We start from the raw sequence: 72,089 nt of genomic DNA, 5'->3' as shown, positions 1-72,089 counted from the left end.
GTTGGTTATCATTCCATTTTATTGTACGGCCGACGACATTTTGTGTGTACGTAGGTGCTTAAATGATTTAATGTTATTCTAAGACCAACGATGTGTTATTGCGTCTGCGTGACTTAAAGCTGGTTATTAAATTACGTTATTGCTAGTACGAGGACGTGTTGGGTGTATTTTGTTGCGTAGATCTGACTGTGTGTTGGTTTAGAATCTAATGTTATTATTAGACCAACGACATGTTATTATATTGGGTTCGTTTGGTTATAATTTGTTTCCTAACGTAAATGATGAGAAAATATGGTATATCATAACACTACGTTAATTTAAACTGCGCGAATATGAGACACCATAATGTTGTGTTCTCTCGCATAGGCCTAGGTAGCAGGGGGCAGTTTCGCACGATAGGCCCGGAGACAGTTTCGCACGATAGGCCCGGTCAACGTTTTTAAAAAATGGAAATACTCCATATTTGAAGTGATATTACATGTGTAAAAATGTATACAATAATTTAAGGATGCATGTCAAATGCAGCTGAGTGCTTAATAAAAATTATTTTAGTTAGCTGAAACCATATGACCATAATAGCAATTCAGAATTTTAAACTTAATTTCCCCAAATCATGATTTGAGTTTCTGTATGGGTTATGTAACCCAGACGAGAATTTTCGACTTGTGAAAGTAACAGAGAAAAAACAGGAATGGAAAAATAAAGTGATATGCTGTGTTAAAAATCTATTAATATGTAAATTAAATAAAACTCCTGTGTAGGGTTGAGGTTATGTGAAGTGTAAGAATTTCCCAGTTTAGGGGTCAGGTTAAGGTACAAGTTTAGGGGCGAGTTTAAAGTTCTTGTTTATGGGTGAGGTTAAGGTTCCTGTTTAGTAGCAAGGTTAAGGTTCCTGTTAGGGTGAGGTTAAGGTTCCTGTTTAGTAGCAAGGTTAAGGTTCCTGTTAGGGTGAGGTTAAGGTTCCTGTTTAGTAGCAAGGTTAAGGTTCCTGTTAGGGTGAGGTTAAGGTTCATGTTTAGTAGCAAGGTTAAGGTTCCTGTTAAGGGTGAGGTTAAGGTTCATGTTTAGGGGTGAGGTTAAGGTTCCTGTATAGGAATGAGGTTAGGGTTCCCGTATTGGGGTGAGGTTAAGGTTTCTATTTAGGAGTGAGGTTAAGATACCTGTTTAGAGGTGAGGTTAAGGTTCCTGTTTAGGGGTGAGGTTAAGATACCTATTTAGGGGTGAGGTTAAGGTGCTTGTTTAGGGGTGAGGTTAAGGTGCCTGTTTAGGGGTGAGGATAAGGTGCCTGGTTAGGGGTGAGGTTAAGGTACCCATTTCGGAGTAAGTTAAGGTACTTGTTTAGGGGTGAGGTTAAAGTTCCTGTCTAGGGATGAGGTTAGGATTCCTGTTTAGGGGTGAAGTTAAGGTACTTGTTTAGGGGTGAGGTTAAAGTTCCTGTCTAGGGATGAGGTTAAAATTCCTGTTTAGGAGTTAGGTTAAGGTTCCTGTTTAGGGGTGAGGTTAAGGTACCTGTTTAGGGGTGATGTCAAGGTTCCTGTTTAGGGGTGAGGTTAAGGTACCTGTTTAGGGGTGAGGTTAAAATACCTGTTTAGGGGTGAGGTTAAGGTACCTGTTTAGGGGTGAGGTTAAGGTTCCTGTTTAGGGGTGAGGTTAAAATACCTGTTTAGGGGTGAGGTTAAGGTACCTGTTTAGGGGTGATGTCAAGGTTCCTGTTTGGGGGTGAGGTTAAGGTACCTGTTTAGGGGTGAGGTTAAAATATCTGTTTAGGGATGAGGTTAAGGTACCTGTTTAGGGGTGAGGTTAAGGTTCCTGTTTAGGGGTGAGGTTATGATACCTGTTTAGGGGTGAGGTTAAAATACCTGTTTAGGGGTGAGGTTAAGATACTTGTTTAGGGGTGAGGTTAAGATACCTGTTTAGGGGTGAGGTTAAGGTTCCTGTTTAGGGGTGAGGTTAAGGTACCTGTTTAGGGATGAGGTTAAGATACCTGTTTAGGGGTGAGGTTAAGGTTCCTGTTTAGGGGTGAGGTTAAGGTTCCTGTTTAGGGGTGAGGTTATGATACCTGTTTAGGGGTGAGGTTAAAATACCTGTTTAGGGATGAGGTTAAGATAGCTGTTTAGGGGTGAGGTTAAGGTACCTGATTAGGGGTGTGGTTAAGGTTCCTGTTTAGTGGTGAGGTTAAGGTTCCTGTTTAGGGGTGAGGTTATGGTACCTGTTTAGGGGTGAGGTTAAAGTTCCTGTTTAGGGGTGAAGTTATGGTTCTGTTACTAGAAGGACAGTAGACACTTTTGAAAGCATGTTATTGAAATTAGTGAAATACTGAAATACTGATGAGATGTGCAGACCTCATCACTAAATGAATATCTCTCATGAATTGTTCAAGCCCAATATTCAAGTTTCTCACTTATAAAGCCTGCTTTTATATGTCCATGTGAAGAAACTTTGAACAGAACCTGTCAACTACAGAGAGATAAAAGAAGCCCCATTAACCATCAGCAACACAAATGTAATTAAAGGAAGCCCCATTAATCATCAGCAACACAAATGAAATTAAAAGAAGCTCCATCAACCATCAGTTACACAAATGTAATTAAAAGAAGCCTCACCAACCATCAGCAACACAAATGTAATTAAAAGAAGCTCCATCAACCATCAGCAACACAAATGTAATTAAAAGAAGCTCCATCAACCATCAGCAACACAAATAAAATTATAAGAAGCCCTATCAACCATCAGCTACACAAATGTAATTAAAAGAAGCCCCATCAACCATCAGCAACACAGATGTTATTAAAAGAAGCCCCATCAACCATCAGCAACACAAATATAATCAAAAGAAGCCCCATCAACCATCAGCAACACAAATATAATCAAAAGAAGCTCCATCAACCATCAGCAACACAAATGTAATTAAAAGAAGCTCCATCAACCATCAGCAACACAAATGTAATTAAAAGAAGCTCCATCAACCATCAGTTACACAAATAAAATTATAAGAAGCCCCATCAACCATCAGCAACACAAATGTTATTAAAAGAAGCCCCATCAACCATCAGCAACACAAATATAATCAAAAGAAGCCCCATCAACCATCAGCAACACAAATATAATCAAAAGAAGCCCTATTAACCATCAGTTACAGAAATGTAATTAAAAGAAGCCCCATCAACCATCAGTTACACAAATGTTATTAAAAGAAGCCCCATCAACCATCAGCAACACAAATGTAATTAGAAGAAACTCCATCAACCATTAGTTACACAAATGTCATTGCACTCAAGCATCTCTGTATGCCTGCAGTGCCCTGCACTAAAGTAAATGAAACTGTCAGAGGACTACAAACATGGACTAAGAGAGGAGAAATTACAGCGAGAACTGCTGAGAATTTTTCTGTAGATGTGTCCACACAGGCTTCAGGGAAAGCCAGAGAGAAGCTATATGTAGAGTTGACCACACCAACAGACTACAGAGATCTGCTATATGTAGCGTTAACCACACCAACAGACTACAGAGATATGTTATATGTAGCGTTAACCACACCAACAGACTACAGAGAGAAGCTATATGTAGAGTTGACCACACCAACAGAGTTCGGAGAAAAGCTATGTGTACTGCTCAAGCAGATGCAGTATATATTGTTCTTCATTTCACGAACGCAAAACACTACAAAATGAAAGTAATTTGTTTAAGAACTTCATGGACGTGCTCGAACTGGCTTGACTGAGAAGGATGGCCATGGATATTAATGAAACCACAGTATTTTTTATTTCGAGCTCACTGGTATATACGATGTATTTAAATGCCGTTTTGCCACAGCAAATTGTTTTTCTTTTCATGTAAAAGGTTGTGAATAAATTCTGCGTCAAAAGAATGCAAAAAACAACAACAAAACAACAACCCCAGGTTAGCTAGTGAAGGAGCACAATTAGTGCCCATGGGAAACCCGACACACTGTTGGAAGACCTGGTTTCCCATACTACCTAATTATTGTCAATGACGAACTACACCATCTTTTGATATCCAATTCAAAATACTTGTTGTAGAATGAGAAATGATATTCAATAAAGCAAAATGTTTGGATGATTGATCACAAGATACACCACACATTTATATGTTAGACATGTTATACATTTATGCCTGATTGACACCTTTGACCTTAAAAAAAAGGTTGGAGATGTTCTATTCTTAGAACGATGTCTGTCTCTTCAATGTAAAAATTACGGAATTCTATCTATTTGAGTCATTGAAACAAAGGTATAGAAACTTAAGTGTGTGTGTGTGTGTGTGTGTGTGTGTGTGTGTGTGTGTTTGTATAAATAAACTGTACATTTTTATGTTAGGTAACCTTTGAATAATCCATCTATAAGATCTGGTGATTTTGGACATTGGATTGAACAGCCGATTTGCGACAGTTTTCATTCTTGTGCAGGAAGTTAGTTCGGCATTAGATTACATTAGCATCGGGCATGTATATCTATTGTAAGTAGTCATTTGTTAGTGATACCGATACACGTCATATATTTTTCTTTCAATGATAATAAAGAAATTGATTGAAATTTTTGAATTGACTTTGTGATTGTTTTCTGCTGATGACAGAGTTTGTTCTCACCCATAACAGTATGAATGAAAGGTGAAGATAACGAACAGTGATCAATCTCATAACTCCTATAAGCAATGTAAAATAGATAGTTGGGCAAACACAGACCCCTGGACACACCAGAGGTGGGATCAGGTGCCTAGGAGGAGTATGCATTCCCTGTCGACCGGTCACATCCGCCGTGAGCCCTATATCCTGATCACGTAAACGGAGTTATCCGCAGTCAAAATCAGTGTGCCAAGAACGGCCTAACAATCGGTATGAAACATGTCAGACAACATTTGACCCAATGAATACTTCTGAATTCCATTTTTATTGAAGAACCAGTTCTCTGTGCTGTCAAAAAGCCCTGTATTTAATACATCACGAGGAATGGTGAGGTAGAGTGTTGAAAAGTAGGATGTTGATGTTGAATTTGGAAAAGTGTTCTGCTTTCAAATAAAATTCGTTGAACATGTCGCCGTTTTCGTGTTTCATGAAGTCGCATGTAAACTCCAGGAATAAAAATTGTCATTTGATATGTTTAATGTCAATCCCACTGTTTTGATTTATAATGTTAAAGACTCAATGTTAAGCTAACACCCCCAAATTTTACCTGTATGAAAGGTGAAGATAACGAACCGTGATCAAACTCATAACTCCTATAATGTAAACTTATACGGTACGAATTTTGATGCACCAGATGCACATTTCGACAAATAATGTCTCTTCAGTGATGCTCAACCGAAATGTTTGAAATCCGAAATAACAATGAAGTTTTAGAGCTATTATAGGGAAAACAGTGTGCCAAAAAAATGGAGTCAAATTCGTCTAAGGATAAGAGCTATGCGTGAGGGAGATAATCCTTAATTTTGAAATGAATTTCTAAATTTTATAACGGCAATTAAATATACATCCGTATTTTCAAGCTGGTAACGAAGTACTTAACTACTGGGCTGTAGAGACCCTCGCAATACAAGCAATACAATATAAGCAATACAAAATAGAGAGTTGGGCAAACACGGACCCCTGGACACAACAGAGGTCGGATCAGATGTCGATTGATCAATGGATTTCAGGTGGAGCGACATCTGCAGAAATTGGTCTAAAGCTGTTCTATAGAATTAATTTGATAACAATAACAACCCTTAATTACCAGCATCTTCAGGAAGCCCAATATATCAGAGTTTAGACAGTATTGACCTGTTCACAACTGCCATTTTCTCGTAATTCAAATTCTTAAAAAAAATTCCCATGAACAAGGCAATTTTAATATCATTGTAGTTTTTATTCTCCATACATGTGTTATGATATACACAATCAGAAATCAAACAATAATTTGCACATTCATTTCTATAACTTATTGAAATACTTTCTTATAATGATTTATCATAGCTGTAGACTTTGTCAACTACCGTTAGGGATGCTATCATTATACAAACGCTATGACCACAGAAACTCCCCAGAATGCATGCTATACATGTTATTGTATTATATATGATGAATCACTTCTCTACAAAACACACGTTGTATTTATTTGAGAATAAATAATTTTGTTGTTGTTGACAGCTCGGAGACATTTCCTGTGTATATCCAACACTCCGATCTCTTGGCAAGGTACTCGTAAATTCTAGTTAAATAACAATGTCTATAGATGAGATCCACCCACATCCAGTAAAGAAACCGTGATATATTTTTGGGGTATTTAAATTCTATGGTCGTTATAATTATCTAATTGCCAATACAACCTATCAATGGGTCAAATGCTGTCAGATGTGTTTCATACCGTTCTTGGCAACGAATTCTCCGTTTACCCGATCAGACATAGGGCTCACGGTCGGCGGAGTGTTTGCCCGGTTGGAGGCCTGATCCCACCTCTGGTGTGTTCGGGGCCCCGTTTTACCCGGTTCTTTGTTTTGTACTCTTATAGGAGTCATGAGATAAATTGATCACCTTTCGTTATCATCGCGTTTCATTGTTGGTTTCGTCATTTAGTTTGTTAATATAAATGGTAAAATCACAAATTCCCCATATGGTCAAACTTGCTATTTAGACACTAAACACAGAAACATTGTAAAATGTGAATATAGACTAAAGATACATCATTTTAAAAACTGATATTGGTATTTATAGTGCATACAGTGAAAGTAGATGACGTTCATAACTTTTTTTTAACAATGTAACAATTAGTCCATTAACAGATATTAAACTTTCCATGAATGCTTTTAATCCGGACCACAATAAAAAAAAACCCGTCATACTCTGTTTACATTTATTTCACCGTTAATGGACTTTTCATAGAACAATAAAACAGGGATTTAAATGACGTTAAAGAGAAAGAAATGTTGATGCAGTTTCCATAATGACTATCATTTTTCACTGGATTGGATAACATGCAACATTCGCGGTCACCAATTTTATTTTCTATTCAGTAGAATCTGACGAAGAATCACCCAATATGAATTTGCTGTACCTTTTCACAATGACTGTTTTCTTAAAGGGATTCTCCTTCACGGATGCGTTCACAATGAATGACGAAATGAACTTGCAGTCTGCTTTACTGTCTGGATACAAAAGCAGACTGCGTCCTGGAACAGACAGAACCATACCTCTGAACGTTTCTGTCTCGTTCCATCTCTCCTTCATAAAGGAATTTGATGAACACAGTGGAAAATTTTCGGTTAATGGAGTCTTTATTCTTCATTGGTACGACGAAAGACTTCAATGGGACCCAAATTCTTATAACGGTACCAACCGTACCATCCTTCCCCAAAACCAAATATGGATACCAAATTTCGTCAACATCAATCCTTACCACGAAGTCTCTGGACTAGGAAGCGATTTGATGACTGTGGACATAGAAGCTTCTGGACTCTGTCGATGGATTCCCTTACAGACATTCGATGTTATTTGTGATGCAGACGTTACCAAATATCCCTTTGATACACAGTACTGTACTTTGAATTTCATATTATGGGAACAAACACGAGACGCCGTATTTATAAGTATTAGTGAATCCGAGGTAGGACTTTCTCTGTACAAAGTACATGGACTCTGGGACATAGTAAAGACACAGCTATATACAAAAGTAAATATATACAACGATAATGAAGTCATCGTTGGATTTTGGTTGAATCGTAGGTCGTTGTACTACACAGTGTCCCTTATTATTCCGTTATTATCCATTTCTATGTTAATGGGATTTGTGTTTCTTCTACCCCCAGGATCGGGGGAACGAGTTGGTTTTATAACGACTGTGTTACTGTCCTACATCGTGTTTTTGACCATTATTCAAGACAAGCTGCCCGAGTCTTCAGAACCGAATATATCAGTGATTGGTTACTTCCTTGTGGCGTGTGTGATGAATGGTTCTATAACGACTGTTTGTGTCATCGTTAGTTTGAGATTCCATACGTGTTCCGGCATCAACGATCCAATCCCTCCCTATCTCGCACGTCTCGCTAAGTGCAGATCCAAATCGAAAGTGCAACCATTTGCAATGGATTTACCAGATTCAAAGTCTGTATCATTGACCGAGGATGAAGACTTTCCTATTACTTGGTCAGATGTTGGGGCTGGTTTTGATAAAATATGTCTAACAGTATGCGCTATCCAGTGTGTTGTTACCACATTGATTTACCTTGGGATTGTTTGTTTTTAGAATTGAATACGAATTTCATGAAATCGAATCTAAATAAGAACACTGAATGATTTTTTTGTCACATTGGTTCTAAAGATAGCCTCAATCTTTGAGGGATTGGTACGGAAATTTCCGCTTGTGTAACCTTAATTAATCCAACGAGTTTGTGTGCGATACAAACTGCTACGTCATACACTCCTGCGATACAACTACTACGTCATACACTCCTGGGATACAACTGCTACGCCATACACTCCTGGGATACAACTGCTACGCCATACACTCCTGGGATACAACTGCTACATCATACACTCCTGGGATACAACTGCTACGCCATACACTCCTGGGATACAACTGCTACGCCATACACTCCTGGGATACAACTGCTACATCATACACTCCTGCAATACAATTTCTACGTGAGACAATCTTGTTGGTGATGAAAGTAGAGTCCATTTGTTTGCCAAAGTTCTATGGCTCATGCCATTTCCAAGTGATTATAAATATTATTGTGGAAAAACAGTGGAGATTTGGAGAAGAAAACTATATGACACTTTTGGACCATCTGCATTTATTCCTTTACAGAGAATCAACTGTAAATATATTTGTGCAGATGGAAGGGTTCAGAATAAAGATGTTTCTTACATTTGTCCCAATATCAAAGGTGTGAATATATGATGTTTTAAAGAAATATTTCATAATGTACATGAAGTGAGTTAATTTCAGTAACGTATACTTGTTTAGCAAGTACTTGCAATATTTTTTTAGTTAGTTTTGTCATTTTGTGGTAATTGACAATGTAATGTTTGAAGATGTTCATGTATAGTCATCCGCCGGTTAACTAATATCTCTGGAAGGATATTTCGTCCTATGCGGCCGGTTGACAAATGTCTCTCGGAAGGATGTTTCGTCCTACGCCAGATAATTAATGTCTCTCGGAAGGATGTTTCGTCCTATGCCGGTTGACAAATGTCTCTCGGAAGGATGTTTCGTCCTACGCCGGTTGACAAATGTCTCTCGGAAGGATGTTTCGTCCTGCGCCGGTTGACAAATGTCTCTCGGAAGGATGTTTCGTCCTAAGCCGGTTGACAAATGTCTCTCGGAAGGATGTTTCGGCATGCGCCAGTTGAGTAATTAGTGTCTCTCGGAAGGATGTATTCTGAGAATTTTCATATCAATACAAAACGTTTCAATGATCTCATTTTATGTTTTAATGTTAAAAATGAGTTCATTTTACGTTGAACATTTACACTTGTGATTATTAACGATTAGTAATTTTTCAATTATATAACTTTAAAAAACGATTGCAATGTGCAATAAACCATTGTTTATACTTGTTGTGATGTGATTATTACTAGCAGGGTGAAAATTTTTGAGGAATATGAACGCTAATGCTGAACCCATTGCTAAAGCATATGGTGCATGAAAAAGTGAAGGTAATTGTAATGAATGTACCCCCCCTCCTTCTTTTTAGTTCATTACAGTAATGTTATATGACGCAGTGTAACTTATTGTTTCATCCATAACAGTGATAGATAAACCTTACTGAATCAATGACTGTAATATTTCACTATTTTTGTATATACTTGGAGCGGGTTGATTTTTCTATTGAATAGAGTCAATGACTGTAATATGTTATTGTACATTGTGGTGATCTGGAGCGGGTTGATGCAGTTTTCATACATCCAGTATTTATGATTAACTAGATTAGATGCTAACAATCTATTTTACTTAATATTTTTGAGTTACGATATGGCGTAGAACCCTAGAAAGCTAGTGGTAGAATATAAGTATGTATGTAAACAATGTCGAGGAAATTCGGACTGTGCACGAATACATGTTCATTTTTTTTATTACGTCTTGATTAATGATATGAATGGTATTATTTAGTTGTAGTTGATGTATAAGCATGTTTGATCCAAGTATTAATGTGTTACCTGAGTGATACGGCCGGAGAAACTGTATGTTGAAGTCTGTATCACGTATGTAACCACATGTTTTTCTGTCTGCTCGTTTCCGGTTTAGCACGCGACTGATGTGTAGTCGATAAATTTATTGTTAAATATTAGTGATTTGGTGTCGGTAATACTTGAATTAACATGGTGTATTGTTGAAATGATTGAGTGAAAGCTGTTTAGTATTTAGAGCATTGAATGTTTTGACTTTAAATTTATTCTATTTGATGTTACTTATTATGAACGAAAAAGTGATGTAAATGATAAATTTATCGGTTATCGATTGATGTCTTTATATCATCCGATAGGTGGCGTTTAAGCAAAAGCGATTTTTTAAAATAGTGATCCTATCAGGTATCGTGATTTAGTCACATGATCGATAATCGATATTTCCCGCTGATCTTTTGATCGTTTGGTAATTAGTATAAATACCGCAGCTTTGGTGAGAGACTTTACCTTTTCACCTTTGGTCTATTGAGAATAGTTGGTACGTTTCGTTGTTCCAAATTTATTTTTTTTTTTTTAATTTTTTTAAATTTATTTATCTATTTTATCTTTAGGATTAGATTTTATTTATTTAAATGATCGGTATATAACGACTGATGCGGTGATTTAACTGCAAGTTGTTATTTCCGTGAGTAGTTATTCATTTAGTAAATTTTTCGCAAGTTTATTAATTTTGGAAATGATTGGAAATTTAAGTATTTTTGATTGAGAATTATTTTTGGATAAGTTAAATGTCAATTCATATATTTTTAGTAAATTTTTAGTTATATTTTAATGATATTTTTCCTTCTGGAATTTATTAATAAATAAGTTAGGAATCAACCATATGTATATCAAGACAGTAAATAAACTGTGATATGCACGAGTGGTTTAGTTTTTATTTACATGTGGAAATAGGTTAACCATAATGGACTATGCAGTAATTGAACTGTACGTCCACATGTTGGTGATTTGAACTTAATAAATATTTAAGTGTATCATAGGTTAACCATAGTGAACAAGAGAGTAATTTAACTCACTTCAATCCTGTTTACATTCAATAAAATGTTCTCATAACGGGATTATTAACTTAATTAGAGTTACTCCCCTTTACCCAGCCCTATTACATTTGGGTGGTTTTAGGTTTAAGTTCTGATGATACTTTGATTATATTTTTAATTACTTAGATGTATTGTTAATGTATGAATGAGTTGTGTGAGTGAAGATATAACTATAAATGTTATGTAATCGAATAAACTTAATATAATCTTTGATTAATCTTGATTGTTCATTGAAATGAAATGGTGAATTTATGAGTTCTGCACAAGTCCGTCTGATAATGATATTGTTTAATTTATTTGCGCATCGTTTAAATATCTTACAATTACTGCTGCGCTACATGAGAGCTTATTAGTTTAGCGATGATTTTCAGCTACCCGTGAGCATTTCAGTAATGAACAGTGATTATTCTCATGAATCCACAAAGAGTGCTAAGAGTAGGGCAAACGTATACCTCTGGACACAACAGAGGTAAGGGTGGGTGCTTATTTAATTAGGAGCACGTATCTGCTCTTGATTGGTTGCACGGAGGAATAACACACGTTGCAAATAAACACTGAAACCAAGGCCTGTTCACTGTGAAATTGATATAGAAAAACTGTACTTGGATTCTTGCTAGAATTATAAACTGACAACAGGGTTTATATTGTGTATAGTTCATATATACATTCTGTAGTATTTAATGTTTGATATCTTAAATTCTTGTATTTATCAATCGGGGGTACATGTAACTTATGCGCAACATTTGCGTAGTGCAGGTCGGACTGCCTGGACAGTAGAATATGAATATTGTACATGCAGTGCGCGTGTGTAAGATCTACTTGAAATAATACATATTTGATGGAAACGTATACATTTGTGTCGTATGGGATACAATTTAAAATGGTTATTAAACTCATGTTATATATGATATTTACTAACATTAAATCTGCATTATACATGGAATAAAATTGGAAATTAAATTTCATTTTACGGACACGTATAAATTTCCTGTAAACTCCAATTAAATCTGAAACTTCACGAATAATATAAGTTTAATTATAATATCTGTAAACGCCAAATTTCATGCAGTGAATCCTGTGATACACTCCAAGATAAAGAAATCACGGACTCCTGAAATGTGCCGTGGGAATGTTGTTTCCATAAGCTGAAAATCTTCTAGATTTCCCATTTTCCGTGGAAATAATCGTGGTTTTACGTTTGAAAATTATGGTAAACCCGAAGTATCCTTCTAGTTTCCTGCAGTCGAAGTTTTCTATTTTGGAAAATCTTATTTTGTCCAGTTACTGTAGTCTTAAAAAGTCGTGTACTGTATGAATATATCACCACTACATTGGATATAGAATTTATATTCAACTTAATTTTCTATGTTTACAAATCGTCTATATTCTACTTTTCATCACTCAGTTAATTGAATGTAACAATCAGGGGCGGATCCAGGAATTGAATTAGGGGGCGCAACTGTACGAGACAGGGAGCCTTGAGGCCCCAGTGGGTCCAGCTCCTGGATTTTACAGATTTTATAGGGCTTCAAATATGTCTCCTTTGTAGTCATTTCTATCATTTTCTGTCATTTTTGAGGTGAAATTAATAAAATGACTCAAATTTGAAGGGTTTTTGGAAAAAATAGCAGTTCTCCCAATAAAAGTAATTCAATAGATTAAAATATTTTGTTATTCAGTTCTCCGAGAGTGAAAGAAATTATTGCTTCTTTTATCATATACATTTTTCTAAAGAAGAAGACCACGATTTACCTTAAAGTTAAAATTTGGGGGTGGGGGGTGGGGGTTTGCGCTCCCCTAAATCCGCCAATGACAATGCAACTTTTTGTCCTCCATATTAGGAATTTTAGATGCATGCATGTAGTCAAATCCTGACGTGATATTGAATTGGTGCATTGATTTGGTTTGAACGTATTTTATTGTATTGGATTTACAAAGGTTTAGATTGCCCTCTCCCTGGAGAGTGAACAGAGATCCCCACGTGTCTGTTAATCTTTTGAGGCGACACAGAAATCTGGAATGTGGATAGAAATATCATTTCTCATTACCTTGTTTATGTATGCATGAAATGGAACAATTGCTGTTAGTTTTACTGATTTTATGAATTTATTTTATGATGATGATGGTGTTCCGGAATGTTGTTTATGTTCCTATATCAATTTTCAGAGTTAGCCACCACTTAATGAAAGGTGAAAATAACGAACAGTGATCAATGATAGGTGAAGATAACGAACAGTGATCAATCTCATAACTCCCAAAATCAATACAAAATAGACAGTTGGGCAAACACGGACAGAGGTCAGATCAGGTGCCTAGGAGGAGTAAGCATCCCCTGTCGACCGGTCACACCTGCTGTGAGCCCTGTATCCTGATCAGGTAAACGGAGTTATCCGTAGTCAAAGTCAGTGATCAGTGTGCCTAACAATCGGTATGAAGATCGTTATAACGACCATAGAATTTGCGAAATGCTGACTTCAATCGAGACTGTTGAAACCCCTGTACCATCAACTTGTTGTCAGTAGCTCATAACTCTTATAAGGATTACAAAATAAAACGTTGGACAAACACGGACCTCTGAATATACCAGAGGTGTATTTTAAATATGAAAATTTTTGCTCTTTTGTTGCAGGGTCACCCTCATTTTTGAAAGCAATTTTGTTCTATAAACCATCACCTGCAAATACAACTTTTCATCGTTTGGTCAGTGTATTATAACATTTACTGGATCCTGTAATGTATTTCTGTTTCTGAGGGGTTTTGTGAAGATTTTTAATCTAGTACAGTTGGTTTTGTGAAGTTTGTAATCTAATACAGATGGTTTTTGTAATCTAGTACAGATGATTTTGTGAAGTTTTGTAATCTAGTACAAATGGTTTGTGTGAAATTTTGTAATCCAGTACAGATGGTTTTTGTGAAATGATCTAGTACAGATGGTTTTTGTGAAGTTTTGGAATTTAGTAGAGATGGTTTTTGTGAAGTTTTGGAATCTAGTACAGATGGTTTTTGTGATTTAATCTAGTACAAATTCTTTAACTCAGATTGGATGATCCCGTTGGCTGGGTTTAAAAGTGAGATGCGAGTCCGAAAATGTTCACCTTTCTTTTGAAAGGGAAATTTAAGCATGAATTAGATGAGCAAATGTGGAATTAAAGCCAAATTCTTCTGAAATACAGTTGTAGTAACGCATTTTACAGACGAAGGTAATTTGTTTAACTTCATTCGCATTATAAGTTGTTTCAGATTCTGGCTGTTTGTAAAATTTCTTATTGGGTTTACTCCCAACTTTTGAGAAACAGTTATGAGCTTTGACTGGAGTTCTGGCGCAACATGGGTTATGTCAATATCATTCTCAATGACATGGATGACATAAGGAAAATGGTTGGCATCAATAACATGGATGGCATCAATAGCATTCTGAATGATTATGTACAGTAATTACAACTTTTCATCGTTTGGTCAGTTTAGTTTAACATTTACTGAATCCTGCAATGTATTTCTGGTACAGAGGGTTTTTGTGAAGATATTTAATCTAGTAGAGATGGTTTTGTAAAGTTTTGTAATCTAGTACAGATGGTTTTTGTGGGGTAATCTAATACAGATGATTTTTGTGAAATTTTATAATCTTGTACAGAAGATGTTTGTGAAGTTTTGTAATCTAGTACAGTTGGTTTTTTGTCATGTAATCCAGTACAGATGGTTTTTGTGAAGTTTTGAAGTTTAGTACAGTTGGTTTTTGTGATGTAATCCAGTACAGATTCTTTAACTGAGATTCATCCATCCTGTTGACTGGGATATTAAATGTGTTTAAAACTGAAATGTTAACATTTCTTTTGGTAGGGAAATTCAAGTATAAATTAGATTACCAAATGTGGAATTAAAGCCAAGTTCTTCTGAAATACAGTTGTAGTAACGAGCTTTATAGACAAAGATGATTTTATTTGACTTCATTCTCTTTAAGTTGTCTCAGATTCTGGCTGTTTGTAAAATTTCTTATTGGGTTTACTCCCAACTTTTGGGCAACAGCTATGATCTTTGACTGGAGTTCTGGCACATCGTGGGTGATATCAATATTATTCTCAATGACATGGATAACATCAGTAAAATGGTTGGCATCAATAACATGGATGACATCTATAACATTCTGAATGATTATCTACAGTAATTTAAAACCCTAAGGTAAGGAGGCTATTGAAAATTTGAAGAATGAAGAAATTCAGACGATTTTCCTCATGACAATCTAAATAATCGAATAAAACAGAATAGAAAGCATCAAAAGTGCATTATGAAGACAATGTCTTACAGGAAACATCATTGTCCACTTGACAGATACAATCATTAGTTTCATTGTACTGTGGTTTCATCGATATTTCGTTGAACACTAATTTTGGTGGATTTTGTTGTTGAATGAATTCATGAAATCAAGTGTTCATCGAAGTTTGGTGTTTCCAATCCATTTTGATTTTGAATGAAAAAACCTGTTCCAGTATAGGTGAATGTTTCGTAAATAATTCAGAGCAAACATTACCGCTAAGATTTTGAAATTGTTCCCATTACCAAGGTTAATTAGCATTGAATATTTTGTATTTATACTTTGTCAATGAAATTTTTGTGTTAATAAATTAAATTGATTTTAGACAAGTTAACCGAAATTAGTTTCGACTCTCGGTAATATTTGAGAAATAAAATACACGAGGACATGAACAGCAATGGTTCAGACCAGCATACTTTTCATGAAGCGTGTTAAAGCGCCACAGTCCACGCCCTAGTGTATTTTCAAAAATGAAATTTATTTCTAATATTTACATTTTACTTTCATTTCCTTCGGAATATCCCAAACCGTTAAAAGATTCGTTCTATATTTATCAAGATTTATACGCACATCGTTCACATTCATGAGGAAACGGCTATCATTTCAATTGGTAAATATATAGAAGGCAAAAACATTGTAAATGTAAATAGACACTTATAGGTCTTTTATTAGTATATTATCAATGATTGATTGATTGAATATTGTTTAACGTCCCTCTCGAGAATATTTCACTCATATGGAGACGTCACCACTGCCGGTGATTATTAACACAAACATTGTACAGCGTATAGAAACTATATGTAATTTTGCGCTTTATAAATGAATAAAATAATAATAATAAAAACTCTACGGCAATTCAAAATGCAATCATATCTAATTATCATTGCCTTTCTACAATTAGACAAACAATTATTGTATCATTGAAAGTAAATGATGACATTCACAATTGCAACCTTTTTAAAGTCCTTGATACGAAGCGTTCTTATATTCCATTGTATCTTATGTGCTAATGAGGCAGCACGCGTGGATATAGACTGATACTATGATTCACTTGTGTGCTAATGAGGCAGCACGCGTAGATATAAACTGATATTCACTTGTGTGCTAATGAGGCAGCGCGCGTAGATATAGACTGATATTCACTTGTGTGCTAATGAGGCAGCACGCGTGGATATTTATAGGTTATAGACTTTGTATGGGAAAATATGACGACCGAGTTTTTTGGCGCGTAGACGGACCGAGCTTGCGAGGTCCGTTCGCGACAAAAAACGAGGTCGTCATATTTCCCATACAAAGTCTATAACCTTTTTATTATATACTTTCAATTTCATTTAGAAACTAACAATAATTTTATTTTTAACAATAACTTTATCGGTTTAACTGAGTAAAAAATGAAAAACACGAAAAAATTGAAAATTAACGGCGTAGAAATTTGATTGTGACGTAATGTTTGCGGGCCGGAATGTTACCGGGCATATATCGTGTGATATATGCCCGCAAACTTTTAAAGAAAAAAAAGAAGAGATGAAATTGAAAGTATATAATAAAGACTGATATTCACTTGTGTGCTAATGAAGCAGCACGCGTGGATATAGACTGATATTCATTTGTGTGCTAATGAGGCAGCACGCGTGGATATAGACTGATATTCACTTGTGTGCTAATGAGACAGCGCGCGTGGATATAGACTGATATTCACTTGTGTGCTAATGAGGCAGCACGCGTGGATATAGACTGATATTCACTTGTGTGTTAATGAGACAGCGCGCGTGGATATAGACAGATATTCACTTGTGTGCTAATGAGACAGCACGCGTGGATATAGACTGATATTCACTGTACTGGAACATATTGTTGATGTATGCATTTCATTTGGATATTTCCCTAGATAAGGTTTAATCCATATAAACTTTCATTTATTAATTAAATTTTCATTGATTTACAAATCATCTGTTTTATAACTGGCGTGTTTGTGTATTGGCAGCCACTGCCTTCCATAAGTATAACTTTTAGAGTTATTGGCCCTTTGTATATTTGTGGCGCGCACAATTCTATGGACAGCTTTCCCGAAATTTGCCATAAGCTTGACTGGCCACAATGTAAGCATGCATTAAGTATATTTTGTATAATTTATTTAACAAGTTCTTGCTATTTTAGGAATGCACATCATGTATTTTATCGTATATTTTGATTTTCATGCGGTCTTCGGTTAGTCACGTGGTATACTTATAAACATGCATTTATAGTCATTTACTTGCCTGATATGATACTTGCCTGGCTTATATTTACTTCTTTATTCTGTTATGTAATTTCCTTGGTCTGATTTGCTAATTTTTACCGGATTTTAACGTTTATCTAAATCCAGCCCTTTATTGAAAAATTTAAACTATGGAACGCACTTTGTGTCATAATCGTGCATAATCATAATCATAAACTTTTATTACACGTTTCAATTGTCAGTTGAAAGTCGTTTGTGTGATTATGTTTTTGTATTTTTATGATGTGTTAACCTTGTGTACATGGAATCTTTACTTTTCTTTGTAGCTCTTCACCATTCATTCATTAAAGTGGTTTAACTGACTGCGTCTTCTCTAGGCAATACATTCACTTGTGTGCTAATGAGACAGCGCGCGTGAATATAGACTGATATTCACTGGAGTGCGAATGTAACAGGTCTTAGTATGTTAAATACCAATGATGGTGAGGGTTCTGCAGTTTATTTGTATTGCATCGCAGTGCATTACGTTGTAACCCTGGAATAAACAATTACATCCCTAAATCTTTACATAATGAGCTATAGAACATGACAAAGCTAGTTCTTATAATTAAATGATAATTACAACATATGCATTTCTCTTCATCATGATGCATAAGGGGCAATGTTCAACTCTTGACAAAGTAACAAATTTGCCAACTAATTGAAAGGTAAACAATACTCATTCTGAAGACAAATATAATCCTGATAAAACCACATCATATGGTAATGAACTTTAGCTACTAGGATTATCAGAAATATTTGAATTGCTCAGAAGCCATTGTGCCAGTTATGTATAAAAGCAACAAAACACAACACAAACATTTAACTTACCAAAGGTAATGTATCTGGAGGCTAAATACTCAGTACAATTAAAAAAAACCCAGTAAGGACCATAACCTATGTATTAGACCATTAACCGAATTAAGGTGCTGGAAAACACTTTCAAGCATGTCATTATCTTAAATCATGACTTTGTAAGAAAATGTACTTTCACGAAATTACCTACTGCTTGATTGATTGATTGTATCTTGCTTAACTTGATTTTTCAGGTAATGTACGTCCTTTCGAGAATCTCTAGTTCTCTTAATTTTTCACTCATATGCCGACGTCACCAAGACCGATGAAGGGTTCTTGGTTCTTTAGCGTGCCACACCTACTGTGACACGGGACATCCGTCTTTAAGGTCATCTCCGAGGACCCGTGACATTCACACCTGATACCGAGCGTTTGTCAATGGAACTGTCACTACCTGTTTTAACGACTTCGGTCTGTCGCGACCGGGATTCGAACCCCAGCCTTCCGCATGCGGGGCGAACACTCTAACCTCTACGCCACCGAGATTAACATGCGTCACAATATGTAGTGTTCACCTGAAGAGTGCCCAACATGTGTGAAAATTAGCAGCGCTTCACCTAAAGAGTGCCCAACATGTGTTAAAATCTGTAGCGTTCACCTGGAGTGTGCCCAACATGTGTCAAAATTAGCAGCGCTTCATCTGAAGTTGGGAACATCTGAATATAACTAGAGATTCTCGAAAGGACGTACATTACCTGATAAATAAGGAGGTGGTACATTATAAATACTAAAAGACAAGACTTCATATCGACAGCAACACAAGGCAACACCTTGAATCGACCAGCAACACAAGGTTAACAACAACAGAAACTTACACCTCGGATCAAACTGCAACACAAGCAACATTTTGAATCAAGCAACAAAAAGGAACCCTATCAATTGACAAAATTAATATTTTATCTACATAGCTAAAACATATTATTAAAAAGTAAAATTTTATTGCAATGATATATACAAGTTCGCTTTAATGACAAATGCTTATCACAGACATTTTGGTACCAATTGACGAGCAGACGATAACAATAACATCATATCCCTCAATATCAATAATACTACATGCTAATAATAGATGCTCAACATTTCCAACATATTCAAAAGAACTTTTACCAACATAATGGTGATCAGATTAACGAACTATGACATCAAACATACAGTATATCAAACACTTCGGCTTACTGGTTTCTGTGTTTGAAAATGTTAGCGATTTGATCCCTAATAGGTAGCAAATTATATCCCACGTTTCTGCGGATGTTATACATGTATCTATATATTTTGCGATTGTACTTCTTGCGGATTTTCCCTATCCGCAAAATTCTGCAATTAATGGACAACCGCAGAAATGACCTGTTATAAGGAATCACGTTCATTTGTTTTCTACATTCATCCCAATCTAGAGTTCATACAAATAACCTCAATAATTGTTAACGTAGTATGCTATGGTTATACACAATTTCATCAATACTGTAAACTTCACCCAATACACTAAGAATAGTAATGGTTATAACCCTGTCCAATGTGGATAGAAATAGTCCATGAAGTTGGAACTGAACTGAGCGCGGAGACCGGATCCTTCCTTGGCAGGCCATTTGTAGTATGTCAATGTACCATTATTCAGCCAGCCCGTCCACCAGCTGAAGGAACCCACTGATGATATCACGTGATCACATGACGCCATCAATGCCATGTCTACTTCCGCTGAATTCCCAGATATAAACTCAACAGTTTTCGTCTGAGGTATGTTCGCCTTAGACCATGCGAGATCATTAGAACAAAGTATATAAATAGGACTAGAATAATTGCTGAACAATTCCATTGCTTTTTCAAAGTATTCCTTCGTAGCCACTAAATATCCGAAGCCATGATTGACCATGTCTCCACGTCTTACGTGAATAGCAATTAATGTCACATTCTTTCGCGATACATTGTATTTCTTTAAAATACCATCTATAATACTGTCAGCTTTCGTCTGGATTTGAGCTTTAAATTTCAATTGTTCCCGTAATTCTTGGGATGCATTTTGAAAATATTTCCATGATTGCAAATAACTTGCAACTCTATATGTAGCATCCGGTTTAAAGTTTCCAACATTTTTATCGTAGGAACACGCACGTGCTTCTACGCGAGGTCTGGCGCGGGCACACTCGTGTCTGTCTCTACTTATGAGAAGGTGTCTACTGCTTTTCAGCTGAAATATTCGGGATATCAGATCACTTTCTCCTACCACAAACTGCATGTCCTTGGACGCAGCAATGCCAAATCCCGACGCAAACTGAAATAAATTATTTCCAAGTCCTCCCATGAACGTGGAACACACATAGAACTTGGATGGTGCCTTTGTTGTGGCTGTTATCGGTGAGGGCAATGTGGGCTTTGTTGTGGCTGTTGTCGATGAGGGCAATGTAGGCTTTGTTGTGGCTGTTGCCGATGAGGGCAATGTGGGCTTTGTTGTGGCTATTATCGGTGAGGGCGATGTGGGCTTCCTTGTGGCTGTTTTCGGTGAGGATGATGTGGGTTTTGTTTTTGTCACATTGATAATGGAAGACGACTCTGATACTCCCGTAGATTTAGCATCTGTTACTGTTGTGATGCTTGATTTCGTGGAAGCTGCTGGGGTGCTGGATTTTACATTGGAAGATGTTGTGCTGAGTTTCGTAGCGAATGAAGTGGCACCGACTTTCGTTGGGGAAGGTAGCAGAGAGGAAGACGGAGGCACCGATGGCTTTATTTGAGTATTTGCTATTGAAGTAAGTTCTATATCAGTTTTTGTTGCAACCGGAAGTGGATCTCTGAATGTCGTGGACTTGATGAGGCCATTGGATGACATCCGATTACCTTGTAGCATGACATTCAGAATTTTTATTGGTTTAAAGTGGTCTGGTCCCAATCTTTGACTCAACATAACTAGGGTGCTGAAAGCTACCATTGTTGCAAACAGACTTGCAACGAGACATGCTGAATCTAAAATGATAAGTTATTAAATCATGAAAACACCAACTCGACTTTTTCGCTATACTTATATTATCTATAGTTACGTTAGCGTGGAAATAGAGATATGACAGTGGTATCTGTAATAGATAGATGGCATCTTTATGAGAAATGTTTACCTACATCTTTTGAGATTCATGGAAATGGTTTGAACGGTTTCTAAATCTCATGTCGACTCAGTGAGATATCTTTAGTCTGCAAAAAGAAAGAACATGTGTTAAAAATGCATAATCCGCGCCTAGAGAGATTATTATAATTTCATTCCCAAAAGTGAAAGGAATTGGGGAGCAGGCAGTGCAGTAAACACCATAATGTCGCGTTTGTGAACTCTGATCCGCGCCTCGTCAAAACGACAGCAGAGCAGTCATCTTTGTGTCCCCTACACTGCGAACAGACACACAAACTGTTGCTTGGTTGGTTGGATAGTGTTTGCTGAGAATATTTCACTCATATGGAGACATCACCCCTGCCGGTGAAGGACTGCAAAATTTAGACCTATGCTCGGCGCTTACAGCCTTTGAGCAGTGAGGGATCTTTATCGTGCCACACCTGCTGACACAGGGCCTCAGTTGTTGTGATCTCATCCGAAGGACCGCCCCATTTAGTCGCCTCTTACGACAAGTAAGGGTACTGAGGACATATTCTAACTGGATCCATACGGGAGGAATTGACAGGGGGGAGATACACGAAAGGATAAAATACATGTATCATATTCACACCTCTGTTGCTAGGAGTTGAGGGAGTTGATAGGTATCAAAAGATATTAAGTAGTGATATAAATTATCGAGAGCACTGCATCAGTGTATAGCATTGACTTTATCTCAGGATCCTGTTTATAAAATTTTCGACGATTGTTGTCCCGCAATAGTTTAATTTGTTTTGTTTTCCCTCGGGGGAGAGTCTTAAAGGACACATCTCGTGTTTTCAAAGTATACAGAATTATCTGCATTTTGTCTTCCTTATGCTTATAGAAATTAATTGTAATAGTTCGTTCACTGAAGTATTGCGATAATTTGCCACAATACGGACTTAAATCTAAGCCCCGATTTCAAAAAGCCTAGTTAATTAGATAGGTAGTCACGTGGTACAGTGACGTCATATGCGACCTTCGTCGATCAACTTGTTGTAACAGTAGTGTTAGATATTTTTAAAAACTCGGGTTTTAGGGGCCTAATTTATTTACCATGGATAACATTTATTTCGATGTTGACAAATTTCCCGAGTCTTATATCTTTTAGCCACCAGTGCATACAAATAGCGACCCAAATGTAGCGAGGAAAGCGAATATGAAATCTGCCTAAATTTGCGAATAAATAATGTTTACATGGGATCACTGTCTAAACACTATTTGGGAATGCCATTTCTGTAAACAACTGTAATTAGCGTTGTTGCTTTTCTGAAACAAACAGTGCAATTATTATAAAATTTATTTTTGGAGAAGTTAGATAGGCCTAAATTATAATACGATTATGTAGCATTGACAACTAGGCCTACTGTCACGGGTGCATTTCGGGGAAAAAAATATAATAAAAATGATCAAACTTATTGTGAAAATCACAATACTTTTAAATCATTTTATTCAAGCAATTTTATTAATCATTATATTTTGTTATCTACACGTTGTTACTTGGGAAGTGGGAGCGCGGCGTGCTGTTGTTGTAAACACGTACGCGTTCCTTAAAAAAAAAAAATGAAAGCATTATAATTCAATTCAAAGTTGGGAAATATCATATTTTATTATTTATAATTGAAAGTTCTATTATCTTTTATCTTTAAATTTCGTTTTTAAAACTACCAGTTGGTAGACACTGCTAGCAAAGTTCTGTCTATATGTTGTTACAAGGTGAAGGTCAGTTGGTGCGAGTGTGTATTGAATTTGAGAGCAGAACGGAATGCATATGCGGTAGGCCTATATGTAACAGTGCGAAGCTTCGATAGAACCATTTTCTCGCAGTTTTTTTTCGTCTTTGTCCAAGAGCTTGTTTGAAAAAGTACAGGGACAAATTCTACTGGGTTTTTTTTTATGGCAAAGTCGTTGTGCCGACAAAAAATATTCACGTCTTGTCCCTCATACCTTCCTTCGAAAATTGAAAAAAACATAGTCCAAATCATCTCTACTGACAGCAAGTACACCCTTAAACGGCACAAAACAACCCAATGCAGTGTTATTTACAAGCCGTTAATGTGATAATTGTTTGTTTGTCAATTAAATCTAATCTGTTTATGAAATGTCTAACAACTGTTTTCAAATCTTCTCGCTCGAGGTCGCATATGACGTCACAGATAATGGCGCGTAAAATATCGAAGAAAATATGCATATCGCAAGATTTGAATTTCATCGCTATCAAACTCGAAAACTACGCAAACTGTTTCTTTTAAAACACATGTAAAGTAGTTTTAGGCATGAAATGAATTAATTTTGCTGAAAAAATTAAAAAGTTTAAAAACATGCGATGTGTCCTTTAAAGGTTGAAATCATTAACTGACAGGACACGTGATCACGTGTTTTCCCCGATGTTATCATTTGAAGGAAGTTGAAAAATCATTCCCTGCATCTAGAAAGTATTCGACAATATCAAACGTAAACGAAATACATGTAGGCATATCAAAATACCTATTTATAGTGTACCAGGTATTTGAATGGTATCATGTTTAAATGTATTGTCGCTCTATTTCTTTCGTCTGTTCCTCATATAAAGACACCCCCATCCCCCCAACCCTAAACAAAAAAACCCAGACACACGCACACACGTACACATACACGGGCGACTATAAAGCTCACCTAAGCTCGTCCTGGTGTTCTTTAATAAAAGATTATTTACCGATTTATCTGAACTTGAATTCACCACACATCGTAAGGCTGCTTCTACATCAACATTACTGAATTTCCTGCTTTTGTGGAGATAAATAATAAATTAAAGTAATAAGACCAGAACAAAATCAAACAAGTGCATAAAGAAATCAATTGATTGTTGGTACTTGTTTAAAAGTAACTTAAAAGCCTCCAGACCCCGGACTCCACAGACTCACAACGCCAGGATCCGCCACTGCTATAGGTGTTTCAGAGAAAAATAGACAAACTTGAGTTTAAATTATTCTAAAGGCTAAACCAATTACTCTGAATTATTAATCGATAGTATCGGATACAGAGGGTGGCGTGGATGCAATATAATTAGGTTTATTTCCGTTTCTGATGTATTTTGAAAATGTGTTCAGTCTGGGACGTTGTTCAGGTGCAGTCATTGCTTTTCTATCGGAAGCAGATAAAATCAATTTTATTTGTTGTTCTGCATATGTTAAATTTATAGAAAAAAATATTCGCCAATGTAGGATGTAACATCTCATTTTTTCAGATTTAAAATGAATTGTGTTTCAAGTAACTTTCTACGAAAAATGGCAAAATATCTGTAAATATCTTAAAATACACAGTCCATCCTCTGATCAATAAAATTATACATAGTGCCTTGGTAAAGTCACATACACATGTTGGCCCGATGGGTCAGGTTTAAAATTGTGTAAACTTTGTATTGAATATTTCTATAACATATTTAATGTAATTATGATGAAATATTTTATTAACTTACCAACTAATAGTAAGGCGTTTAAAAGTTTTACTCAAGTATTTAATCCTCAAGTGTGTCTAAGCGGGAATGCACGCAATTTACGCTAATCGGACGAATGAAGAAGTCCGTGTACATCTGGGTAGGTGCGTTTATATATAGTAGTCACTAACATTTTATGATTTATGAGACATCGATGATCAAAACGTGGTATGTTTTACAATGACCAATAAAAGAAATATATCTTTATCGATCCAGGATGCACAAGTTTCATAAAATTGATTCCGACCACAATATATTGCATGTAAACAAAAGCTGTATTCAAATATTACGCTCGAATGCAATAAATCAACGAATACACACTCCACTAGGGTCTGAAGGAGAACTAGAATCGCTTGCAATGTACTAACCGTTGACTGCGCCCTCGATGTGCACACACTATTATTCTTACCTGAATTACCTTTGAGTTTTGATTATCATTTTCAACTTCAATTTCGAAATGCCCTGCACGCACTCAGGTAGAACACGAAACATATGACTAAAATCACTTACATACAACTGGACATTTTGTTTCCACGCCTCGGGGAAGTTTGACCATTTCGTGACAGAGATCAATGATTAAAAGAAATAACCTTACCCGGTGTAGGTATGTCGACGAGGCTACGCCTGACTGGTTTCTCCCATTTCCGAACAGTTAGGACTTTTAAAACGACTACGGTAAACAATGCTTTATGAAGAACACATAGCATTAGATGATTTTCACAAAAATACTTCTCAATGAAATGTGTACAAATCTCTCCCCCCCCCCTCTCTCTCTCCATTAAACCGGATTAAATATATATATATATATATATATATATATATATATATATATATATCTGACAGAAATTTACCTCGTGGCTCCTTAATACATGATTGTGGATCAAGTACGATAACTTAAACAGAAATCACATTATAGTATATCCGCCTTACCCGGAATAATCAGTCAGAAATCACCTGCCTATTTCAGTACAGTTCCGGTTTACACATACCGGTTTTAACGCTTCACTAATTTTCAAGGGTATATGTAAATCTCAATTAAGGTAGTTCCACCCTCAGGTGACTTATCAATATTAATTATTGAAATTGGATATACTGTATCAAATTCTATTCAATATAGTTTAATTTGATTAATAACCAAATAAAATGTGTATGTTTCACCTTTTTTATGATGTCAGATATACAAAAATAGAAGTATAGGTCAACATAAGGAAATCACACATTTTAGTAAAACAGAATACATGTATTAATTAAATAATTGATTATCTATGGAATATATAAATCTTTTTATTATCAATATTTTACTTATCTTATTTTTTTTTTTACTTTATCCAGTAATAAAATTCCTCTGAAAGATATATTTATATCATGCGCAAAGTTTAATTTGATAAAGATTTTTGCAAAAACCTAAGACATCATACGAGAATCGATCTACCTTAAAGACCCATCTCATGACCGTACGGTCAGTGAAAATGTAGGCGGAGCCTAATCTAAACAGATGTTATTTACCTGGAGTGGACAGGGTCTACCAAGGTGTTAATTGCTATATCCCATGTCACTCAAAGAAATACACAGAGACAGAATATGATAGAAATCTACCCGTCCTTGCTTTTTTATAGTTTTGATATACACAGGATCTGTCTCAGGGACCTCTGCAGAGTTCTGTGGTCATAGTCTTTGAATAATGGTTGTATTCCTATGGGTAGCTGACACACATTCTACACCCTCTCTCTCTCGCTCTCTCTCAGTCATTGACTCAATCAATAATTTCTGTTATAAATATAGAGGTATCATAAATTGATGACATAAATTATTTAAATAAATTACAAGTTTTAGAAATTATTGTGTTGATTATTGTTTGATTTCTGATTGTGTAATTTATTCTGTTATGGGGTCTTTTTAAAAACAATTGAATTACAAGAAAATAGCAGTTGTGGACAGATCAAAGATATTTCTTTGTGGAATTAGAACACCAATTAAAGCACAAAATATAGAGTACACCTGATACTCACTGCTACGCAATGCTGTGCTCTAATAGGTGAACCCGATCTGGTTCATTCTAATCAATCTACCGGTATTAATCAAACAATCTTCATGTGAATAATCCCGTGGGGATCCGGGTTAGAATAGGTCCTCAGTACCCCCTTGCTTGTCATAAGAGGCGACTAAATGGGGGGGGGGGGGGGGGGGGGGTCCTTCGGATGAGACCGCAAAAACCGAGGTCCCGTATCACAGCAGGTGTGGCACAATAAAGATCCCTCCCTGCTGAGCATAGACCGAAATTTTACAGCCCTTCACAATATTCAATCAATCATGTGAAAAACATGAAAACATGGCATGTTCCTTTAAGAGTAAGATATTTTTTATTTCTTTTAGTCACGCTGCTCGCGTGTCCTTAACTGTTTGACTTATTTTGAATGAAAAGAGATTAACCTTGGTCAGTATGGTCACACAGACTGTATCCTGTACAGCTGCACGGCCGGAGACATGACCACAAACTCGACCATGTGAGAACCATGTGCTGGCGAAGTCATTGATTGATTAACAAACACGTGGTACACAACAGAATTAATAAAATGATGAATGTACTTGAGCGTTATATCCTATTTTAACGATTGCTTTGTTTTAATCCATGTTTCACGACTACAATCCGATTAAATAGAAGACATAAAAATAGGGCGCTAAAGTCAATGATGAAATATGCGCCGCTAAAGTAAATGATAAAGATACACCGCTAAAGTAAGTGATAAAGGTACGGCGCTAAAGTAAATGATAAAGGTACAGCGCTAAAGTAAATGATAAAGGTACAGCGCTAAAGTAAATGATAAAGGTACAGCGCTAAAGTAAATGATATAAAGGTACGGCGCTAAAGTAAGTGATATAAAGGTACGGCGCTAAAGTAAATGATAAAGGTACGGCGCTAAAGTAAATGATATAAAGGTACAGCGCTAAAGTAAATGATATAAAGGTACAGCGCTAAAGTAAGTGGTCTATCCATTAAGAAATATTGAGATCCCTCTAAATCTACTGAAGATGGAATTTTACATCCTAAAGTTTATACATGTACACATGATTTTTTTTTTACTTTCCCCAGACATCTTTCTTACATTTTACTAATGAAAGATGAAGATAATGAACAGTGATCATTCTCATAACGGGTACCTGTAAAGTGCGAAACGAAACGAAATCTACCGAAACGAAACCCACCGAAACAGACTGCATAACCGAACTCTTTTAATTATGATTATTAAAAATGGTATCTCAGGAGCCTGTGAAAGTTACCACATATACATAAAATTCGTCTCTCCTTTGATGTAGGTTTTCGGCTTGACTGATACAAAGTTTTAAAAGTTGGAAGGGGGGGGGGGGGGTGAGTAAGCACCATGCGCAATTAGTTTCGTTTCGTTTCGCACTTTACAGATACCCTTCTCATAACTCCTAAAAGAAATACAAAATAGAGAGTTGGGCAAACACGGACCCCTGGATACGGTATACCAGAGGTGGTTACGGGTGCCTAGGAAGAGTAAGCATCCCCTGTCGACCGGTCACACCCGCCATAAGCCCTCTATCTTGATCAGGTAAACATAGGTAAAATCAGTGTGCCAAGAACGACCTAACAATCGGTATGAAACACGTCAGACAACATTTGACCTAATGATAGGTTGTATTGGCAAACTAGATCGTTATGTTTAAACGAGACTGTTGAAACTCCTGTAACATCAACTTGTTCTTCAACAGCATGCCTCGATTTAAATATGATCAGACGCAAAACAAGCTCTTGTGTATCGAATCAGTTGAGAGATAAAGACACCATATGCAGGTGATAATGGAATATTGCTACATAAATATGGAAAATAAACGATGGAGAAACTGAAATCATTCCGTTTGTCATAAAGGTGATTTATTAGTTTGCCGTTAAAATTATTTTTCAATAAAATATCTAAATAGGAAGCAGATGTGGGGGACTGTGGTGCTAATGCTGAACTAAAGTAAAACATTATTACATGTATCCTACTGCTGAGGAACACGTACCCAAATTGTTAATTTAACTTCCAACATTGGTGCAACATACATTGCACCTTAATGGTGCGAAATGGGCATATTACATAAGAATACAGCGGCGCAAGTTCATGAAATTCACAATCTTACGTATTCCCGTCCATCAATGTGTTATTTCAAGAAAAATGAGCATATCCTTACAAGGGCGTTGATCTGTTCAAATGTTAACGCACTGACGGAACAGATCATCCGAATCAAGTTTCTTAAAAATACACAAATTCACATTAATCATGGTACCTAATACGTTTGGGTCTATAAATAAATGGGACAATGCAAACCTTATCACATGCACAAGAACTTGGGATCATGATCATTCCATACCACCCCCAACATACGCACCTTGTCACCTTACTTTTCTGATATTTCTTTCTACTTATGTTTTGTAAATATGCATTAAAGATCATCCAACATTGTTATTTTTCGTCTCTGTCACTTATTATTAAAATTCGCGTTATCAATGATTATATGTTATAATCACTGACGAAAAATAACAAAGTAGAAAAAATAATTCTTACTCAGATTAAAAACAAGGTGATAAGGTATGTGTACTGGGGGTGGGGTGGATGATCATGATCCATGCACCAAGTCATCATAATGAAATATCCACAGCACAATATAAAAAACCTCCATTCGTTATAAAAACCGCCATATCATTAAGAAATAACACAAGTACATATTGAAAAAGATCCATCTTTTGAAAAAACACCACCATGAATGTAAAATGCACCAAATAATCATGATAAAAACAAAGAATGTAATAAAGTGTCACCATCTTAACATAAAAGAACCACAGCATATAATGAAAAAGCTCATTACAAAAAAGCACCACCTACTCATGAAAGAACCACAGCATATAGTAAAAAAGCACCACCTACTCATGAAAGAATCACAGCATATAGTAAAAAAGCACCACCTTATCATGAAAGAACCACAACATATAATAAAAAGCACCATCTTATTATGAAAGAACCACAGCATATAGTAAAAAAGCACCACTTTTTCATGAAAGAACCACAACATATAATAAAAAGCACCACCTTATCATGAAAGAACCACAACATATAGTAATAAAAGCACCACCTTACCATGAAAGAATCACAGCATATAACGAAAAAGCACCACCTACTCACGAAAGAGCCACAGCATATAATAAAAAAAGCACCACCGTATCATTAAAGAGCCACAGCATATAACTGTTATTGTGTTTGTGCAAATAAATCATTGTCTATGTTTATGGTATCACAGAGTTCGGACCCAAAACGGGTTTAGACCCTGTGTTATGACGTACAAAACTCAACTAGCCTGGTTTTGTCGGGGGGGGGGGGGGGGTCACATATTGTATAGGACTCTTTTTAAAATTTCGATACGATACACGACTCTTTTTATTACATGCTTATTGCAATTTGTTTGATATAATATTAGTATGTACTAGTTAAAGTATAACATTGAGGAAGTGTTAGTAATCTTTAAACTTCACTTCCGGATATAACACTGGTCTCGGATTACTGAGATTGGATTATTCCTCCCCGGTACTCTATCACACCATTAGCACATGTTTCACACATCGAACATAAGGTTTTTGCGTGTACCAAATAACTTGGTACACCCCAAGTCCAAGATTCATGGTTGGGTAACCATGCTTTGTATTTCTAATTATCAGATCAATAATTATCAATGATTAGTAAGAATTAAGGAAGGGTCGCGCTTTCTGAATACGGTGTGTCAGTTACCGGACTTGGTATGGAGCATTGAATATTAAAACAAAAACACAAAAATTTGGGTGGCTTGGGCGACCAACAGAAACAAGAGAACAATTTTTAAAAGATATGCTCTCTCTCTCTCTCTCTCTCTCTCTCTCTCTCTCTCTCTGAGGTATCTGTTATGCCTCATCACTAACACTTCATGAAAATAATACAAATAGTGTGTTTTCATCATCATTTTCAGAAATGATATCTAGGAAACGCATGGAAGTATTTTCTATCATGCCTGAAAATATCCAAAACAATAGTTTTAGTAAGCTCTTAGCTTAAAAAATCCATTTGAAAAGACATGGCAGACACTCTTGAAACCTGAAGATATATTGAATGTGTATGAAAAAGCTAATAATACTTGAAAACTACTCACTATGTACCCTCACCTGGCTGTTGGATACAGGTAAACTCCCCTTGAGGGCACAAATCATTAAAACACAGCCAGTACAAAATTGCACCAATAAAGATACATTTCGTAAATGCTGATGATATTGATTAAAGGATAAAAACATGGAAGGGTTATGATAATAGAGACAACAAAGAGTTTTCATTTCTCGTGTGAAACATGTACTAAGTATGTTGTTAGACGTTTTCTCGTCACTCGATTTGGTCCCTCGCTTCGCTTGGCACCAAATCTTTTGGTACTCGGAAAAAAAGTTTACCAACATATACATACAAATGGAAGACCTAAATAAAACTTTACACAAAGCCGATTTCTGAAATTTCAGGTCTTCTAATTGACGACATATGAATTATACTCCTACCACGGTTATTGCAAAGAAGAGTGGAATGCCGCCGTCATTATTCTGCGATATACCTTCATTACGTAATAATTGATGGTGAGAAAAATTTATACTCATCTCGCTTGCACGTCGTATTTTGCTAATGCAATAATAAAGTCGATGAATGATAATTCGATTTCATAATCATAAAAATATGTTGGAAAACAAACTCATAAATGACTGAAGAACACTTGTCATTCAGTTTAAACCAATCGTCTGCATTCCGAGAGCGATACACATGTAAACATGATGGCGATGCACAGACAAGTTTTTCTTGAATTGTTTATTCCAAGCAATTATGAAATAATCTGTTAATATCAAACTAATCACCTGAAATATCTTTTTTTTTTCAAAATAGATCTAGAATACCCCTAACATCTCACCCTTTTCGTCAGCAGAAAACAATGTATCGTGTTCGTTTCGGAAACTGAAATGATGTCACAGTGACCTAAATCTTAACTATATAGGAAAACGATCTGCTGTATATTTCTTAGCCGCGGTGGAATAGAAATAAAGTTCTTGTTTTCGTGTAGGTTATAGGATAACTTCCTTGGTCTCAAATGTTGTTTGAAATTTGAAATCCTCGGCTAACGCCTTGTCTTTTATATTTCAATGTAATATTTCTCCATTTCGGAGGTTATCCTGCAACATACACGAAAACGCGATCATTATTACGAGTCCTAAAAATTTTGAAGCATATTCATGTACTAATTACAATAAAAGCACTGGTCTGTTAAGTCATATAAGAAGCCCATAGGTAACCTAGTTCCAGAAGTCTTCCGAATTTACAAGCATAACAACCATTCTCTCACCAGAGGGCATGGAGCTCTGGGTAAAGACTAGAGGCCTCGGGAACTAAATAAACAGAAGGAAGCAGACAATTGAGAATAATAGAGAGGGAGAAGAAAGAAAATAAGACATGCGTGGAGGGGATGGGAGGAGAGAGATAAGTGGATGGAAGAGCAGGAAAGAGAGCAGGAGAGAAGTGGCGGGGAGCGGAAGTGGGGACCAAATGAAAAAATAAGATTAAACATTTTTATTTAAATTAAGAATTTTCTCAGTTTTAAAGCACGTTCGATTCTATGACAGCTGTTGTAATCTAACGTTAGCGAAGACATTGATTGCTGTGTTTAATGTACTCCCCCAATCTCTTCATTCACGACGTGGTGGTCAATTTGAATAACTGAAAGATGTTTAAAAGATTCTTCCTTTATAATAAGTCATCTTCTTAATACATCTTCAGATAGGCAAAAGGCAATTTGAACACGTTTCATATATACATGCGTTCTCCTCCTTCTCGTGTATGAATACGAATCACTGGTCCGGGTGGTTTTAATCAGACTAAATTGTGTCAATCATAAAGGTCTCTTAGAAATTATCCAACTCATGTCTTCAGTTTTTGATAAAATCTCAGATATTTCAAGCAGACATCGACTTTTTCATACGTTCTCCTTTTGTTCATTTGTCGTTTGAGGGAGATTGAAGGGGAGATAAATATAGAATCGATCTGTATATATCAAAGGCCCCTCCTCAAAGGGAAACGTTTTCTATATTAATGTTAATGAAGGTAAAACACACACAACTTTACGAAATGAATACTTTTAATTGTTCATTTCAGAAATCAACTATATTTTCATACTGCTTTTTTATTAAATGAAAGAAGGATAACAGTACTAGTTTTTGGAAACCTCGCACTAAATCAAACACACTTATACTTCTATACGAATGCTGTAGAAAAATCTAAGCAAACTCTCTACATGATTCGAAGTATATACACGTACATAATCATGTAGTTTTTGCACCGACATCGTATACCTGTGGTCCCTATATCGTTACAGTAAACACGTGAATGTAAATGTGTGTCTTATGAATGTAAATACTTAAAAATATAATGTTGTCCAATCCTGCGCTCATAATCGGAGATTCGGGGACATATTTTTTTATTTCTCGGTCTGTCCGCATAAAATGACCATAACTATTGAATGGATGGCCATCGGTATTTGATATTTTGCGTGTGTATTCCTTGTGATAAAACCTTTCTTTTGATATCAAATTTTTTCATATTGTCACCTTGACTTTGGGGTTTGACCTACTTTTGAAAATCTGTAATCATGGCCATGATCTACTTTGCTGACATACCGAGCATCAATCATTGCTTCACAAACATTTGTTGTTTTCATGGAAACTGTTTATGAGTAAAATTATATCTTTTTTTATAATTCATGGATCCAGATAATGAGGAAATTTATATGCAAAAATCTTCCAGGGAATAATGGGAATGGTAATGGTAATATTTCTATATGAGGGAAAGTTTTCTGAGGGAATAAAATGTGTGTGTTTTATATACATGTATATATAAAATCTTTCGGGGGGGGGGGTTAATGTTTCTATGTAAGGGTACGTCTCTAAGGAATACAATCTCTGTATTACATATACATGTCTATATATGTACATTTTATATAATCTTCCAGGAGAAGGACATTTTTGGCGGGAAACCCCCTGGGAAGAGAAGCTTTGTTAGGGATGTGTTTCAATATGACACCGGAAACACATACGATCATACTGATCTCAAGCACAGGGGCTAAGCCCGTTTTGGCCCTGTGATCTCAAGCTCGATCTGTTAATTTTTAGGTCACCTGAGTTTACTATTACATGTACCAATGGTTGTCGTCCGTCGTCGTGCGTCCGTACGTTCTTGATAACTGCTATTCCATTTCTTTTCAAATTTGGTATGAAGCATCTTTGGGACAAGGGAGATATACATTGTAAATTTCAGGACTCCTGCACCCCTGAAGCCTTAGGGGCGGAACAAAACGGCCCAAATTGATCAAATTTTCAAAAATATTCCTCTCTACAAGCCAACATATATAAGGAAAACCAAATGCATAGAGATGTAGAGCAGGAAGGCCCCTACCAAACTTGTAAATTTCATGAACCCCAGAGTAGGGGTTCTGACCCCAGGACGGGACCAATCTTAGTATTTAGTGTTTATATGAAAAACATTTGAAAAACTGGATATCTAGAAAGAGCAAGTACAATGTAGTCCTTTATCAAACTTGTAAATTTGATGATCCCAGGGGTAGGTGTTTTGGTATCAGTTTGGGGTTAAAATGGTCAGTTATTAAATGTGTGAACAATATAATAGTTTTTAACTTCTTGATATCTACCATTCCAATTCTTTTTAAATTTGGTATTGTAACGTGTAGCGGTCACCCAGCCAAGTGCTGATCAAGAGAGAGAGAGAGACTCTACCACATCACTAGAAAAGCTAGCTCTCTAGCGAGGCAGTATAAGTTCCCTCTTATACTGACCGCTACATAAAATCTAAATGCATATTCAGGAATAGCAGAAACGGATGTACAGAAAATGGTGAATTTCGCAACCCCAGGGTCTTGACTTCAGGATGGGTCCAAATTAGTCATATCGTTTAATGTTAATAAGTATATTATGTGTAAGTGTATGCACTTTTGAGGACACTTGATTTTTAAGAACACATCTTGTTTTATACTGTTGCTGAATATTGGAATTTAGCTTAGATATTCAGGACAGAATTTTTTTTCTAGATTCCATAGACCTTGTGATACTTTAAACTTGGTACTCAGGTGACCGATAAGGTCTGTGGGCCTCTTGTTATAATAGTAATAATACATGTACTATCTATGGCACATTTAGAATATAATACACAGGTCCCACCCCTCGTATAGCGACGAAAATTCATACAGAAATCAAGGTCATAAGAACGATAAGTCGTACATGTTGTACACATGCATCTATACGAGATGAAATAAAATTCAGGGGGAAAAAATCTAAAATTTATCTGGATATTTAAAAAGTCACCCTAAGAAATTTAGAAATTGAAAATACTACAAATATTAATTCAAAATTCAAGAAAATGTCTTGAATTTGAGATTATCGACGTGAAAATTCAAGATGATAATTCATCAATTTCAATTTTAAACATATGTTGTTTGAATTTCAAGCCAGTAACTTGAATTTTCAAGATGATAATAAAAACACCAGGTTACATTGGGTCATTTTATTAATCACTCTCCGGGTTCCACGTGGATCCAGGTCCCAAGGAGGGGTCTTACACATTCACACATGTTACATGGCAAAGCTACACCGCTTATAGTATTCTACAATTGATTGCTTGCTTATTGTTTTACACCATGTTTTAAAACTGAGGCTTCTGGTCAAATACCAGCTGTTGAGACAGATTACATCGTTATACCTGAACAATAAATATTCTGCACCCTCAACAAGAATTAGATTTCAATGTTAGTTGTCAATTATAAAGACAAGGCTTTCTAGTGATGTAATTACAAGTACATACAATTACTCGTGCATCCCGCTACTGCTTATAGTTGTGTTCTGTTATCTTTTTTGTCTATTTTTGAAACATGAGAACCTACGTGACGTAACGCTGAACTCCTAAAACTGGGGGTAATGGAGAGACAGTTTAATGCTGACACTGCGAGGTACTACCGTGTTATGTCATAGACGCGGCTTATTGTTAAGTGCAATTATGGTGAACATCCTCATCCGCGTGTGTGTGTGTGTATATATATACATACATACATACATACATACATACATACATACATACACATACATACATACATACACACATACATACACATACATACATACATATACATACATACATATATACACATACATACTTACATACATACATACATACATCCGCGTGTGTGTGTGTATATATATATAAAAGGGAAGTCGTTGTGGCCGAGTGGACTTACGCACTGGTTCAACAATCTTGCTAGGCGGTGGGTGCCGTACGTCGCTGGTTCGACCCTGGGCTGGGGCGAAAATTTTCAGTACCTAGTTGTGATTATTTAGTGCTTTATATATTAATTAATTGATTATCACATTTATCGTTTAGATCCTAGGGGTAAACGTAAGGTTGGGTGTTATAATTGTTTGTTTGTGCTTTATATATATATATATATATATATACTTAACATATATATATATATATATATATATACTTAACATACATACATACATACACACACACATATATATGCATACATTTGTATACACATATACATGTACATGCGTGTGTATAAAGCACCGAAATTACATTCAACTCTTTAATTTAAACATTTGATTCCTAAGTGCAGCAATATAGCAGCGTGTGACCAGCGCGCTAGACAAATCTATTATAATAAACGTATCTTACTCACATGAAGGGATTCCTCAGCAGTTAAAAGCATGGGAAACGTGACATGCATTTACAAATCGCAGTAAATTCATATATACACCTGACGAGAGTTGTTAGTTTTCCTCCGATATCGAACAAACTGCTTATGATACGGCTATAAATCGTCACCGACCGTGATAACTGAACAACGGTCCACGACGCAGTCTTATTTTACCACTGATTTATTAGTAAAATTTTATATCTCAATGAAAATACTAACACGGAAGTAACCTTTCAACTTAAAGCGAAACCCTATCTAATATATTAAAAAAAAAAGAATTTTATAATTTACACAAAATGTAGATAACAGGAAAACGTGCAGGAGTCTAGTTTATAAAAACAATGGGATGACAGAAACAGTCAGAATTAGGCCGCTGTTTGTATACTCCGCACATGTAAACAAAATAGACAATTAGTTAGTATTTTTGTTGAATAAAGGGAATAGGGATTTGTCTATGGTCTAAAGATATGCAATAAATGTGAACATTTGTCGTTTTCGAAAGCCCATCGATGTCGAACCAATATTTTACAGTCAGATTAAAGTAATTAAATCAAAAAGAGGAACCATTGTTCTCATAGTCTTCATAAATAGACTCACTCAATACCCACCACCGCTAAAACTCACTCACACCCACTCAAAACCCACCAACAACAACCTACACCGACCCACATCCACGCAATCCCACTAGCACCAACTACACCCACCCACATCTACTCAACCTACCAACACAAACCTACACCCAAAACACTAACACCCACTCAATCCCACTAACACCAACTACACCCACCCACATCTACTCAACCTACCAACACAAACCTACACCCACAAACACTAACACCCACTCAATCCCACTAACACCAACTACACCCACCCACATCTACTCAACCCACCAACACAAACCTACACCCAAAACACTTAACACCCACTCAATCCCACTAACACCAACTACACCCACCCACATCTACTCAACCTACCAACACAAACCTACACCCAAAACACTAACACCCACTCAATCCCACTAACACCAACTACACCCACCCACATCTACTCAACCTACCAACACAAACCTACACCCAAAACACTAACACAAACAATCCCACTAGCACCAATATCCACCCACATCTACTCAATCTCACGAACACTAATCTACACCTATATATACCAACCTACATTCACCGACACTCGTCCCGTAGGGATCCGGGTTAGAATAGGTCCTCAGTACCCCTTGCTTGTCGTAAGAGGCGACTAAATGGGGTGGTCTTTCGGGTGAAACCGCAAAAACCGAGGCTCCGTGTCACAGCAGGTGTGACTAGATAAAGACCCCTCCCTGCTCAAAGGCCGTAAGTGCGGAGCATAGGCCAAAATTTTGCAGCCCTTCACCAGCAATTGTGACGTCTCCATATGAGTGAAATATTTTCAAGAGGAACGTTAAACAATATTCAATCAATCAATCACCTACACTCATTTACATCCACCAACAGCACCATCCATCAAAACCAACCTACAATCATCCACACTCACTAACACCCACCCACCCACACTCATTAACACCCACCCACACCCCATAACACCCACCCACACTCATTGACACCTACTTAAACTCACAAACTCCCACCCAAACCCACTAACACCCACCCACACTCACTAATACCCACCCACACTCATTAACATTAACACCTACTAACACTCTCTAACTCGATCTCACACACTCACTAACACCCACCCACACTCACTAACTCCCACCCACACTCACTAACTCCCACCCACACTCACTAACACCCACCCACACTCACTAATACCCACCCACACTTATTAACACCTACTAACACTCACTAACTCCCACCCACACTCACTAACTCCCACCCACACTCACTAATACCCACCCACACTCATTAACACCTACTAACACTCATTAACACCCACCCACACTTATTAACACCTACTTACACTCATTAACACCTACTAACACTCACTAACTCCCACCCACACTCACTAATACCCACCCACACTTATTAACACCTACTAACACTCATTAACACCCACCCACACTCACTAATACCCACCCACACTCATTAACACCTACTAACACTTATTAACACCCACCCACACTTATTAACACCCACCCACACTCACTAATACCCACCCACACTCATTAACATTAACACCTACTAACATTCACTAACTCGATCTCACACACTCACTAACACCCACCCACACTCACTAACTCCCACCCACACTTATTAACACCTACTAACACTCACTAACTCCCACCCACACTCACTAACACCCACCCACACTCACTAATACCCACCCATACTCATTAACACCTACTAACACTCATTAACACCCACCCACACTTATTAACACCTACTTACACTCATTAACACCTACTAACACTCACTAACACCCACCCACAGTTATAAACACCTACTAACACTCACTAACTCCCACCCACACTCACTAACTCCCACCCACACTTATTAACACCCACCCACACTCACTAATACCCACCCACACTCATTAACATTAACACCTACTAACACTCACTAACACCCACCCACACTTATTAACACCCACCCACACTCACTAATACCCACCCACACTCATTAACATTAACACCTACTAACATTCACTAACTCGATCTCACACACTCACTAACACCCACCCACACTCACTAACTCCCACCCACACTTATTAACACCTACTAACACTCACTAACACCCACCCACACTCACTAACTCCCACCCACACTTATTAACACCTACTAACACTCACTAACTCCCACCCACACTCATTAACATTAACACCTACTAACACTCACTAGCTCCCACCCACACTCACTAACACCCACCCACACTCACTAATACCCACCCACACTCACTAATACCCACCCACACTCATTAACATTAACACCTACTAACACTCACTAACTCGATCTCACACACTCACTAACACCCACCCACACTCACTAACTCCCACCCACACTTATTAACACCTACTAACACTCACTAACTCCCACCCACACTCACTAACACCCACCCACACTCACTAATACCCACCCACACTTATTAACACCTACTAACACTCACTAACTCCCACCCACACTCACTAATACCCACCCACACTCATTAACACCTACTAACAGTCATTAACACCCACCCACACTTATTAACACCTACTTACACTCATTAACACCTACTAACACTCACTAACTCCCACCCACACTCACTAATACCCACCTACACTTATTAACACCTACTAACACTCATTAACACCCACCCACACTCACTAATACCCACCCACACTCATTAACACCTACTAACAGTCATTAACACCCACCCACACTTATTAACACCTACTTACACTCATTAACACCTACTAACACTCACTAACTCCCACCCACACTCACTAATACCCACCTACACTTATTAACACCTACTAACACTCATTAACACCCACCCACACTCACTAATACCCACCCACACTCATTAACACCTACTAACACTCATTAACACCCACCCACACTTATTAACACCTACTTACACTTATTAACACCTACTAACACTCACTAACTCCCACCCAAACCCACCCACACTTATAAACACCTACTAACACTCACTAACTCCCACCCACACTCACTAACACCCACCCACACTCACTAACTCCCACCCACACCCCATAACACTCACCCACACTCACTAATACCCACCCACACTCATTAACATTAACACCTACTAACACTCACTAACACCCACTCACCCACACTCACTAACACCCACCCACACTCACTAACTCCCACCCACACTTATTAACACCTACTAACACTCACTAACACCCACCCACACTCACTAACACCCACCCACACTTATTAACACCTACCAACACTCACAAACTCCCACCCACACTTATTAACACCTACTAACACTCACTAACTCCCACCCACACTCACTAACACCCACCCACACTTATTAACACCTACCAACACTCACAAACTCCCACCCACACTTATTAACACCTACTAACACTCACTAACTCCCACCCACACCCCCTAACACTCACCCACACTCATTAACACCCACCCACACTCACTAACTCCCACCCACACTCATTAACACTCATTAACACTCCCTAACACTCACCCACACTCATTAACACCCACCCACACTCACTAACTCCCACCCACACTCATTAACATTAACACCTACTAACACTCACTAACTCCTACCCGCTGCTTACTTCCTTACCTTTACTACCAATGCCGGCCCTCATGTGATAAGGATTCTAAGAACAGCCAGGATCTTCAGGGAAGAATATGAGGTTCTTAATCCAGGTTCCTCAGGAAAGAATCTGAGGTTCTTAATCCAGGATACTCAGGAAAGAGTCTGAGTTTCTTAATCCAGGATCCTCAGGAAAGAGTCTGGGGTTCTTAATCCAGGATCCTCAAGAGAGAGTCTGGGGTTCTTAATCCAGGATCCTCAGGAAAGAGTTTGGGGCTCTTAATCCAGGATCCTCAGGAAAGAGTCTGAGGTTCTTAATCCAAGTGTTCGGAAATCCGTATCCGATCGATGACTCAGCCGGCCACACGCAACAGGTAGAAGTACCGACTATGTGTTACTAACACTATTCTGCGGACTTATCAATCAATGTGAAACATATGTCCCTAAGTAACTGTACACGAGGTATATAAATCCATAACATCTAAGTCCACCATTCAAATATCCGATTTCTAACGATGATTCAGGAATAAACTCGAGTACCTGACAGATAGTCAGCTACACGTGCAATTAATACGGGTATAGAGAGACATTCGAATATTGATACACGGGCGTTTAATGCAGGTATAGCGAGACATTCGAATAATTCTGAATGGTGATTAGAAAGTCAATATTGTAATGTAGATGAAAGTAGAAGCAGTAGAGGAAAAAAAGCACAATTAGCACCTTAGGTACAATGCATTGATCGGGGAAAGAGGAGAGTCGTTGAAAATGTTGTACAATTCACACACACTGCATTATGTCAGTTCTCTAGAGTCCTGATGTGATAGGTTAGAAAAGTTTAAAAAAAAAATAAAGAAATAAAAAACACCCACACATCTAGTCTAGCTCCCAAACCAAAAATTAAGGAGTACATGTACGGATTTTATTATTTGATCAAAAATATGGGATGCAACTCCACAAAGGTATCGAATGTGTTTGTATGAATTAGATACCTTGTTCTTGGAACAGAGGGAAAACTTACTAAAGGTTTATATAGGTAAAGATAAAACCTATGGTATATGCAGTTAATGTTTGTCGATGGAAATATATAGGATATGTATGGATGGATCTAGCCGTCCAGAAGGAAAATTCAGAGAGGAAAGGTGCTCCGACTTGACATTGTACTTTTTAGAGCGGCTGCGAAAATGTGAATTAAAACTAAAACCTCGGGGGTGGGGGTGGGGGGATAATCACCCTGTTGATTCGTCCCTGCATCGTTCCTCTACCACGTTAAAACCCGGGGTGGAGGACAGAGATGGGGTAATCGTAATCTGTAATCGTAATCTGCTGTAATCGATTACAGTTTTTCATGTAATCGAATGTAATCTGTAATCGTGTACTTTTAAGATTACATGTAATTGTAATCGATTACATTAATTTTGCCCTGTAATCATGATTATTTTTAGATTACTTTTTTGATTACTTTCATTAATTTTGTATATTTTTCATGGTTTTTTTTTTTTTTTTATTATCAACAAGTTTTCTTCTAATGATTTTTTATTAATATTATTTCTTGATATCTTATTCATTTAAATCAGATGCATTTATTAATTTATTTCATTCTATATGTTTTATATTTTTATTTTACAAAAAAAATTCCCTAATTTAAAGGTGCATGAAACCATATGATGTTGTGGTGTGGACCCCAGATAACTGCCTTTGCGCTTACAACACAGATATTTGCTCATCAATAAGTTTGTTATGCAAAATCTGAATGCTAAACTTAGTTGTTTTCCCAGATTTCCTCTGTGGCATAGGTTACAATGCCATATCAATTTTTAGCTTACATATCAACACTTCCCATCATAATTTTGAAAGTTATTTAAACATTTTAACCTGGTTATACCAGTTATAAGATCCTCCAGAGAATGTGGATCAATGATGGCCACTTAGCACATTAATATTACCTTTCCGGTCTGGCACTAGGTTATAGTGTTATAATGCTATCTGAATTTTATATTAAAAGGCTTTCATGCCATTTTCAGATTCACTGTTGTAGAATAGATTTATCTTCTTTCAGTTGAAAAAAAAAACAGGCCATGTACCCCTCCCCCATATTTGTTTTTGGAACAGCCTATAGATTTCACCGTTGTTTTATCAAGTTTTAATGTTTGATTAAATTTCCTGATGGGGTAATCCAACCTTCATAACCACAAAACAAAAACAACAACAAAAATGACTATCGGAAGATGAAGGTTTCATACACCTTTTATTTACATTGATGAAAAAGAAACAGAAACTTCATGGTTGTCTTTCTTGGAATTCAGTTTAGATACACTTGATCTCTACAGGTGAATTTCTACTAATTGACAGATACTAAACAAACAACTTGTGCACTGAAAACTGGGTGCTATTATCTAAGTTCCCTAGAGTGTGACATGTCATCTGGAATATTTATAATATGTGGGTTTTAATTATGAGACAAATAACAGCTAGGTCTTATGAACATTAAGTGCAACTCGAAAGTTTATCCTCAGTAAGACATTACACCGTGTACAATGCCACATGCGGGGACCGTGATCGGTGTAGCGCGGGGATGTGATTTCGAAGCGAAGAAAGTAGGTCAATAAGTATTCAAAGACTGATTGTGTTTAATCAAAATAAATCTAGATAGCCAAAAGTATTGCACGGAAGACAGTGGTTATTGGCAAGCTAGCACTAGCAACTGGGGAGTTTAGAACTCTTTGAAAATACCCAAACACTTCGACAATATACAAGTAGGGTAGGCGCCGGGTATATTTTTCGGTGTATTTAATGAGAAATCTCCACTCCTACTGCATAAACTCCAAAGTTTTTTTGACCAGAAACATTACCTTTGAATGGGACTCAATATTCGACTGAAAAAAACAACACAAAATCATGATATGCCGAGTATTTGACTGAAAACCCTGTGTGGCGTAGGGGGGGGGGGGGTGAAAATCTTGTGGCGTAAGGGGGCCGAGAATCCTTTTAACGTAAGCAAAGTTTCTCACTAAAATACACATCTTCAGCACAGCAAATATTGTCTTTATTCAAAATTATATGGAAAATTCTCAAATCATTTTGTTCAAAGGGAACCCAAGTAAAATCACAGTGTATGATTGACTGTTATCTATATGTTTAAACTTATGTGTGTTTTGCAGAGTAAAACTGATTGCATGTAGAGGAAATGATGGAATCCCAACCAAACAAGCACATATATACGATTTGTGCGAGAAATATTATATGCGTCAAAATCAAACTTAAGGCATTTTTCACAGTGCAGCGCGAGATATAGGTCATCTAGAGGGGGTTATGGGGGTTGTAACCTTCACCCTTTGGTTTTTATTTTTAATAGAAGGTCAGTTTTGATATCTTGTAGTCTTCACCCCCGTCCCTAGAGCGGAAAAGGTACGAACTTGGGTCGTAATCCCCCATTGAATTTTTTTTGGACTCGCCCCTGAAATAGGAAAGTGTTATAGTATATATCAGATTGTTTTTATCGTGCTGAATCAATTGTTTTAAATTGTACAGTACTAGTTCACTGGTCCCCACTGGGCTCATACATCAGGATATCATATTGAGTTTAATTGTTATCGCCCTTCAAACATAGAATCAATTTCATAGCTAGCTGCAGATATTGCACTGTGATATAAACTTTTATTCATAGCTTTAATCCCGTTTACTGTGTTTTCGAATAGGATGTGTGTATATTGTTTAACGGGACGCTTGAGAATTTTTCACTCATGTAGAGACGTCACCACCGTGAAGGGCTACAAAATTTAGGCCTATGTTCAGCGCTTATGGCCTTTGAGCAGGGAGGGATCTTTATCGTGCCACACCTGCTGTGACACGGAGCCTCGGTTTTTGCGGTCTCACCCGAAAGACCGCCCATTTAGTCGCCTCTTACGACAAGCAAGGGGTACTGAGAACTTATTCTAACCCGAATCCCACTGGAGATTTTCGTATATAGTCACCTAGCTTTTAAAAATTTTTTTTTACCCCCCCCCCCCTCTCTCTCATCCAAACAAATAATCATTAGTAATGAAAAAAGTAGAGATCAACAATTATCAAGGGATCAATTCAGGGACCTATCGAGGAAAACAATTTTCCGGAAAAAGTAACATCGTTATATCAAGTTTCTTGGTACATATATATATATATGAATTTTTCATATTTTCATTTCGAATCTATAATGCATTATCTGCAATGTTGAAAGTAACCTTCGAAGTTGACCAGTACAGCATTTCACCGATTTTGACACAAAGTTTGGCTTTGAAGTCCTTCAAGGCAGGCCTGCCCTTAAGATGTTTGTTGTTGATATTTTGATAGGTTACAATCTTAAGAACAATTCAAAATAGTAATTGTTTTAGGGACACACCTGCCTTGTGGTAGAAATTGGTAAAATTTTTTTACCATGATTCGAATTCACCTCATGCCACACTTTAATTTTTTATTTCGCATTTTCAACCCCCCCCCCCATATTTTAATTAATCAAGAGTGTTTTCCCCCTCAACAATATAGTTTAAATGCATATCCATTCTTTACACAAAAGGCATTCAAATTATTAATTCTCTGTCAAACGCAGTTAAGTAGGACTATCCTCGTCGGCTTAGGTGCGACAAAAACGCATACCATGTTTGTCTGTCCAGAACATCTTCTGTTGTTGGTGAAGTACTGATAAATCGGTGTATTTCACTGCTGGGTAAAAATGTACAGTTTATTTATTTTTGTTTTATTGTTGCCAGAAATAAAGGCCTTATAAAATAAATATTTTTTCAAATAGGGAGTTGGCCCGAAAGTAATCAAAACCGCATATATACCATTATAAGAATATAAAATATATAGAGCTCAAAATGCGTAAACAATACATCGTTTTAAGAGTTCTATCAAAAAATTATGTCTATGCCCACATATTAAAGACATTAAAATATGAATTACATTTTCTCTGCCTGGGGTAACAATCTAGAACGACATGGATGAGACTTTTGCAAAGACTAAACCTAGATTTTCTTTCGTTACCCCGAATTGATCCTAGATACATTCAATCCTAAAGAAATCAATGATTTGAATGAGATTACAGATGAAACATTGAAAGGTGTGTAGAACACGATCAATTCAACAAACTGAGCATCGTGAGGTGCGGAGGTATACCACAGTACGAGGGCGGTTTGATTGACATGATTCGATAAATTGTTTATCAGAGACGTTTCATACTGCAAGTAAAAAAAGAAACGCATAATTGCATGGTGACCCCGTGATGATTAATTTTAGAACACCAGTTCTAAATCAGTCTGAGACAAAGAAATACTGAACGCCAGATTAACATGATCTCAAATATTTGAAGACATCTTTAATTATTTGAAGATATCATCAATTCATTTGATGCACGCAACAATTCACTACAATCATATCTTCAAATAATTAATGATATCTTTAAAGGGGAATTAAAACGGTTGAGCTGAAAATGTTATTTTTCCATTTTTATTGTTTACAGTGTTTAACTAACGTATTTCTAACGGTCAACCAAAATTTGAATATCAGTTTTTGCGTTACAATGTAAAAGTTATTCGGTACCAATTTTGATGCACCAGATGCGCATTTCGACAAATGTCTCTTCAGTGATGCTCAAGCCGAAATATTCGAAATAACAATAAACTTGTAAGAACTAAAAAGAAAATCAGAGTGTCAAAGACTTGAATCAAATTCGTCAAAGGATGCAATGATGCAGTTTTCCGTCTTTTTTATTCGTGGATCCCTCCATCCACCGAAAAGATAATATATTCATTCCTTAATGAAGTGAATCTTCATGAATGAAAGAAAGAACTTCCCTTGTGGCAACCACCTGTAATTTCATGTTAACACAAAGCAATCGTCTTAACATCGTTGACCGATTGATTTCCTTTTCATTTGAACTGTCCACGCACCTAACATCTTTATCTTTTGCTGAAGGAAACCCATCGCTTTGCGTAATGTGTACAATATCACATTTAAAGACGCCGAACTTCACGAGATGAAGGAATAATTGTCATAAAATAAGCCACATAGGTTATTATTGATAATCTCAACAAACCAACAAACAAATCATAACTATCGTACGAAGACCAACGGCAATTAATATCAATATGAAGTACTCAACCAATTACAAAGAATTTGAAAATTAACAAAAGTTGGAACACGAAATCGCCTCATTCAAGCAACTTGAAATATTCAAGGAAAATAAATCTTTATAGTTTAGACATTCAATTTTTTAAAAGTATTTTGTAAGAAACTGTACTGAACATTGTATTCAGCGAATACAATTTTATACTCCGCATAACACGGAGGGCTTCCAAAGGTCACCGCAGAAACCGCAACTTCAAAACATACTATTACATGTGTGTGGGCCTACGCTTGGACTTCCGGTACACGGTGTCCCGTGGATTTAGGGAAATACCTGTGACCCACACTTTATCTAAATAGGAATAAGTACTTAAATGTAAATGTTATTTTCGTAAGCTCTAGAAACTTTCCTTGATTACATTAAGAAAAATCTTCATATTTCACTCCTACATTTTTTTTTCAATAATAAAATCCTCTGTGTACAATTCTAATTCTTTTATTCTAAGTATTCTTGATTACTTACTCAGTTTTACTAACAAAATATCGCATTCATCATCGGCAGAAAACATGTTTATCTAATCAGCTAAAATGTATGGCAAGCCCTTTTACTATTTATTCGAAAAATAAGATATCTCTTTAAATCAAAGAGATATCTCTTATTTTAAAGAGATATATCTTTAAAATTAGAGATATCTCTTAATCTTAAGAGATATCTCTCCAAATAAGAGATATCTCTTTCACTTAGAGATATATCTCTTTCCCCTAGAGAGATATCTCTTTCACTTAGAGAGATATCTCTTTTACTTTTAGAGATATCTCTTACACTTAAAGAGATATCTCTTTTACTGTAAGATATATCTCTTACACTTAGAGATATATCTCTTTCACTTTAAGAGACATCTCTTTCACTTAGAGAGATATCTCTTATACTTTAAGAGATATCTCTTTCACTTAAAGAGATATCTCTCTAAGAATTCCTAGAGAGATATCTCTCAAAGTATAAGAGATATCTCTTTAATCATTGAAAAAGAGATATCTCTCAAAGAGAAAGAGATATCTCTTTCCAATATTTTTATTAGTTTGAATACTTAAGGAATTCTCCCTAAAACAGAAGCCCGCCAAAGCAAATCTTACCATGATGGCTGGGGTGTTGCTATAACGCGGGACGGAAAATGGAACGGAAGACGGAACAGAACGGAAAATATATTATGCAATAATGTTATTAGGTCAACATTTTGCAAAATCAAAAGGCTTATTATGAACAAGGGATGCAGAAATTACAGAGAGAACAGAAAGTCATCCTCAGAATCCACCATTTCATATTGATACCTCATACTTATGGGGCATACTATTGCATTATTATGTATTTTTACATGGTGTATTTTGTGGATGAATGTACCAATAGGCGCTTGCTTAATAATTTGCATAGTAAGTTTTAATAAAAATATCAAGCAAGCGCCTGTTGGCACCATCTTTTTTCCCCGGCTTTGTCATCCCTCCCCCAGATTTTGACAGTATGTTGTTTCACAAATGAATAAAAAATGAATAAGATAACATACTGAAAAAAAACTTGAATTATAATTGAACCCCTTTCAAATTCTATTACTTTATTCTGGCTGGTATCGTAAGATAAAATTTTATGAGCCCATCCAATGAATAAAAGGTACCTACAAACCCACCTCCCCAACCCCCAACCCCGAAAACAACATTGTAAAAGATAAAATAATTTTTTGAACATTTTCCCCTAAGCATAGCCTTTTTAAATCGAACGTGCTTCTAATCGAACTACATATGTTTAAGATAACTGAATTTGAATTTAGTTCTACACCTGGTACAATATACATTTATGTATTACATCAAATTTTAAAGTGAATGAGTCCGGTGAAGAAAAAAGTTTTGCCTCAATTGGGATGAATCTATGTGAAAGTTCGTACATTTACCAATATCCTGCGGATTAGTGTTGAAACTGAAGAGATACAGCAGGAAAGAAAGATTGAAACAAAACCTATGTTAACTAGGGTGAAGTTTACGACCAATAGTAAGAGGTATTAACAGATTTATTTCATAATATATGAAATAGCAAAAGCTAACGCGGAATTCTATACAAGAATTTATTTAAAAAATTAACTGCCAGAAGTTCTCCCTATTCAGGATTAGAGTGCTGCGGTTACTAAGTCTCCAGTTAGTTAAAAAATAATCAATCAAACACACGGTGTTTAACTCGTTGACTAAGTAAGATCATGAATTATTATTTATTGTTTTATACATATCACACTCCCTGTTGTAAGTACACACATACATGGTATTATGTGTAAATACATGTACATGTGCGTTAATGACGTTTTGCCACGGGGGGTGGGGGGGGGGGGGGTGGGGGGTGGGGTGTCTAAACCACGCGTGTTCTTTTTATTCTTTACCCATAGGTGTCACTGCTCGCTAACACCTCTGTCAATGCCGAAATTTCAAAATTCTTGTAAAATGCCTTGTAAATTCTTATACTAACGTTTTACTAAATTCGCTTATTCAATTTATGATGCAAAATTTTAAGATAAAGTTGATTTATTGCTTGTAAACAATTCCAAAATTGTTGATTTTAATCAAAATGAATCCCCCCCGTCCCGATTTTTACCGCTAACTTATCTACATTAATCATTCGAATTCTTAGATTCCGTTCCGCGTTTTAGCAATACCCTGATGGCTGCAATCCCGTGGGAAAATTTTGCTTTTACCGCATGTGAAATGTATACATGTACAGGTAACAAAAAGCAAAGACAATAAATTGATGAAATATACAAGCTAGACTAGATTTCGCCTCTCGGCAACTTGACAATGTTACCCCCAACAACCTCTTCAACCTTTCCCGCCATTTGTACACTAGAAATATTTTGCTTGGTTAAAAAATAGAGTTACATCATTTCAATGACAATGCAACAGGGAGAAGTCATTATGATCATCGGGGGAAAATCTAAAGAGATATCTCTTTAGGTTAAAGAGATATCTCTTTTTGAAAATTTAAAGAGATATCTCTCTAACTTAAAGAGATATCTCTTTTTACATCGATTTTGAGATATCTCTTTACGCTAGAGAGATATATCTTTCTCTCTCGAAGAGAAAGAGATATCTCCCAAGCGTAAAGAGATATCTCATTTGTTTAAAGAGATATCTCTTTAAACAACAGGGCCGTAAATTAACCTTCAATTTGGAGGAGGCAGGAAATTAGGCGGGGGTCTGGGGGCCGCCCAGGCCCCCAGACGCTGAGCACATTTTGTGCACACTGAACATGTTTCGTGCAAAAACCTTGATTCTAGGGCCTTCTAAGATGTTACTTGACTAACTCATTCTAAAAGAAAGATTTGGAATGCTTTTTAAGGGAGGTATCATGTTCTTAGTTATTGGAAACAACATAAATTCTAATGAACTTTAAATTTTAATTATTTTTGGCTCAAAAGTTGGAGGAGGCAGCTGCCTCCTCCGCCTCCATGTAATTTACGGCCCTGAACAAAAGAGATATCTCTTTTGGTTAAAGAGATATCTCCCTAGCGTAAAAAGATATCTCTCTAACTTACAGAGATATCTCTTTAACCAATAGAGATATCTCTCTTATTTAAAGAGATATCTTATTTTACGAATAAATAGTAAAAGGGTTTGCCATAAAAATGTAACATCAATATGTATGAATCATCTAGTGCAGTGTGGTACAACGCCGTTATCTTATGAATATGTATGAATCGAGGAATGTAACATATCAGTTATCTTCGCGTATATAGCACAAAATTATATTGAAAAGGCTTCAATTTTTTTTTAGAATCATACACACTTAATTTTGATAATAAAAACAAGTCAAATTTCTTGATTTTCTCCCTGGAAATTTCCACCGTCTAAAAATTAATCAAAGTACTGGCAGTACTGAAAGACGATGACGTGGGTTGCGAAAAGTTTAACTCAGGTGAATTTCAAACACTACAGAGAAAGTAATTGTCTGAATGAGGAATCATTTATGGTAATTAATTTAGTAGTAATAATTCAATAATGGTAAAGCAGGGTGTAATAGTCCATAGTTTATTAAATTCAAAAGAAGCATGTACATGTGGTTTAAAAATGCAGTTTCCAAAATTGAATTAAGATCATGCCTTTTAAATGAGCAAATTTGTTTTCTCAAGAGAATGGAGGAACATGAAACTCATATCCATGCACTGTTTTCCTCTTGAGCTTATACGGAATATTTCAGAACTTTAAGAATGATCACCTTGTAAAATGGAGAATGGCATAAAAGTCTGTGGCCTTTCCATTTCGAAATATCCATATTTTTCTAGCATGCTGTGTCACTCAAAACTTAGTTCTCAAATAATATCTGGAAATTTTTCATGTGTTTAAATAATTTTCATATGACGCGCTATTCATTAATTATCTGAAATCTTGGAATTTTCAATCACGAATTCTCAACTAATAGAATGTAGGAGTTGTCAAAAAGCTATCTAAAGTAGACTCGATCAGAGTATAGGGTCCCGTGGAGATCCGCGTTAGAATAGGTCCTCAGTACCCCTTGCTTGTCGTAAGAGGTGACTTAAATGGGACGTTCCTTCGGATGAGACTGCAAAAACCGAGGTCCCGAATCACAGCAAGTGTGGCAAAGCAAAGGCCGTAAGCGCCGCAGCCTTCACTAGCAATGGCGACCTCGCCATAGGAGTGAAACAATCTCGAGTGAGGTATGCTACACCAGAGAAATTTGATACGGATGAAAGTGGGGGATGTGTACAACAATATTTTGAAAATGAAAACTTTCAATTTCACTTTATTTAATCAAAAACGACAGTTTTAGTAGAAACCAATCTGAAACAAAATGTTAAAACGCCTGTTGGATTATAACCCGCGATCTACAGTTCAGTAGTTGACGTGCTACTCAGCTAGGCGAGGATTTTTTTAATCGAATAGACAATTGTTGATATCTATGTTTTCATCCAGGTTTTAAAAGGAAGTCAGCCATTATGACGATGTAGAGTACCTCCTTAAAACAACATTTAACCAACAGAGTATAGGGAGGATGTACAACTTAAAACGACTCTGCAAAAATTAGCTAGAAGCATTTCAACTAATTGCAGCAAATTAGTCAAAGGATGAACTTTACAAGCATCGAGATAATCTCTTTATTTGGAAACAGGTAGGGGCAGCTTCAAATTAGGAAAAAAAGCAGCATTAATAAAAACAATGTATAAAGTGGACCAGAATTTGACTCCAAGCTATCATAAAGATATATTTCCTGCTGAAATTACAACACAAGAAACACTCTAAATTGCATATACCTAAATATAAATCTATATTTAAAAATTCCTTGTGTACCAACTGTTGTAAATGATCATACAAGACGTCTACACACAAAAAGACATTCTAATATCATTCCATCTTCATTTATGTGTTTGTTTAAACATTGTACAAATATTAATCAGTGACATATAGGTCCTTTGGACCGGGTGTAAAAAACTACGTTTATTGTAAAATTTATTGTATAACTGTATCATTACACATGTCACTATAATAAACAATTTACTTACTTACTTACTCTAGACAATTTAAACAAACATTTATTCCATTGTAACATCATCGATAGTCCTCTATGTAATTGTGGACAAATTGAAGATGGGGTCCTTACAAAAACAAACAAATATTGTCAATTCTTATTGTATACTTTTGTCTATTTATTTCGAAGAAAGCATTGTATGTTAAGATGTGATTAATTAGTGACTTTATAGTAAAACCAAACTGTCGGTAAACGATCGATGTACGCATCTACAAAGCTTTTTCATGCACGTATCATTTGTCTTGATGAACAGAATATATTTTCCGTTTTCCAGAAATTCATATCTTTATTCTTTTATTGAGCAATTTCGACTAAAATTTAAAGTATTCGACTTTGTGCACAAATAATGGAGAAGATTAGTGCTTATAGAAAGTTAGCTTGATTAATTCTACACAATGAGTGCTGTAAAATCTTATTTATATGAATATTAATGAACTAAGTATCATGGAAAAGTACTTTACAGATATAAATCGAATTTCCTTAGTCTATCTATTCAGCAAAGGACAACTAAAGTTTTCCCAACTTTTTTTTTTTTTATACACACGAGATCCACGTGCTCCATCTGACAATCAGCTGACACTTGCTGATAGGGAAGTTTGTCATACTTCATCATTACAAAATTTCTCCAAAACATACACAGTTATCTATTGTAGTTATTTAATTCAATTTACAAGTGAAAAGGGAAAGTTCTCGGTTGTTTCCATACTAAAATAAAATGAATGTACTGTCGAACTCACGAACGAAATTTTTGGATTTACTTCAATAACTGCGATTTGATGCTAGCACAAAGCAATTGTCGACGTTACCAACGTTCACCAATGGATTCCATTTTGATTTGAACTATCCACGCAACTTACATAGAATTATCATAATATCATAACTAGCGGTTCTTTATCTTTGGCTGTGAGAAACTCGTCGCTTTGCGTAATGTGTACAATATCAAAGACTCCGAAATTCACGGGGGAAAGGGATCATTGTCTTAAAAATATGTGTTGTAGACTTGATCCGATGGGCTAGGTAAGTTGGAGTATTTGTTCAAACATTGTTCTTGATACCCTCAATCAAATCAACAAACAAATCATAAGATCAATGGCAATTAATATCGATACGATTTACTCCACAAATTACCAATGATTTGAAAATTTAAAAAGTAACGTTGAAACAAGAAATCGCCCCATTCAAACAATTTACAATCGCTCATGGAGAATAGATCTTTATACTTTAGATAATCAACCTTTTAATAGTATTTTGCCAGAAAAAGTGTACTGTGCACTATATCCATTGAATAAAATTTTATACTCCGTGTGATGCCGTGAAAACACACCGGTGTAGCGGTGATCGCTGTCGCTAAATACTAAAACAAGTCCCACGGGGAAAATAAGTCCCACATGAGTCCTACATGAGTCCCACAGCAAAAGGGCCAATAAATATATATATTTACATTTGCAACTGTTTTCTCCTACATAACACTATTACGAGCAATACGTATTTATTTCTGGATAAATCTACTACGGGGTCAACAGAGGTCACGGCTGTGCGTATGAACATTTGTTAAAAGTAGGTAACAGGTACTACTTTTACTAAGGCAATACACATCTAGCAATCGCTCTCACTTACTACAGAAATCTTTCAATAGATGAAATCAACACCACAAAATGTATTTACGGTTTTATTTGTATTCCAAGCAGTGGACTTTCATCAATAATTGATAAAAGCATAACTGTAAACAATGTCTTTAGTTACTAGCCTACTAGGCCTAATGTATGTCTAAAATTTCGTCTGCTACAACTTCACCTTGGTCATCAGTGATGCGGAATTGTACCTACTGCTAGACGATGACATTAGGCTTTAGCAAAAAGGTCGTTCACAGGATGTATGGCCGATAAGTCGTCAAAGTGCATTAAGACCTACACACCACACTGCTTCCGTGCCACAGCAGCCATATATATTGCTTGATGTCGGTTTCCAAGTTTATGTCGGGACATCGAAGCGAGGCGTCGTTAAAAACCTATTACAAAAAATTATCGAGTCAAAAGAAGCGTTCAGTGAGTTCATGTTTATCAACAATTACATATCCAAATCCAAACCGTCCCTTACCTTCATGCAGTTCCACATTCTCTGCGATTTTCAGTTCTTTCCGGAGATTCATCTGAGCTGCGTCCTCTGTCGAGCTGTCCTGTCTATAAATAATTTGCCTACACCTGACGACTGCCGCCCTGTTCTTCATGTTCCTCCATCTCAGTCTTCTGTTAACTCCGTAATATCCACAGAATATCTTTCAAAGTCGGTCTTCAACGTCTTCACTTTTCAAAAGTCAAAGCGCATCACAACTCTAAGTGTAACACTGCGCATCCCCGTTTAAATCATAATTCCCCCACCCCCTAAAATTAGACACATGGAAGAGTTTTCCATTATATACTCCCGAGTTAATATATAAGTATATGTTGATATACTTGCTTTCTAGCGTCTTAATAATTAAAACAGTTCTTCATTTTATAGAACTTTGTTTTGTGTTGTCGTCATTTTGAACATCTATGACGCTTCGTTGTGGACGTCAACAATTTGAAATGTATGGAAACGTGTTGTTAACACAATTCAGCAATGTTACCGACCAAAAATGTAAATATAAGTAATAAGATATCATTTTAAAATATTTATCGGGATATAAATACGGGTTGGTACATGATCAAATTTTCCATAAAGCCCTTCGGGCTTTATGGAATTTGATCACGTGACCAACCCGTATTTATATCCCGATAAATATTTTTAAATGATACCTTATTTCTTAAATAATAGTGCTTTATAATGAAAGACAATGTTATTATATTACCGATTATCAAGAAAAAGTTTTATAAAAAGTAGTTTGATGCGATAAATAGACGATTTTAAAACTCCGACCACCGTCAAGAAAGGTAACTCTAACGGTTATACTAAACACGCCTGTCGGTTGTAAATACACATGTCGAGAAAATCTAAAGGTTGACTTTGATTATATATATATATATATATATATATATATATATATATATATATATATATATGAATATATTTATCACTAATATTTATCTGTTACAGGTATTGGTTAGGCAGGGTGTAATTTGTCATGTTTTGTCTAGAAAAATTTATGTTCCTTTAATGATAATATGCTCGAATATTTTTATGCAGTTGTGTAAAAATATTTCCTAGAAAAACATACATATGAAGAAAAAAATAAAATAAAAAGGGGCCTTATGTAGAACCACGTCCATGTCGTGGGTCCTGGAAACACATTTATGTGGCTAAGAGTTCTACTCATTTAATGTAGTGTATCAGAATTTTGTATATATAACTTTAAAAATATGTTTTTATTTTAGATATACAATATATTATACATGTGAATGAGAGTAAAAAAAAACCCACCAGGATATGTTTACAAAACAGTCGCATCCTAGTGTAGAAATTAAAGAATAAGTAAAAGCTAAGAAAATGCACTCATATTGTGAAAAAAATTTGAGCATTCTGTATAAAACAACATGATATAGATATTTCAAAGAATAACAGAATGAAATAAATAAAATAAATTAACACAGAAACTTTATAGTATTGTAATTTAATATGTTTATAAAACTTTTATTTACCAACCTAGATTTCATAATTATAAATGCATAAAAATAAAAACACAATTTTAAAGTTATATACAAAATTCTGATATACTTCATACGTATATATAAATTCTTATTCAGTTTTTGTACTTAATTAGTTATTGAAGCACTATGTACAGAAATATGTGCAGATGTTTCGTTGTTTATATCTATAATCAATCGTGGTGAACTTCTACGTGAACTTCTACAAAGACATTCAAAGAATTTTTTCCCATACATTATATATCCAAAATATGTGTCTTAAACAAAACTAGATTAGAATGTCAAAAATATTCGTGGACCTTAGACCTTGTACATAGGTGATACGCTGTTAGTAAGAGTTATCGTTCTTTGATTTTGTACCCGATCAAAATAACCTCTAAAATCATTATTTCTCTTTTTCCCCCTACAAATTATGTTTAAACAGTGATAATCTATACATATATGTTTTAAAACACATTCAAAATATCGTATTTAATGGTGGGACTTGTTTTCCTCCGTGGGACTCATGTGGGACTTATTTTCTCCGTGGGACTTGTTTTAGTATGACCCCACTGTCGCTGGTGCTCAGGGTCGCTCTAAATATAGCGGTAGCCCTGCTGTTCGACGCTCGCATAATTCGACCCATCGGTAATTGTAAACATTTTATATGGTTGTAATCAGCAATTCTTGTGAAGTATGGTGATGAAAAAAAAAAACCCACCAAAAGACAATAAAACAATTGGTATTATTGAATTATTTTGTTTTAAAAACCAGAAAATGCTTTGGTTCTTAATTCTACATCTGAAATTGTGATCGGCATATGAACTTCATTTATGCACATATCTTAATGAGAAGACGTGCATTTTAACTAATATATTAAATTATATATCTAGTGCAGCTCCTTTAGCAAAAATATCAACAGAAACTTACTAATAATTATTCATTTTACATGCAAGAATCATCGAGATCGGCATCCCACCAATGTCGTCCTGTACTCGAGTCTCGACTGATTTATTTCATTATGATTATGATAACAATACCTTGAAAGTAAGATAGTGGTTTAAAAATAAAAAGTAAATATTATTGTTTTTATTGTCGATGATTTAATTGCTAGTATGAATAAATGCGAATCATAATCACACTCTACCAGTCTAATTCAAAACAAAGTTGTGACTCGAATTTCCTCTATTGTGTTTTTTAATATCGAAAAGCCATCAGCTATGCCAATGAAGTATTTTTATATAGGACATTAGGTGTTGAAATGCTTAGGTATTTAGTTTTAATTTTTTGTGCAATTACTTATGAATTTAAAGCAGATTTTCGACATAGTTTGTGGTCAGAATAATCCAAGCCCCATGACTAATTTTCATTTGTAATTAAATAAGCACAACTAGCCAAGCCAATAAACTTATCATGGTTATGTAACACTAACCTGACTAAGAAGATAGGTGCCTGTTTTTGACCGACTCAGGTTTACATTTATAGGTAAACATCATATCTATAGATATATCTAGTGTTTTTCAATGATGATATCAGACATTCAGTATTCGAAATGTGGATAATTTATGATGAATTAATGTTAAGAATGGAGATGTGGAGTTCATACCCCATTAAAGTAATTTACTTCACGTAGTTCAAAACACGTGAAATTAGTTTAAATTCATTTCTTTGAAAACATGCCAGAAGAAAATTTATACTAATGCAATAATCAATTATCTTTGGAATGAACAATATGAATTATTTACCCTGTGAAAAACGAATAGAAAACATCCTATATATTGGACATTCTCGAGCATACAGTAAAAATGTGCATAATCATTTGCATGAGATTTCTATATGGTAGAGCCTTGATATTTAGAGGTCAAAGGTCAAGTATTATGACATCATTTACTAATCCTTTTAATTCTTTCTGCATTGAATTTGTCAATTCTCCACAGTCAGTGGACACGTCGTCTTCTACGGAGGGCATTCAGATTCAAGGCTGACGGAGAAACCGCAACTTCAAAGGCGCTGACTATTGATTACAACGCCGTTATCTTCTGCATATTTATGAAACGAGTACTATAACTCACCAGTATTTCGGGATTATCTTTGTGTAAATAGGAAAAACTATTATTGAAAAAACTTTTCAAAAACTGTTCACAATCATACGCATATGACTTTAATGATAAATTTATGATTTTTGGCCTGCAAAATTCTGCCGCTAGGGTCCCCGTGTGTATACAGTAACGCCCACTGTAGCGATAGCATATAAGACAGTGGCTATAAATAGCCACCGTCTAAAAATTGAAAAGGAAACTTTGGTACCATAGTCTGAGAGAGAGAGAGAGAGAGAGAGAGAGAGAGAGAGAGAGAGAGAGAGAGAGAGAGAGAGAATTACCTATCTATCTAGATATCATAAAATGAATATACCTTCACTGACATGGGTAAACAGAATACGTCAAATGAAAACAATGGAGAGAAGAAAGATGAGTATCCGTGTCATCTTCACCAGATTGTGTAGGATATAATAGGAATGTGTGTGTGGCATACAGTGTTTATATGTATATATAGACTTGTCCCACTCCCGTTCTACATGATATAATGATGGATTGGATGACAACACGGGTGCCTTTACGGGTGTTTTACCACAGAAATAGCATTAATCACCATTTCCTCACACACAGATCGATCAATACATGACGTTTAGGAACAAAAGTACCTTACGACTGGAACAACTGTTGCGTTTTATTTTTCCTGCATGACGTGACGTTTGTTGTTCTTTTACCAAAACAGCATTTTGAAAACAAAATGGAATGAATAAAAGATATTATGAAAAAGTGAAGATAACGTATAAACTTGCTTTCGATGACGATGGAATTCTCGCCACGTAAACGAGGGTCATACAAGATACACATTGCATTTGAAATATTTTATATAAAGCACAGAAATAGCAATTAACTCTTAAATGAACATAACGTAATTGTTTCAAATGAGCGCTGACTGATATGTGAATGCTTACTCCTCCCAGGGATCTGATTTCTGGTGTGTCCACTCTAGTGGTTCGTGTTTGTCATATTCTTACTTTTTTATTCTTTATAGGAATTATTAAGAGATGGTACACTGTACGTATAATCTTTCCTAGATGGTCGAGTGATCTAGTTACATGCTGCTAGGAGATTTGTTTCCGCAGGTCGTGAGTTCAACCCCCGGGTAGGGGCAGAAGTGGGTATCCAAATAAAGTGAAATAATATGTGCTTTATATATATATTATATATACATACGACGTCTCCATATAAGTGAAAAATTCTCGAGCGAGACGTTAAGCAAGATACAATCAATCAATATATACATATGTACAGACCTAAATTGACTTTGGCGTCTTGAAATGGCATGCAAATGTTGGAAGCGATGTTTGCCATAATTTTATCGTACCTGGTTAAATTGTTCAATTGCCAGAATGGGATATTGCAGTCCTTATAGCAAACAAGTCATCTAAATTGGGATATAACAAAAAAAATTACTTTGTGAAATACCACTCTGATTCTACGCACAAGTACTCTAAAGTTGAAATTAAGAATATGCTAGACTTCCTCATTGACAATATCTTCGTAGTCTTCGGCGATGAGGTATTGCAACAGTCTGTAAGAATTCCCATGGGCACGAATTGTGGTCCTTTGTTAACTGACCTATTTTTATATTCTTATGAAGCAGAATTTATTCAAAATCTTCTACGTCAGAATAAAAAAATCTCTTGCTGTGGCCATCAAGCGACATTTATACCGGGTATATATCGACGACGTTTTATCCATTAACAGTAACAATTTTTAATCATTTGTCGATTCGATATATATATCCCTGTGAACTCAAAATAAAAGACACCACAGAGTCATTCATTTCTACTTTATAATTAGATATTTTATTTAAAATAGATATCAACGGCAAACTAACAACTCATCTTTATGATAAACGGAATGATTTAAGCTTCTCCATCGTCAACTTCCCATATTTATGTAGCAATATTCCACTATCACCTGCATATGGTGTTTATATCTCTCAACTGATTCGATACGCAAGAGCTTGTTCTGCGTATGATCAGTTTTTAAATCGAGGCTGGCTACTGACAAACAAGTTGATGGTGCAGGGGTTCAACAGTCTCGTTTAAAGTCAGCATTTCGCAAATTCTATGGTCGTTATAACAATCTAGTTTGCCAATACAACCTATCATTGGGTCAAATGCTCTCTGACTTGTTTCATACCGATTGTTAGGCCGTTCTTGGTACACTGATTTTGACTGCGTATAACTCCGTTTATCTGATCAAAATATAGGGCACAAGGGGGTGTGACCGGTCGACAGGGGACGCTTACTCCTTCTGGGCACCTGATCCCACCTCTAGTGTATCCAGGGATCAGTGTTTGCCCAACTCTATTTTGTATTGCTTGTTGTGGGATTGATCACTGTTCGTTATCTTCACCTTTCATTACATGTAATATATAGGGAAAATCTTTAAAAATCTTCTTCACAAGAACCACTGGGAAAGAAAAAAAGTTTACATTTACATGAAAGCTTCCTAACATAGTGCAGATTGCAGTTTGTAAAAATCATAGCCCCCGGGAATAGGTTGGGGCCACGATAAGGATCAAAGTTTTACATGCGAATATGTAGGGAAAATCTTTGAATATGGACAAGGTGACTCAGTTGAGCGATGCGTCCCATGCGCCTCTTGTTTCATTACAGATATTGCCCTGTTTCGCCATAAGCTTCGTCTTGGAGGAATACTTCAGTTTGTATTTAAGCTGGATAGGTTTGTCCGCTCATGACCTACTTTAAGGCTAAAAGTAGGTCAAACAGTTTTCCGAACTTTTTTCATTACGGATACAGATAGTGTTCTGAAATTGAGCTGCAAGCTTACTCTTGTAGGAATACTACTTCAGTTTGCATTTCAGCTTGATTGGTCTATTCTTGGGCTACGTTAGGGCTAAAAGTAGGTCAAACAGTATTTCAGACTTTTTTCATTTCTGATACATATATTGACTGAAATTTAGTTACAAGTTTCCACTCGGAGGAATACAAATTCAGTTTACATTTCAGCTGGATTGGTCCGTCTGTCTGTCTGTCCGTGACTTACATTATGGCTAAAAGTAGATCAAACAGTTTTCCGGACTTTTTTCATTACGGATACAAATATTGCCCTGAAACTTAGTCACAAGCTTCCTCTCGAAGGAATACAAGTTCAAATTGCATTTCAACTGTATTGGTGTCTGTGTGTGTCAGTCGAAGGTAACGTTTCCGGACTTTTTTCTATAACGGATGAATGTACAGTGTTGAAATTTGGTCACAATTTCTTCCTCAAGAAGCACAAGAGTAAGTTTGCATTTAAGCTGGATTGGTGCACCGTGACATACTTTACGGCTAAATGTAGGTTAAACACTTTTCCAGATTTTTTTTTCATTATGGATACAGATATTGCCCTGAAATTTTTTCACAACCTCTCTCATTGATAAACGCAATCAGTTCACATTTCAATTAATTGTTGCACCGTGACCTACTTAAAATGAGGTCAAAAAGTTTCCTAGACTTTTTCTCATCATAGAATATTGATACTGCAACCTCCCTCTTAAAATGAGGTCAAAAAGTTTCCTAGACTTTTTCTCATCATAGAATATTGATACTGCAACCTCCCTCTCAGACAAATACACAATCAGTTCATATGTCAGATAGATTGGTTCACCATGACCTACTTTAAGGATTTTCTATTCAGAATGTGTGTGATATCAATTCAGAGTGCTTACAGGTTGAATTTCACTTTCAGACGGGCGTATGTTGTACCATTTGCAGTATTTTTGTTAGTTTTGGTGATACTACATGATAACTAAATACATGTACATATCTATGAAAAGCAGAAAGGGATGTACCAGAATTGTGAATTTCGTAACTCCAGGGTTCTGACTCTAGGGCGGGTTGAAAATAGTAGTATAGTGTAATATATTATGTTACGCAAAGTCTCTCATCAGTATGAGCACTGTCAGAGGCATTTGATTTTTTTTTTAGATTAGATATGCAGATTTCTGAAGAATGTTATTTTTAGATTTTGTAGCCCTTAGGCTAAGGATACTTTTAACTAATACTCATGTGAGCAATAAGGCCTGTGGGCCTCTTGTACATTAGTTTAAAATGCAATGTATAAGTGAAATGGGGGCCACATGGGCCTATATCCCCCTTGCCCTTTGTTGCACATCTAGAGTACTTTGTTGCTTTATCAGAACATTAAGTGGCTCTGTTTATAGATATTTTTAGTAGTGATTATAAATGTGTGTTTGTATGTAGATATATTGCTTTTATTTCTTTATTGTGAAGAGAATAAACCACACTCCTTAGCTTGTTGCAGGAAAATCGTCCCAATCTTTTGCAGACGATATTTGCCAGACTCTATGCAAGGTGAAGATAACGAACAGTGATCAATCTCATAACTCCTATAAGCAATACAAAATAGATAGTTGGGCAAACACGGACCCCTGGACACACCAGAAGTGGGATCAGGTGCCTAGGAGGAGTAAGCATCCCCTGTTGACCGGTCACATCTAACGATGTCACTTCATTCTGTGATGAAGAGTTCTCTCCTCTTGATGGGAATATCACCACCAGCTTAGCTTTTACATATCATATACATGGTTTTTGTGCAGCAAAAGTTTTTTAATCCGTACTTTATTGCTAGAAATATGTTTTAAGTGTTTCTTATGAATTTTTTGTTGCAAATCCGGAATTAGTTTATATAAAACAATGTCTTATCTATTTTATATCCACTTTTATATACATCTTAATTTGATATACCCAAGTGAACTCGAAAAAGAAGACACCACAGAGACTTCCATATCTCCTTCATATTTATATATTTTATTGAAGATGGATGTATATGGCAAACTAACAACTCAATTTATGATAAACAGGACATCAGCCTCTCCATCGTCAACTTCCCATATCTATGTGGCAATATACCATTATCACCTGCATATGGTGTTTATGTGTCTCAACTGATTTGATTCACAAGAGCATGTTCTGCATATGATCAGTTGTTAAACTTAGGCAGGCTACTTGACATATAAGTTGTGGTTTGTACAGTCTTATCTAAAAGCAGCATTTCACAAATTGTATGATCGTTATGATGATTTAATTTGCAATTTATTAGGTCGAATGCTGTCTGACATGTTCATACCAAGTATAAGGCCGTTTTTTTTAAAATCATGATTTACTCAATTCACTTGATCAAAACCTAGGGCTTAAGGTGGGTTGGACTGATCAACAGGGTATGCTTTTTCCTCCTAGGCAACTGATCCCACCTATGGTATAGCCAGGGGTCCGTTTTTGTCCTACTCTGAATTTTGTATTCTTTATAGGATTTATGAGATTGATCACTGGTCAGTATTTTCACTATTTCATATGTATATGTAGATCTCTGTATGTATTGGGAAAGAAAAAGAATATGTGTTATTGTATCACTTTTTTATTTTCTTGAGAATTGTATATCCCAATTTGTACACAAAATTTCAGTAAGATAAAGAACTTCAAAGAACATAGAGTTCCTACATTTGCAAGATGAAATGATTAATACAGAACTTTAACATTTAGTATTCTTGGTTTTTTTTCTTTAATACAGATGCCTTCTTCTTCATTGTGGAGTTCTTGTCCTTATGTTCTCTGGGTAACTTTAACATAGAGAAAGTGAAAGCTGAAGTAAGACCTGGGTAAGTCCCGGGGGTCAGGGGACAAACAGTCGGTGAAGCCTGGGCTTTGGACTTTGGACTCGAGGCTTTAAAGTTGCCCATATCTGTTAAAATATAACTTCTATTGTTGCATGCTGTTGAATTGCATATATAAATTTGTGACATGCATTCGGTGCATCATTTGATTTAAAGCAAGAGTTTTCTAATAAATCATAAAGAATGAAACGCTACACATAATATTTTACTATTTTCTTATTTGCTTACATGTACAATGTAGTTAAGTATATATTCCAGACAAAGCACGATAGTGTTACTACAGACCAACAGAATCAGGTTCTACAATTTGTCCGAACTTTGACTTAGATACTGCCTGGCCTTCACAACCAAGGGGTCCGGATCAATTCCGGTGCCACAACAAAAGAACTTACGACTTACGACCAATTTTACATACTGGGATTCTCCCGTTTATTGAAAGATGATTCACTCAATTGTAAAATAGTCAAAACATAATGTTGAAAATTAAGTTTCAGAAACATCTCAATTCCTTTATTTAAACTAATAACTGTGTAGTACAATGTAAGACTTGCGACTTTGTCGTACGTTGTTTTGTAAAACGGGCCCCAGGGCGCCATGCATAGGTCTAAATTCATGGCGATTCACTTAGAGCTGGTCACGTGTCTACGTGATTGAATATTTTCAAATGAGACGCAAAAGAGCAAACAGAAGACATTACCTTGGTATTGCATAAACTTAAATATTTACAAAAGTGAACTAGATTCAATATTCTTTCCAGATTTTCACTCGGCAATCTAATCCAGATCATTCGTTCGAGTTCCGTTGGTTACGCACTGTTAGTGGTGAAGTATGGATCTTAAACAGATGCTTTTTAATTGATAGTTGTCTTAATTAGTCACTGTCTTTTAATTACATGAATTGCAAACTTACGTGAAGCAGATTCCGTAATTCTTCCAGGCTTTAACTTCAGTGTCGCATTTTCTTTGGTTTTCTTTGTGTGTTGACCAACAACATTCCCTTTCTTGAAGTCGGACGCCATCATCGCGGATGTTGGCTTGTCTCCGGTGGACCAACTCAATGTTACTGAAGTATCTCTGATCATTGGATTAGTAGGAAGGCTGTTGTAAATGTTAAAAGAAGCATTGTAACAACTGAGAAGTGAAATTTTGGAATGAACGACGTACAATTTCATATTTTGTAAAAGTATTGATGGATACATGTACCTTTTGATCGCACGGGAATTATGAAGGGATTCTGATCTTTCGCTAGAAGTAACGGGATGCGATCCATACAGTTTCAATTCCTCGGGAGAAATCAGAGTATTGCGCTTGTCCAGTGTTGTCACCTTGTGGTCCAATTTCTCCGGCGAAATCGGAAGGACATGTGTATTGAGCTTGTCTAATGATGTCACCTTGTGGCGAGTTTTGTGCAAGGTTGGTAAAATTGTGTTATCCTTATATGGAATGGGTCTAGAACCCGCTGCACCTATATTTGATAGATATAAATATGATTAATGAATTGTCGTCTGAAATTTGAATACTTCTATATACAGTAAAACATGGTTATAGCAAATCTCTAAGATCAGCAGAAAACAATTCCTGCTAGAGAAATAAATATCACTTCGCAATAAGCGTGAATTCGTTATAAGCGTGTTCCTTATAACCGTGTTTTACTGTACAGTATATAGAATCAATGTATTATGAGCAGATAAGTAGATAACTACCTTCTAAACTGACACTAGGATGTTCGTAGGTTTCACGCCTAATTGGCTTAACTCCGGAGGCAGTGGATGAAGTCCCCACTTTCTTACAGTGTAGAGTTTTGGTGGATTCAGGACTAGGTTCAGATTTACCGCTATCAGTGCCACTGTTAGGGGATATCCTCATCCTAGATACCGCATCTTCAACCGTCTTCTGTCGTCTGCCGAGAATTAAATTGTGAAGCGCTGTAACCGATCCTTGGTCTTCCTCGTCAGAAGAATGGTTTGGCGACCTTGACGTCCTTGGTCTTTTGTCAACCCTTTTTGTTCTTTTCCAGCGGTCGTACCTTTTATCGGTATTTGGTTGGAAGCAGATGTCGTACATTTCTTTTGGTATATTGAATTCTGAAAGGAAAATTAAAAAAAAAAATCTAGTGACGAATGAAAAATATTACATGTAAAATGCACTAGCTTGCAAGAAAATAGTCATTTCACACTTCTGCTTTTCACAGAGACAACAGACATTCTATTATACCGGATGGTGAACTTTCATGAATTACCTCGGAAAACTTGTAGGGGGTGAAGCACCTTTGGGTGGGTGCACCTCTCCTTCTCCTTGTTTTTAATAGATGTATTCAGAAGAGAATCGACACCGATCTGTTTTACATGGCAGGTATATTTTCTGAAATGTATACCCAAAAAGTTTTTACCATAATGTTTTTGAAAAAAGAAAGCTAAATACATAAAATTAATGCATTTGTAATGCACAATCTTTAGCTGAGAAAACGATTTATACCTGGAAGACAACTCTGGTAGAGGTGGTTGGTTTGGATTATAGTTTAAGCTTATGGAGGAAACCACATCTGGAGGAACGCCATCTCTCATTGACGTTGACCCTCCAATAGGCGGGAAAGTTGTCATGGTTGCATGACTGTTTCTCTGTGATGAATGCTGGTTAGTTACTGGTGTTACCGGTGGGGATACCGTAATCGTTTGAATGTCCAAACTGCCTTTACTGACATGTCTTTTATTATCTTTATGGTCTACATTTTCTGCCAATGACGGAGAAGTTGTGCTATTATTAGAAACCACCTCTCCACGCACGTCATCATTTCTCAGAGTAGGTAAAACCGTGGAGCTGTTTCCTGGTGATGTTTGTGATGCCAATGCTGTAGGATCTATCCTCGTATCATTAACGCACCAAATATCTTTCAATAAGAAATTTTCAATATGTTCAAACTCAACAGCTTCAGCAAACGACAGACGAGATTCCGTGGCGGCTTCCGGTTCCGTTAACTTTCTGAGTGTACTGTAGTCTGATTTAACACCGTTTGGTAAAACGTGAAATGGAAGTTTGTTGTCCTTCTTGACGTGAACTGGATTTATTTGCAATGACGGCAAGGTGTTGTCTGCTTTTCCTGACTTGGACACATACAGTGGTGCAACAGATGCTTTCTTTTGATTGGCTAACTGAGAAGAGTGTCTGGTAGTGGAAGGTCTAAATGCAGACACCGACTCTGTGCCAAGTACTGTAAAGAAAAAAATCTCAAAGTAAAGCAAAAAGTATCAATACAAATAAGAGTATTTTTCGTTTCTTAAACTTTATTTGTATTTTGAATTCATATTAGAATAGGCTGTACCAGGTATGTTGTTTTTCGAGGGTGACTGAGACGAGCAAATGCTTGGCAATGTTCTTGCTGGGACGCTTTTTCTGTGCGTGGATATTGCGCAATCATCTCCCTGGGCATATGATGATGGACTAGTGTGCATTTTGAGAGATTTGTGGTCAAGCATTCGTGGGTCGCACTTTTCGCGACCTAAACATTGTCCTTTGACAAAATCTGCCGACTGCAAACGAAAAATTTATCTGTAAATATTCGACCTTTGGGATCCAAAAGGCATGACTTATTAAGTAAAATAAAATGCACAACATAATTATAATGATGACGAAGTGGCTTTTGGCTTCTTTTTTGTTGTTGTTATCTTTTTTTTAAATTTATTAATTGGGGTGGGGGGAGGGGGGTGTGAATATACACTGAGTAAATAATCTTTGCCTACCCCTGATGAAGTAGATGAAGCAATCTTGATGCGATGTCCATCGATATAGAAGCTCTGATCCGCCCCTGACGTGTAGTTATTAGCAGAAGATGGCATGTCAGGCGCTTTAAATCTGTTTAACTTTCGCATGTCAGAGTGCATCACTGTACGTTTTTGACAGGTTCTGACATCATTTCTCGCTTGTACACGGAGATGAGGCATGATTTGCTGAAAAAAGATCCAGTGCACATTAGATAAACTGTAGCAGATCATAGCCACATATAATCGTCAGTGGCGAATAAATTTCTAGGGGGGGGGGGGGTGTCGGTGGTGGTAAGTTTATACTTTTTCCATCCAAAAATGGACAAGGGTTAAAACCCCCAAAATAATAATAAAAAAACCCAACATATAGATAAAGGCTTTTAAAAAAATGCTTCTCCTAGGCACCTTATCCCACCTCTGGTATATCCAGAGATCCGTGTTTTCCCAACTTTGTATTTCATATTGCTTATAGGAGTTATGAGATTGATCACTTTTCGTTATCTTCACCTTTCATGATGTAATGCGCAGTTTGTCACATTAAAGACAATTTGCATGTGGTACATATATATGAAAATATAATCCAGACGTGTGATTTGTGCGTATACATTACTTGATATATATAGTGTCTATGATATTTCTGTGGAGAAACAGAGCATACATTATATAGAGAACAATTAAATCCTCATTGATTTCTTGAAAATCAGTTCTTTATCATATTATCATTTAACTTTTTTTCATTTATTATTAATATCAACTTTAATCTATGAAAATACATATCGACACAGTATCTATTTGATATAGGAAACATATCAATAATATGATCTCTTAAATACAGAATACTTACTAATTACGACGAATTAATAGATCTGTCTAGTAATCAAAGATATGTCAACATATAAATTATATTAGGCCCGGCAAATAATGTAAATAATTACTATAGGCAAAGAGGGAAATCGACGTTTCAAATATCGCATTTCTCATTACTTTCACCGCACGCATAAAGACTATTTTCAAAAACGTGTAAGAATTTTTTAACCAAAGACCTATACATTTTGACTAGGTACATGCGTATGCATTTTTTTAAACAATAAAATCATTATCCTAAATTTGAATTTAAGAAGGAATAGGAGACATTCAACAAATAAGTTACCTTTGTGAATTTGGTCCACAATTCGGTCCGCTAACGCTTAGAATATAAGTGCTGTTAGCATAAGCAATCGGGAGCGTGTAATAGTTTATTGTGACGTAAAATTTGCATGACGTCACAGAAGGAAATCGTAGTATGCTAAATGTGTGCGGTTGCCCCTGGCATCCTGTAGTCAATCTCTACCTAGAGTTATCGTTCCTGCAAGGAACGACAACTCTGGGTAGAGATTGATCCTGTAGTTTCAGACTAAAGCGCGAAGAGTACTCTGTCAGTGGCGAATTTAAGGGGTCCCAACTCTCCAATCAATATTGACCGGTCCCTAAGTACTTCAAGTTTTCAAATAATATCTAAAAGGCAATAAAATTCATGATGAAATTAACTTTTTAATATCATCCTATCTCTAGTTTAACACCCTAGTATGGTTTAGTAGGGTGCATCTTTCACGGCATATATCACGTTGGGGTCTAGCCTGGTTCCTTAGGCCTTCTGATGTGCAAACACAACATCGGTAGGCCTTGGGAACCAGGTTAGTTGGAGACTTCAAGTGATTGCGTCATTAAAAGGAATAGATAGAACATTTACCATTTCTGATTGTCGTTAAGTGCAAGTTCCAATGAGGCCTCAGAAATTAGGCTAGTTGGGGTCTAGACTGGTTCTTGAGGCCTTCCGATGTGCAAGCAATCTAATTAAAATCAGACTTCTTAGATCCGCGCCGTACACTCTGCGTAAGAAAATCTGACATAACCATGTTCACTTGAACTTTATGACTTGAATATTTTATCTAAACATTAGCCAATGAAATCGTCCAAATATTGAGTCGTTAGGAACGCTGATTGGCTGACATAAAATTCACATGAACATGACCCCTAATCGGGTTATGTCAGATCTTCTTACGCAGAGTATGCGGCGCGGATCTAAGAAGTCTGATTTCAATTAGATTGGATGTGCAAGCACGGCTAGTTGGGCCATGGTCCTCAAGTGATTGCGTCATTAAAATTTTACTAGTTCTGATTGTAATTAAGTGCCAGGTAAGGAATTTTTATAGAAACTAAGCGTAATTATTGACAAATTATATGCTATACAAATTTATAGTGAATTTTCACAGGCACTTGTTTCTGTAAATGACTAATTATGACCTTTGTATACTAATTAGTATACAGAGGTCATAAGTCATTTACAGAAACAAGTGCCTGTGTGAATTTTCTATAAAATTGGCACGTTAAAGTATATTTGCAAATATGGCACGTGCTCAGTGCCTCTCTTTCGCTTTTTAACGAACTGGGGACCTTCGGGGTCCATACACATCAGATATTACGAGCAGGAATTACTGACAGGATGACAATATCATGAATTGACATTTTCTGCTGATTTGACGGGTTTATTGCTTTATATTCACTCTGATTCTATGAATTTATATATATTCAATCACAAATATGTTGAATATTTGTTCTTCAATTTATTTACCGTCAGTTACAGCTTGTATTGCTATCACTATCTCACCTCTGACACCAGTGTAATAGTAACACGACAGTCAGCATTCTGCTCCTTTCAATATCATTTACCGCGACTTGATAAAGGAACAAAACATCATTTTCAGTTCATGAATTTATTAAGTCTGCATTGAATAATTTTAATTACATTCTATGGCAAAATAATTGACAATAATTAATTAAGACTTCTTAACCACCCATAAGTACAACAAAGTCAGATTCTGAAATAATCAGAATATGTGACTTGTTAAGATATAATTGAAATAATGTACTTCAAGAATTTCCCCAATTTAGTCTGATCTCAAAATAATTGAGATAAATGACTGGTAAAATGTAAAAATAAGTTAAAAACAAATTCCTAACTTTAACTAATTTAAATGGAGATTTAATTAAGATCGAATCTCGAAATAATCAAGATATGTGATCCCAATTAAATTCCCTAACCTACTAAGAGCAATTGATTTAGAAATCAATTAATTAGTTGACTTAATAAAATTAGAATTACCAAAAAACCTATCGATCTGTTCCCCAAAATGATTTACGGAGAACTTATACGGAAAACAGTTCTATAAAAATCTAGTAAATTCCATTAAATTTAAAAATAAAAATTAGAAATAGTTTCACTCATATGACATTGAATAATTAAGTAAATACCTTGTAGAAGTTCATAATTCGCTATTACCGCCTAGATGTAGTAGGGTGTAGTTTTATTCATATTCATTTTGCAATGGTATAATAGGTGCGTTTAATACAAATTAATCCCCATATCTACTTAGTGGTGAGAAAATGAAATAAATCATTTCAATATATTTGAAAGTGTTTTTAAACTAAATTATCTCACTTGATCATTATGTACATATTCATTATTCATATCAACAACAGTATACACTGTTCAGTGCTACATACATACAACACTCTTTTACTCCCTGGTTCTTTATTGTTTGTAACCAAAGTTTTCTTTGAGCCTTGGGGCATCAAAACCTGTGTGGCCACTTACAGACATGCGATTAAGGTCAGGTGGTTATCTAAACCAATAGTTTTACTTATTTTATTTCCCGCTAAAAAAGTCCCCAGTCTTTGTTCATACCAAAGTCAAGACCTCTCAGAGAGGAAGGACTGCATTTTATATTGAACATAACTTTCAATAGAATTGAAGATCTGTACATTTTGGACATATTACTAATAGTAAGTACACTATTTATTTCACTCTTCTTTACATCTTTTATCAATATTATTTCTGTAAAGTTTCTAATTTAGCATTTCTATTAAATTGAAGTTAGAAAGTAAATTCCATTGATAGATGAGCGAATTCTAGAATTTTATTCATAATTAAAATCTGTATATATTGATATTATGCACCATGTATTCAATCAGTACAATATTATATGTAAATATTGTTTGTAGTACTGAGTTGAAACCTAGAGCT

At 36.1% G+C, this 72,089-nt stretch overlaps 2 protein-coding genes and 1 long non-coding RNA gene across 19 annotated transcripts; 1 reads left to right on the top strand and 2 right to left on the bottom strand.

Annotated features, from left to right (window-relative positions):
* The first annotated feature begins 7,055 nt into the window (after positions 1-7,055).
* LOC125671915 (acetylcholine receptor subunit beta-like 1) lies at positions 7,056-8,234 on the top strand. The gene has a single exon (XM_056161511.1). The coding sequence runs from the start codon at positions 7,056-7,058 to the stop codon at positions 8,232-8,234; it is 1,179 nt and encodes a 392-aa protein (XP_056017486.1).
* Positions 8,235-19,556: 11,322 nt separating this feature from the next.
* LOC125670677 (galactoside alpha-(1,2)-fucosyltransferase 2-like) lies at positions 19,557-41,725 on the bottom strand. Of its 17 annotated transcripts, XM_056164000.1 has the most exons (5): positions 26,074-26,105; positions 25,818-25,892; positions 24,443-24,509; positions 21,744-21,815; positions 19,557-21,593 (listed from the first exon to the last, which is right to left on the bottom strand). In XM_056164000.1, exons 4-5 carry the CDS (start codon positions 21,757-21,759, stop codon positions 20,134-20,136), a joined length of 1,476 nt encoding a protein of 491 aa, XP_056019975.1. In that variant the 5' UTR covers positions 21,760-21,815; positions 24,443-24,509; positions 25,818-25,892; positions 26,074-26,105; the 3' UTR covers positions 19,557-20,133. The 17 variants fall into 17 exon arrangements, with proteins under 17 accessions (XP_056019975.1, XP_048761944.1, XP_048761948.1 ...); XM_048905987.2 differs by lacking the exons at positions 25,818-25,892; positions 26,074-26,105 and adding an exon at positions 37,022-37,255; XM_048905991.2 differs by lacking the exons at positions 25,818-25,892; positions 26,074-26,105 and adding an exon at positions 37,018-37,238 and having other exon boundaries at positions 24,443-24,512.
* A 12,860-nt stretch (positions 41,726-54,585) lies between these two features.
* Positions 54,586-55,649, bottom strand: LOC130054401 (uncharacterized). The gene is made up of 2 exons (XR_008802709.1): positions 55,028-55,649; positions 54,586-54,938 (listed from the first exon to the last, which is right to left on the bottom strand). It is a non-coding gene; the product is annotated as an uncharacterized LOC130054401 (long non-coding RNA).
* Between the last annotated feature and the right edge of the window lie 16,440 nt (positions 55,650-72,089).

Source organism: Ostrea edulis, chromosome 4 (assembly GCF_947568905.1).
Source record: "Ostrea edulis chromosome 4, xbOstEdul1.1, whole genome shotgun sequence".
Taxonomy (NCBI): Eukaryota; Metazoa; Mollusca; class Bivalvia; order Ostreida; family Ostreidae; genus Ostrea; species Ostrea edulis.
Note: the sequence above shows the minus strand (reverse complement) of the source record. Positions and strands in the feature narration are given on the sequence as shown.

Bases quoted from the DNA above. Each gene is read 5' to 3' on its own strand.
- LOC125671915 (XM_056161511.1), top strand. From the start codon at position 7,056: ATGACTGTTTTCTTAAAGGGATTCTCCTTCACGGATGCGTTCACAATG.